A 72,089-nucleotide genomic window follows, 5' to 3' on the forward strand; every position below is an offset into this window, starting at 1 on the left:
TCTATTACTGTTTTCAAATTTCAAGAAAGGTTGTGCTCTATTTTAATTACAACTTCCTGATTAAAATTTTCTGATTGTGTAAAGCCCTGAGTGGCATTTTGCCCCCTTTATGTGACCTGTATATCATAATAGCACCTTGCTATAAGTCTCTGAAATGGTCTGTATTATGCTACCTCCTTGCTTTTCTTAGTGTTTCAAAATTATTTTCACTGCCACTGAAAGCTTTTGCCTTAGTTCTCTGTCAATTTGTCTTGTATTATGGGTAGTATTAAAGGTAGTATGACAGAAGGCTCAGGGTGTGAGAGTGGCTATGAGGTAGGGATCCCAGCTTCTCCCTCCCATCACTGCTAACCTGGCCAATGGAGAGAAAGGCATGGGAACGTGTTTTTAAAAATCCAGAGCTCACTCACACATGCTCCAGATCTCTTCTGCATTGCACTGAGAATGATGTCATTTGTGACATGGAAGCGCAAGGTCGCATGAGGGGCTAAATGGGTAAAAATCAGCCCCCAATGTATCCCCCTCAAGACACCCCCCATCCCCTCGTTTGAGCCCCAGGGGACCTGGCAATCCTACTATGAGGTTAAAAGAAATCAAATTTATTTATAAGTACATATATGTAATGGTTGCAGAGTATTGATAGATTTATTGGTTTAAGAATAAGCTTGGTTTCAAACTAAGTATAGAGTCTTAAATGTTTATTCATAGACCCAGCCACAAAGACTAATTTTCCACACAGTTGCCACTTAGGTTAGAAATAATAAACAAACTGAGGGCCAAGCTACAAGTGACGAATGACACTTGAACGGCAAGTGTATTTCTCCCTGTTCACTTGCCCTCCACTCAATTCACTTGCCATTCAAGTGTCATTCATCACTTGTAGCTTTGCCCTCAGTCACAAAGACTTATTTCCCTCAGTTCGTCACTAATGGAAAAACACTCTCTGAACTAGACAGATTCAGATCCACTCAGGCTTTTCCACACAGACTCACTGAACCGACAGAGTCTCTGAATTTGACTCTGGCAGACTGAATTCAACTGTCTAAACTTACCCTCTGCACTCAGACTAAAAACTGAAGTTCATTCTGCCCGCTAAAGTACAGCTACTATCCAATCACAGCACACTTCACTGACCTATCCAGCACCCCTCCTTCTTGCTTTAGAGGCCTGTATTTTTAAACATAGTTACTAAATAGTTGAAACCGCCATATTAACTAGCAGAAACAAAACACAAGTTATTTATATGGCAAAAAATTATACCCTGCCAATAAATAAATGAAATAAATCAATAAGAAATAAGTAAATGTATACTTTAAAACATCAAAATCAAATAGCATTCACAAAACTAGCAAGGCTGCTATCTCTCATACTCTCACTTGGAAGCTAGTCCACTGAATACAGCAAGATTTAATTCTGACTACGAGCAGAACCACAAGTGACAAAAGGCACAGATTGGACACTTGCCTGCTTCCCTCAAGTTTTGATGGGAAATGTAGGCAGCTTGGCAGAATGTTGGACAAGTGACAGTTGAAAAGTCCATTGGACAGCAGTCAGAGAGTGAAGCTGCGAGACCAGGATGCCTACATTTCCCATCAAAACTTGAGGGAAGCAGACAAGTATCCAGTCTGTGCCTTTTGTCACTTGTGGTTCTGCTCTCTATTTCAATAGAAGGAGGCTGTAAGCATATCCCCAACAGTTAATTTTGGAAATTTAAAGGGAATATCCTCTTAGTTGTTACAAAAAAAAACCCCACTTCTATGAAGAGACAACCTGTGTTGTGAGTCCAAACTCTTGAAGCCATATAGTAGATTTGCCTATGTTTTTCTATTTCTGGAGAGCTGCTTTTTTACCATTTCAGTCAAGGTGTGGGGTTGTTTCTTTATTGTTTTTCTTCTGCAGTATTTGCTAGGGATGTGTGCTTTCAGTTTCTTATTTAGCTTTTTAACCCAAATTGAGCCTGATTTGGAAAGATTCGGGATTCCTGAATCAGTCCCAGGATTGCTGAGCCTATTCGTATCACTTTGGGAAACTTCAGGTAAAGCAGCAACAGCCACAGCACTTTTCTAGCTGTTTGCATTTGCAAACAGCAAGAAAAGTTTCAAACTTCCCGCCTTGCCAACTTTTTCACCCGATGGGAGCAGGAAGAAGGAACCCCTCCTCCCTCTCCTATCGGCTGAAAAAAGCAGCAGGCATTTCAGCTGATGGGAGGAGGGAGGGACCCCCCTCCTCCCCCTCCCATCGGCCAAAAGAAGCAGGAAAACCAAATCTTTTTCGGGTGCACACCCCGTTTGCCATGTTTGTCAACCAGTTACAGAGGCTGGGCCAGTGAAGGATGCGAGAAGAAAGATGGAGAAGACTTTCTTGAAATACCAACTGTGTAGTCCTAAGCAGAGTTACACACTTATGAAAGCTCAATTACTGGGTTTGGAAAGATGTAACTCCGGTCCTCTTTGTCCCTGGACCCAGTGGTTTAGCCATGCTTCCTTGCTATATATAGCTGCCTCCCTTAGAGGTAGGCATTCAAAAACAATGGAACAAAATGTACTGTTGAGAAAAATCATTGAGTATAGATGATATGGTCTCTGTTTCATATAATACTTCTAAGATTTTGTTGCATAATGTACAACTCAGGGCCAAGCTACACATGACGAATGACACTTGAACTGCAAGTGGATTGAGTGGAGGGCAAGTGAACAGGGAGAAATACACTTGCTGTTCAAGTGTCATTCGTCATGTGTAGCTTGGCCCTCATACTACATGATTGTCCTTTGGACCCTTGGAAATAAGCCATGCTCTTTTGGGCAAAACACCATCACCACCTAATGATCAGCCATGGAGGTTTTTAACCCATTAAGCTCAAGACTTTTTTCTCAGGCTATTGAATCAATAGTTTGCTGAGTTCTGGGTGTACAAACATATGACCTAGTGTACTGCAGTAGAATTCTTGTTTGTGGGATGCGTTAATCTGGCAAATGCTCAAGGGTTTAAACTAGGATGGTTGAACTTGTCAGGATATTTTTAGATTGCCTAGCAAAGCTGTTTGTTCTGGTTTAGATGCTGCGGGGTGTTCAGTCACTTCGAAGGAGACGATGGCCCAGCAGACTCACCGTGAATGACACTGTCAGTAAATCAGTTTGTCAAGGATTCATTTTCTGACTCACAAAGTGTAAGATAGTTTCAAAAGAATCCAAAAGTGCTTTATTCTGATTTGTGAGATTCATCTTCAGTTGACTCTCTGTTGCCACTTACATGGCTTAGAAATCTTTGTAGTTGCTTAATGGTTTCGTTAAGGACCCCTACTTTCAAGTAAATATGTAAGGATTTGAGAGTTAGTATTATATGGTAACTATCATTGTGTTAATTGAGAAAGTTGGCATTATCAAGAGGATGGCATCTGACACTAGTAGCTCCTGTAATAATATAACTCAAAACTTCTCAAGGAAAATAACTCTTTTATATTTTCTTCAAGTGGGCATCTTCTTTCTGCTCCATCAATTTGTCACATTTTTCAGAAATGAAGCAAGATAAGGAGGAGTTGCACTGGGCATGGTTTTGCCATCCTTCAAAAATGGTGCAACATAATAAAACCGATTATAGCTTACTCAGGCTTTTGTAACACAACTTCTAAATGAATTTGCATTAGCAAAGTTTACCTTCTTAACAGTCCATTTCTTTAATTCTACAAATACTAGGTGATATTATGCCCTCACATACCCATAAATCTGCTTTTTAAATTAAAGTCATATATTAAGTTTCTTGAAGCTTGTATATTAATTTCATGCAGTGATAATGCTACTTACAAAGTAATAAGAAGCAGAGTTGGTTTTATACCCTGCCCTTCATGGCCTGAAGGAGTCTCAGAGCAGCTTACAATAACCATCCCTTCCTCTCCCCATAACAGACTCCCTGTGAGATGGGTGGGGCTGAGACAACTCTGAGAGAGCTGTGACTGACCCAAGGTCACCCAGCTGATTTCAAGTGGAGGGGTGGGGAATCAAACTGGGTTCTCCAGATTAAAGTCCCACTGCTCTTAACCACTACACTAAACTGGCTCACAATAATAATAAGATGGAAATATTATTATTGATGGAGATCTTAAAATATTATTATTTTATTATGGATGGATATTATGTTATTATAAGATGGAGATCTTATAATAAGATGGAGATAGCTACTTACTTATTAATATATTTGTATTGCATTTTCCTTCCCAATGGTGACCCAAAGAAACTTAAAACATCATTCTCCCCTCCTTCATATTAACTTCACAATAATCCTGTGAGGTGGATTAAACTGAGAAAAGTCACTCAGCAAGCTTTCATGAAAGACTGAAGGGGATGGATCTGGGTCTCCCAGGTCCTATTCTGACTCTCCAACTACTACACCACTGTATATAAACATTAACCAGGAGTTCAGTGACATCTTAAAGGCTAAATATTTATTCCAGCATAAGCTTCCATGAATCAGAGCTCACTTCATCACATGTATAAATTGAACATATACAGATAGGAACATTCATACTTAAAGCTAGGAGCAACAGAAAGGTGTCATAAAGATCTTGCAAAACAAGATCCAATCAAAAGAGTAATCCATTCACTTAGAGGGGGTTGATAGATGTGAAACTCTTGACCAAACAAGCAATTAACTGTTGATAGATGGGAAAAGCAGGATTAACATAAAATCAGGTCTGACAAGGGGAAGTATAGGATCAATCAGCCATGATGAGCAGATCCAAAAGAACATGGGCCATGTAACAGTATAGGCACATACTGTAACCATACAGTATCTATGAGACCACCTCTCCCCATGTGTGCCCCAGAGAACACTCCGATTGGGAGAGAAACATCTATTGGTGGTCCCTGACCCCAAGGAGGCCTGCCTGGCCTCAAACAGAGCCAGGGCATTCTTGGTCCTGGCTCCAGCCTGGTGGAATTCTCTGTCTACTGAGACCAGGGCCCAGCAGGATGTGTTATCATTTCACCAGGCCTGTAAGATAGAGATGTTCCACCAGGCATATGGTTGAGGTCAGGCTTGGCCTTCACTGGCTGAAAAATGGAGAAAAATTGAGAAGAATAAAATCTGAACCCCTCCCTACTAAGGTTGTCCACCACCTTATCATGTCGAGTTGTGTCTGCTGCTATTGATTGCTGCCATCTGAATATATATTTTTATATGTGAGTATATTATATTTTTTTATCAATCTATTATGGTTTTAACTGTATAAATTAACTTTAATGTGTTTTAATATGCTGTAATCTGCCCTGAGTCTTTCATGGGGAGGGCAGAAGAGAAATCTAAATAAATAAATAAACTAATAGTTTCTGTAAAGAGTGAGTGTGCACACAGAATTTAGTTTTTTCAGTGTGATACAGGAGCTATTGCACATTTTAAAAAGAAGCAAATACCATCTCTTATACACAGAACCAAAATATGTCTACTGTAATGTATCTCAACACTTTAATGTATTGTCCATGTAATTCTTTCACTCTACATAATACAGAGCAATGTCTGGCATTGTTTAGCTACTGATGATATAGTTATTTATTTAGCAGTCTTTTATCTGGGCCAACAAGATCCACTCTTCTTCAAGATCAATTGCCCTCTATCAAACAATATCTAGAATATTCCCTGCCATTTTGATACTGATCCAATGTGATCATCAAAGTAGAGTGCTCTGATATGAACCAGCAGAAGCAATTCAGCCAATAGAATATTACTTCCTCCAGTGCCAAGATTCCAGAGGCAGAAATTTAAGCAAAGAGTTCAAATAATTAAAGAAAATGTTGATATTGTTCCTGAATATATTCCTTTTGTGATGCAAACAGTGCAGTTTTCCTTCCAGGCCGAATGCCAATTGCAGTAACAAGCTCTGCATGGAATATGATTGATGTCATATGTACCTATCATGTTGGTACGAAGCATACAGTCACAAAGCACATGTAATTTTGTGAATTCTTTAAAACTTTTTTAGTCTTTAGTTAACTGTGTGCTCCCCTAGTGAACCACTCTTGTGCAAGCACTCATGTTGCTCATTATTGTAAAATTAAACACAATTGTCTACTCAAAAGAAGGCCCAGTACGTTCCATAGGATCTACTCCAAAGTAAGCATTCATAGCATTACCATCTTTAATTGTATCACCACCACCCCATCATTTCCCTGTTCTATCGCTCCCCCTAAAAAACATTAAGAGTTGAAGCACACCCCTCCTCTGGTTTTTAAAAAAACCGGAAACGACTGATGCCCCAAAATAGTGACCCACTTGAATGTAGCTTGAAATCAATGAAGGGCAGGTGGGTACTGCCTCTGTCTGCTGAACAAAGAGGAGGTGGAAGTGTGCTTTCACCACACCACCCCTGACAATGCATGCCAAAAACTGCTTTACCTGATCAACTGGTGCTCTCTCCCCACAGGCTGCAGCAAATCCCACCTCCACTCCCTCTCCTCTGCACGAGGTCAGGTCTGAAACGGCCTGAAATGGCCTCTTCGATGTAAAACTTCATAACATTCTCTCAACTACATCTTTACAAGGAAATCATGCCCCACATGGCATTAGTAGACAATTGCCTCTTATCTTTTTTTGTTTTTTATTTTATACATCCTTTGCACTGTGACATAGCCATGAAGAAAAGAAAAGCCTAAGCAGTACAGATTACATTCATTTGTGTTTGCGATTAAGAAAATATTAATAAAAAACTTATATTTTATATTTTTCTGTATTTCAGGCAGCAGAAAAAAGTCAGAGCAGTGAGATGAGATAGTGACTCAAAAGACCTGTACGTTACAGAGATGTCATCTAGCCAAAACAGTTAGCTCATCTTCCTTCTGGTTGGTGCCTGGATTTGCACTTTTAAACAATTGCTAAGGTATCTTACTAGGTTTGAGATCGCTTTCTGATTTCATGTTGCTACCTGAGCTACTTTGTTCTCTTGGTGCACTGCAAATTGGCTAGGATAGCCTAGGAACCCCTTTGTTTGCATATACCTGCACATAAGGCACTCATGTGCCAATGTACACCTCCTTTTCACACTGTCAAGCGAAAATTTTATGTCTGTTCTCTCAATTGCTATTTGCTAAATCTGTAGAGCCATTAATATCTATTAGAAGGCACAACAATAAAATTAAAGGAACTGAGAGCAGAACCACAAGTGACAAAAGGCACAGATTGGACACTTGTCAGCTTCCCTCAAGTTTTGATGGGAAATGTAGGCATCCTGGTCTTGCAGCTTGGCTCTCTGACTGCTGTCCAATGGACTTTTCAACTGTCACTTGTCCAACATTCCGCCAAGCTGCCTACATTTCCCATCAAAACTTGAGGGAAGCTGACAAGTGTCCAATCTGTGCCTTTTGTCACTTGTGGTTCTGCTCTGAGATAAGGAGCATAATATTCACTTGTTTGAAGATGAAGAAGCCATTTTTACAACAGCCTGATTAAACAGACTAGAAAGAAATCAAGATATCTGGACAGGTGAAAAATGAAGATTTTGTTTCAAGTTATCTCAATTTTACTTAATAAAAAGCAATGAAAGGAATGAAAAAATGCAGTAAATTGACAGCTAAGAAACCAAGCGGCAATTAACCAAGATAGAAATACTATTTCAAGCTCCAAGTAAAAGGTGAAAGATTTATATGATCTGAAATAATAGAAAAGCCTTCTTAGGGCATCATACTTAAAACTGTATATTTATTACACATTTAATTTGAGCCAATTGTTTAAAATGGTTAGAAAAATCAGATATTTTTGAGTTGACATAAATATAAAATATTGAGTGATCTAATTTTTGACCTAGATTGAATAAATACAAATTTATTCTTTAAAAAATCTTTCATAAAAGTGCTGTTACTTTGGATAAATGGCATAAAAGGGCACCAGGCTTATCATCACTGTCGTGTTTTGTTAATTTCCCAGAACTCAGACTTAGCAATGCTGGTATGATACGTGGCATCATGAAAATGTACTTTATTCAGTAGATATTCTTTAGAATATTAGCTGTGTCCTTTTAAATGTAACACAAAATAAATTTGGAAACATAAAGGTATAATGGTACCAATACTTGAGTCCTCTACAGTTTATGAACAGTAATCTTATACTTTGTAAAATCAAAAGGCCATTAACTGCTTTTGAAATATTGATATTAGATGTTCAAAGTGGATCTAAATGGGAAACATCAGTAATACATCAGGTACTATTAGCCAGTGAATGTGGAACATCTGATGGGTTAAGAGAATGTCTGGAGATTAATTTAGGAATAAATGGTGGAAGACTATTCTTATGAGTGGTGTGATATTTGTTAGTACATGTTTGCAAGAGTTAATTTATAAGGTCAGTAGAGATGTAACATGAAAACATGGTTTATTTAAATTATGGCTTGTATGCAAAACCAGGTATCAGCTCATAGACGGACATAGAAGCTTGGCTTGTTTCACCAACTACTGGTTTCAGTGCTTTTTTCCCCACCTCCCTAGGGACCTGTTCGGTAACCCAGCCTGCTTTGTGGTTCCATGCCGCCCCACATGTGCAAAGTCAGCCACTCTCCTAAAACTCCTGTCTGTGCACCAAGCCACACAAGATGTTTGCAGCAGATTCTATTGTATGCTTCCTCTCACCACCCACACACAATTTATATGACCCACAGAGTCCTCTGTGGGTCCTCTTCCCACAGAGACCCGCTACAGTCTGGGGAACACAGCAGGGGGCATGGGTCACATTTGAATAGCACAGGCATTTTCTCTAATACACGGCTAACTCCTCTGCATGTATGGTTGGTGAACATTCCCAAGGCTGTTAGCCTCCAGTTACTGCAGTGAAAAACTTAGAAGTCAAATTTAAAAAGTAAAAAGGTTGCTTAATGCAAATACATTTTATAACAATTGGCACTTCATATGGAATTTGCAGATAATACTTTGGGAAGCAGTATCCTACTATTACTATATAGAGTACTGCTAGAATATTGATAGAATGTATTTAGATATGATGTTTTATTTAATTGTTGGCTGGGGTAAGACACTGAGATAGTAACTAATCACTGAGTCATGTAGTAGTTTATTATTAATAGCACTGTTTTTAAGCAATTATAGTGCAACTCTAAGCAGAGTTGCATCGTTCTAATTCCATTGAAGTCAACAGGCTTAGAAGACTGTAACTTCGCTTAGGAGTGCACTTTCATTTATCATCAAGATATCTAATTCTCATCATGGCCTCATCTTGGATAGAGATTAAAGCCATGAACAGAAAAGACAGATCTTTCTACAAACCTGAGAAAAGCCTAAAATCTGAAATCAAAAAAAGGGGGGGTTAAGCCTCCCCAAAATAACAGATGCAGCACCTGTACCTTTACAAAAAATAAAATACCCTCTGCCAAGCCCTTTTTTGCTAGGCAACCACAACAATATTGCCAGCCTTCAAGCTTTGGTAGGGGAAGGGCCCTTTAAAGGGCTGCTTGGCCCTTGAGGGAAGACTCATTGGTGCCAGGTCCAGCAGGCCTGGCTGCTCACTACTATTCAACAGCAGCCACCACTGGAAAGCCAAGTAACATTATAATTAGAGTTCAGATATGGATCTGATAGACTCAGTTTAGTATTTCCACTGCCCTGGAAGCTGGCCAATCATACACTTGCAGCATGATCTACCTCATATGGATGTTGTAAAGATAAGATGAATGAGAGAATGATGTAAACTGCTTTTGGACCCCATTGTGGACAAAGCTGGGGTATAAATAATGTAAATAAATTATATAGCTGAAGATGGGGCAGATAAAAGGCAGGTTGGTTGGTTAACAAGAGGAGAGAAAGATCAAAGAAACATGAGGATATGGGGTGTGACAGGAGGAGGGAAAGAGGAAATAGTGTGGAAAAGGGGGATACAGGGTAAGTGAAGTCCCTCTCGTAAGACCTTATGGGTTCCCCAGTGCGCAGCTGAGCCATAGTTTTCCTGGGTAGAAGATGCCAGGGGAGTGAAGGAGGGAAAGCTGAAAATAGGGAGGCAGATAAAGATTGCCTGGTTGGTAGGTGGGAAAGAAGCAGAGGAAACACTTCCTCCTAACTGAAATTTGACCAAAATATGAGAGGTACGAATGGCCACATACAAACCAATTCCATGTCTTTCGGCTTGACTTCAGGGAAAGTGAGGAGTCATGTGCTCGGTGGAGAAGGGGCTACAGTCCACATGGCTGATGCAAAGGTGCCACAAGGACTTGGGATCAGATGAAGACTTGGAGTACCCCAGTAAGAATTTAATTCCCAGGTGAATATAGATGTACATGGTTTGGATTTGGAACCTCCATCAGGGCCCAAGTATGAATTTTTCAGGCCCAGTTCAAGCTTATAAAATGATCACAAACACCCACACTAACCCCACAGTCCCACATCCCATACTTACCAAAGCACACACAAGAAGGAGAAGAAGCCCGATAAATTCCCAAAGCCTCAGACACCACCACCACCCCACCCCACCACCCCGGCTGGTTACAGGGAAGACCAAATGGTTACATAATAGTAAACATGCATGAAAGTTAAGGCAGAAACAATACCATATTCCTGATGTTATTCACTCATCTGCCATCAGAGAAATTAATAGAGTAATGTAAGTTTCAGACAGCTCAATATAAGCAATGGCTATTAGAGTTAATATAGCCTAAGCTTTCAACTGTGTGGATCTTGAAAAGATACAAATGGTTTTAAAAGAAATGGGGGTGCCACAATATCTTATTGCTTTGATGCACAATCTGTACGCTAGACAAGCGACTACTGTTAGGACAGAACATGGAGAAACAGAATGGTTTCCAATTGGCAAGGGTAGCAGACAAGGGTGTATTTTATCTCCCTATTTGTTCAATCCATATGCAGAACATATCGTAAAGAAAGCTGGATTAGATTTAGATGAAGGTGGAGTAAAAATTGGAAGAAGGAACATTAACAATTTGAGATATGCAGATGACACTACATTACTTGCAGAAAATAGTGGCCTCTTGAAATGACTGATGAAGATTAAAGGAGAAAATGCAAAAGCAGGATTACAGCTGAACATCAAGATGACAAAAAGTAACATCTGTTGAGGAATTGCACAACTTTAAGCCTGACAATGAAGAAATTGAAATTGTTCAAGGTTTTCTATTTCGAAAAAAAAAAGATTTTCTATTTCTTGTCTCAATCATCAACCAAAAGGGAGACTGCAACCAGGAAATCAGAAGGAGATTGAGACTTAGAAGCCATGAAGGAACTAGAAAAGATCCATTAGTATAAGGAAGTGTCACTAGAGACCAAGGGCCTTTCTGCACAGCACACTTTAAGCCGGCACCTCTGTATAGTCACACTGATCAGCTCTGAATCAGCTTGGGCTTCTCACATGTTGCACTGCATGGCTTCGAGGTGATTTGCTGTCTGCTGATGAGTTGGGATGTGTCTGTTTGAAACCGCCTTTTGTGGGGGCTGGAGTCAAAGTTGCTTTTTTCTTAATGTTTGTGCATGCGTCATAACATTGCAATGTTAGAGCCCATTCCTACCTCTCCTTGTATTTGCTGATTTGGCTGTCCCATGCCCACTGGAGAGGCAATTGGTGGCGGAGTTCTGGGGGAAAACATGTATTTTTCATGCTTGTTCCACTAAGTAAATCCAAGAAGTGATCACTGGGGAATGTGGATTGAGTAAATGAGCAAGTGTCTGCATAGCCAGGAGGGAGAAAACGAATGTAGCAGCAACCTTTTAACCCTTTCCTGGCTTTTACAGCCAGGAGGGAGGAAGTGAATGAAGTAGCAGCCTTACTTCAAGAAAAAGTTGCAGTATGTCTGCAGGGGAAAACTTGGGGGGGAAATGGACAGAATTTGATTCTGCTACCTATGATTCTCTTGCACATGCGGAACTCTGGAAATCATGGGAAGCAGAATGGAATCTGAACCGCTGCAAAATGACCATGCGGAAAGGACCCAAGATCAAAGATAATTCATACTATGGTATTCCCCATCACTATGTAGGGATGTAAAAGCTGGATAATGAAGAGAGCAGACAGGAAGAAAATTTATTCATTCGAAATGTAGTGGTAGATATCATGGACCACCAAAAAGACAAATAAGTGAGTTCTAGATCAAATCAAGTCTGAATTCTCTCTAGAAACTAAAGTGACTAAACTGAGGCTATTGTTCTTCAGTCACATCATGGGATGACAAGACTCACTGGAAAAGTTGAAGACAGTAGAAAAAGAGGAAGACTTAACATGAGATGGATTGACTCAATAAAGAAAGCCACAGCCTTCACTTTGCAAGACCTGAGTAAAGCTGTTAATGTCAGAACATTTTGGAGGTCATTAATTCATGTGTGTGTGAGTGTGGTGCCCTCAAGTCATAGCTGACTTATGGCAACCCCTGGAGGGGTTTTCATGGCAAGAGACTTACAGAGGTGGTTTGCCATTGTCTTCCTTTACAACCCTGGTATTCCTTGGAAGTCTCCCATCCAATTACTAACCAAGGCCGACCTTGCTTAGCTTCTGAGATCTGACAAGATCAGGCTCACTTGGGACAGGGACATTAATTTGTAGGGTTGCCATATGTTGAAATGATTTGATGGCTCATAATGCAAAGAATCTTGTTACCACATAGATATGTGCTACAATGTTAAACCATGACACTCCAGTTATTTTGAAATAATGTTTTATATTTTCTCAAAATTGCTTAAAAATATGTTCAAACACTAAATACTATATAGGGGTAGCCATCTTAGTCCATTGGGGCAATAATAAATAGGATTCTTGTGGCACCTTAAAGACTAACTGTTTTTTTTCCCCCGTGTCACTAGTATAACACTGTACTTTCAACCCTTTGAGAGCTTGGGAGGTTTCCTTGGAATCTAATCTTCAGTCTCTGTTCATGGATACAATAATAATTATAATTAAACTAATAAACTTAATTGTGCTGAAATCATACTCCTAATTTCTGGATCAAGATGGTGATCAGTTGTGTCATCCAGTCATTTGCTTGGTAATAAGCCAATCTTCATACAGCTTTTCAGTTGGCCATGATATGGGCTTATCCTTTAAATATATTTCAGGAAATAATTGCTTTCTGTTGGTCTCACTGCAGGGTGAGTTTGAGGACTTCTTTCTTTCTAATAGGATGAAGGCATGAAACAAGCAGTGTTGTATTGTTGCCAGCTTCGTAGAGTCCAAGGAAGTGTTCTACCCGCTTGGCAGCTATGCTGAATAATTGGTGACAGCTTTGAAAACAATCGGAAGCTGAAGTCTGTTTATGAAAGTCTCTGGCAAGCAACAGAAGTACTGTATATCAAGGCTAGAAAAAACATATCTACAATATATCGAGAAATGTACAGAAAATAAGTTTAGAATGCATTATAAAATATCATCAGCATCACATTTTTTCTTTAACAATTCAAAATCATGAAACTAGTAACACGACTTATTTAAAATATTCCTATTCTGTACTCACTTGTTTATTAATATTTATATAGATTTGCACCACACCGGGATCTTCTACATCCTATATTACTTTGATGATTTTAAGGTTCAGTTTCTGCTTGACAACCCAGATGGGGAAATAACTGAAATAGTAGCAAAGTTTCTCTACAGTGCCATGGCTATACGCCCTGACAAGTAATATTCTGTACTGGTTTTGCTGCACTGTTGCCCTGCTCCTATCTGTATTTTAATCTCATTTTGTATGGAGTTTCTGTATTTAAAATGTTGTATTTTATATATGCCAATAAAGGCTTGCTTGCTTGCTATATAGATTATTTCTATATAGGTCCACGAGGAAACTAACAAAGAAACAGCACTATTAGATCAGAAAAAAATGTAAATCTAGTTTAAAAAATGGACCCAGAACATTCAAAAATAGTTTTAAAATGCCAGCTCTCAGCACCAACTCTCAAAACTTGTCTCACAAAAAGCCCTTCAAATCTTGACCCAGCAGTTTAAAAGGTGGCTAACATTGCAGAGACTCAGGTCTATATACCACCACGGAAGCTCACTGGGTGACCTTTGGCAACCAGTGTCTTCCCACCTTACCCTACCTTACAAGATGGCTGTTGTGAGGATAAAACTGAGCAGGCGAGAATAATGTTATGTCCGTTTGAGTTCTTATTGGAGATAAAAGCAGAGTATAAATATCTAAACACATGCATAAAATCTTGGGCAAACAGGAACATTTTAGGAATACCTAAAACAAATAAGGCACAAAGTGACAAGTGAACTAACAGTGGAAGGAAGGGTTGCCACTAGGATTGCAAGGCCACACCTACAACTGGCGGAAGGGTTAGGGCAGGGACAACGGGACGTGCACGTGACATTGGTGACACAGCTGACATAACTTCCAGGTACAAACCAGAAGTGACAAGTCAGCCCCTTCCCACCCGAAAGTGCGTTGCTAGGCCTGGGGGCCGCTTTTGCCGCCGTGGAAGAAGGGAAGGCAGTTTCTCTTCTCCCGGCATACGGGTATTGGAGGTGGGCGGAGCTGAAGGTATATAAGCCCTCCTCACCCTTGCCACAGTCCTGATCTAAATTAGGCCTCTGCTACTCTTTTTCACAGGAGTTGCTACTGAGGACTTGCCGTTGCAATATGGCTATCAGTCCATACAAGGCAACTTGTGTTTTGTCCTTAGGAAGATGAAGGCACAAGAAGATGGTGTTGTTCAGCAAATCTTAACTGTCACACAGGAACATATAGGAAAAAGCTATCCTCATAAGGTGGCAAACAGTCAATGCCTTGTGTCCAGCCACACAAACAGAAAATAGATGGTAAGGTGAACTTGAGTGAGTACTGATTTAAAAGAAAAAAATATTTAACCTGTAAAATACAGATATAATAAATGCATATAAACAAATATAACACAGTGATGGTCTTTTGAAGCAAGTTGTGAGATTGGGAAAATGTAATACTAGACTATTCAGGAACTGGGAAAACCAAGGCATCAGGTGACTGCTGCAGGTCCTTTAGATGCAGAGAGAGGAAACAATGGTCAGTTTTTCAAAAATATGAGGAACATATTTACAAAATAGTAGGAAAGATGCTCACATATGGGAATACCTCATTGCCACACTATTGTCTTTAAGATCTTGCAAGATTTCATCCCAGAGCGTGCTACTATGGTCACCAAGGGGGTTGGGGGTACAAAATTCAGCAGACCCAAATCAACTTTAGGACCTGTGGCACTAGAAGCATACCGCATTTTGCAAATGCATTTTAATTTATTTTACTTTTAGTGCAATTCCGAATTGCAGCCACTGGGGCTGCGGAGAAGGAAAGAAGAGCAAACAGCCGGCAGCTTTGACTTCCTGGTACCGTTTACCATACTTTTTAGCAGCATTTTTTTTTTTTTTTAGAAAACTCTTCATGGCTGCAAACTTTTAAAACTACAAAGCTGAAGCAAACACTCACCTATTGTAAGATGTTGCCAAATACATCAACCAACTTGGATGCTTTCATTTCTCTCTCCCACTAAGTCCTTCATGTCTTGATATTCATTCACATTTTCACATTTATAAATAAAACCTTTCATTGTGTGTAATCCCAAGAAAACAAACTTTTATAAATACTAACGTAGCTACTGAATGTCTTTCGTAAGATGATCTGTTTGCACTTGATTACATAATAAAATATAAATATGATGTTTTCCCCTCCTGAGCAGAAATAGACAAGTAAAGCATGCAGCCACCTCCATGCCTCTTCAGCAAGCAATTAAAGATGCTGCTATTTTCTTATCCAGCTGACTCATGTTTAATTTAGAACTGATGCAAACTTTAATAATATCTCCTAAAGTCAGATGTAAAATGAGCTCTGGATTCTGATGTGCTGAATCAATGTGCTACAAACACTCCTTTGACTTTGTTGTGTAAAATGACACTTTAAAAAAAAAATGGCAGCCCGTTCAGCAGAATACAAGAATTGCTGCCTTTACTGACAGTAAAAACAAACAGTACTTTATTCCTCAGGGGAGATCATTAATAGATACGTACAACAGTATCAAAGTAGTGATGCCATGTCTGTTTCTTTACAGTGCAGTTCATTTGTTGACCATGCATTCACTTCAATAAACTTATCAGAAGGATGTAAATCTGCTTAGGATTTCACTTTTAATGCAGCAGTGTGGGTCTGGACTAGAGATGGGCATGAAATGGGGGGGAAACGAACTCCAAGTTTCATGGTTCATCACGTTTCACAAACCACGAACCATGAACTTTCATGAAATTGTCCTGTTTCACGAAACAATTTGTTAGGTTTGTAATTCATCAGATCCTGGGGGCCCTACAATGACCCACTTCATACCCAGAGATGCCAAACTCGCAGAGATACTTCAGCATGCTTTCCTCCAGCCACCTTCCAAGTTTGGTGAAGATTGCAGTACACTGACCAGGAGACCACCTCCCTTCTGTCCCTCCGGGTTCCACGGGCTCAGGGGTGGGGGTGACCTGCAGCACCCTCCCTTCCTTGAGCCCTAATGGGCGCCCTCCAATTTTGCCAGATGGATTCTGTCAGTAGCTCATAGTACAAAATGGGAGTTCTCAGTTGGTAGGGAGAGCTGCCTATTGAGGTTATGTGGGCTAAGATTGGGGTTTCCATGGCAACAAAAGGTATGCAGACTTTCTGGGCCTATGTTGCCTAGGGAATCAATGGATTGGCGACAGCCTATCTAGCAGCACGAAGCATTCATGAATCAAATGAATTGTCCCCAAAAGTCGTGGATTTTGTGAAAAATGCAGCCCCACAAAATGCGTTTTCATGATACATGAATTGGCACAATTTGTCACAAAATTTGGTTTGTGTTTCGACTTATGTCCATGTCTAGTCAGGACACATAATGGTTCAGACAGTCCAGTACATTTTGTAGTGGGCAACAACAGATTGCCCATTTACACTATTATGAGAAAGAGTTTTTTTCCTTTTTGTATTCTCTACAAAAAGTGAAATTTTCCATTCCTTTCCCCAAACATTTCATTTCTTTGGAATCATATTTTAAAATATGCAAGAAGGAAGGGGCCTCTAAAAATCCAAAACTCATCTCACAAATCTATTCTCTCTGCCAGCGTAGGGGGAAAAAATCCCAAATTCTTTCTCAAAATTCCACAGAGTCTGAAATTCCTAATCTAATGAACAATGAATTTTCACATTTTCAGGGGGGGGTTTACTTTACTGGAGCAAATCAAATTTAGATACTCAACTTTAGCTGCATTAGATCTATACTTAATTTAAAATGGCTTTTTTTGGTTGCCTGCCTACTCTACCTTACCAATGGGTAAGATGTTGTGACATTGTGAAATGCTCATAAATATTCCAATGTCCCAGACAAACAATATTCATAAAAACTTCCTTAACACCCATATGCCCACTGCAATTTCAGTGATGTTAATCAGCTGAGGGTGGGGAGAACCATTTGAGTTACAGCTGTTAAGACATAAGAACACCTATATGCTGATGAATATATTGATGAAAGCCTTCTGTGACTTGGACATGGCTATCCATTCCTAGCATAAAACTGGAATAACCATAACTGATATTTTAACTAATACAAATAACCATAACTGATATATTTAACTAACACAGAACCAATCTGCATTCAAAAGCTGTGGGAACCATAACAATGTCAACTTCAGTCAACAAAAGAATGAAAGCACCACAAACACACACACACACACATGCACAGCCCCACCCACCCCTGAAAAGAAAGCAGAATGAACTCAAAGCAGCACACACACACACAGCTCCCACCCACCCACCCCCCATGAAAAAAGCAGAATGAATTCAAAATGGCACACATACACACACATCCCCCCACAGCCCCGAATGAAAATAAAACAGAATGAACTCAAAGCAGCACACACATATACAGAAACCCCTGAATGAAATGAAAGCAGAATGAACTCAAAGCAACTTAGCCTCCTCTGGAGAGCTGGCCCCAGCAGTTCTGCTTGCATTCTCTCTCTCTCTCTCTCTCTCTCTCTCTCTCTCTCTCTCTCTCTCTCTCTCTCTCTCTCTCTCTCTCTCTCTCTCTCATAGAGGAATGAAAAGAAAGCAGAATGAACTCAAAGCAGCTTAGCCTCCTCTGGAGAGCTGGCCCCAGCAGTTCTGCTTGCATTCTCTCTCTCTCTCTCTCTCTCTCTCTCTCTCTCTCTCTCTCTCTCTCTCTCTCTCTCTCTCTCTCTCACCAAGGAACGATAAAAAAGAAGAATGAACTCTGGAGAGCCAGCCCCAGCAGCTCTCTCTCTCTCTCTCTCTCTCTCTCTCTCTCTCTCTCATAGAGGAATGAAAAGAAAGCAGAATGAACTCAAAGCAGCTTAACCTCCTCTGCAGAGCCCACGGGGCCGAAGGAGGAAGGAATCACATGGGCAGATTCTAGAACTGCCAGAACACCATTCCGGAGCGTTCCCCCTCAAAAAAAGCCCTGGGTAGAAGGGGCATCAGATTATCTATAAGGTCTAGAAATAGAGATCAGGAAGAAATGGGAGAGGAGTGATCTGCTTGTCTTTCATGAAGGTCCATGGTCATGGCTGGTGCCAGGGTTTCTGGTGCCTGAGGCAAGATACTTACTTGCACACACACACCCCAACCAACTTGATATTGTAGGCTTAAAAATGATTAATTTTAAATACATCTCCAAAATTATACCTTTTACAGGTTTTCCAGCCTGCTTTCAGTATTCTTGACTGGGAGTGGCAGTGGCATAGTGTGGTCGTGGGGCTCCCGGGGCAGGAGGTGGCGACTCTCACCCCATGTGCGCACTTTGCATGTGCTCACTCCAGCCCTGTGCAATGATGTCACTTGTGACATCATCATGCAGGAGCGTCCCCCTCACTTGAGGCGGGTGGCAGCAGTGAAGGGGCAAGGCGGCGGGCCATTTTCCCACTCGCTGCCGCACTGCCAGGGAGCCTGGCTCGCTGGGGTCCAAGCCGAGGCAAGCAGCAGTGGCAAGAGGTGAGCGAGGTCACGGCTGACTTCCAGGTCAGGGGGAGTTGTCGGAGGCCAGCACAGTGCCTCCTTCAGAGTTCAGCACTCGAGGCGGCTTCCAGCACTGCCTCCATGGATGCGCTGGGCCTGTCCCTGGTAGACATTTTGCATGACAGAGTTTTGTGAATTCTCTGCTTCTGTATCCCATATATATTGATCCAACAAAAAGTATCCTGTCTGTTTTGCATCCTTCGTTTTCCAGAGGCATGAGACATTTCTTTAATTCTCGTTCACATCCACTTGATGTCAATGCAAGATGTTAATCACATATGGGAAGGGTGCAATGACAACCCAGTAAACTCATTTATAATTAAGCAGCTTGATCAGCAAAATGTATTTTGACTGCTGTGAAGAAATTCAGTAGTGTAGGAGTGGAATTGTAGACTGTATTAAGCTGTGTAAAGTATGCTTATAAGCAACAAAATCTCAAGTATTTCTTTATCAGAGGTGACGCTGCCTAATTACTCAGCCATCAGAGTCTCCTTGCTTTTTAGCCCACATAATTGAGTCATATATTCCTTCCCCTCAAGTTGGAAGTACATTTTATGCACAACACTTAAAAGCTTTTCAGTCTATAATAATGTTTGCCAACCTTTATCTTAACAAAGAATCTACCCTTTCCTCAATAACTAAACTTCAGTAATTGCGTATACTTACAACATGATTTACACAGGTAAATTCAGAATAAGAAAGGCATATACAAATGTTTTGCAGTTGTTCTGTTTCATTTGAATCTTGATGGCTGAGGGGGAAAAGAAACTTCATTCTGAAATGGCTGGAGAGGTGGGGGAAACGGAAGACTAATCAAGATGGACTGTAAATGATGCCTGGAATAAAAAACAGAATGGGAGTCCCACAGTTCACGAACAGGCAGCTTACTTCAAGTCAAATCCTCTTTTCCTGTCCCACAGCTTCCATGGGTTGCTAGGTCACAATGCTTGATGATAGTAGAGGCCATAACTGGCAGAATTTCAGTCAGGATCTAGATGACCCACTTGCGCTCCTTTCCTTCCAGGAATGTACTGCCCCAGTCTAACTTTTCTTCTTTCTTCCTGCTTTCTTCAAAACCACGTCTCTGCCACTTATTGATTGCTCACATCCTTACTACTCAGGCCATGTCCAACTGTGTACCATCCATTATAGCTCCTCTATCTCTTCAGTCAGCCAACACAGCTTTCTCTTTCCCATACAGCATCCAGTAACTCCTGTCTTTGACATTTCTGCAATGCCTTGCGATGAAAAGACACATTTGGATACAGTTTGATACATTATATACCTATTTAAGTATATCAATCAGCTGCCCTTAAACCCTGCTAATGTAATTACACTCAAGGAAACAAAAGGTATCACAAATCTCAGATTTAAATCCTTCTCCTGGGTGGGGTTTTAATCCCACCCATGGTGGCCGATGTCACTTTCCGCACACAAACTGAACTGCAAAGTTCCCTGAACGCTTGAACATATCATCTCAGACATATGGTGTTTTAAGTTTCAGTATCATAAGCACAATACATGCTGATGTCAGCTTTCATTCTCATCTAAACAGCTAATTATCCCAGTTACTCAATTTCTATATCCATGAAGCTAGATTGATAGCAATCTGACACTGCGTTGATAAATTGATCAGTGCCTATAAATCACACCTGTAATTTTGTATAAGCTCACAATAAAAGTTACAAAACAGTGAGAACCAGTGCACTGTAGTGGTTAGAGGGTCAGACTAGGATATGGGAGACCCAGGTTCAAATCCCCATTCTTCCATGGAACTTCTCTGGGTTACCTTAGGCTAGTCACATGTTCTCAGCCTAACTTACTACACAGGGTTGTTGTGAGGATAAAATGGAGAAACAGAGAATGAAGTAAGCTCATCTGGTTCCCCATTGAGGGAAATGACAGGTTATAAATGAAGTAAACAAATAAATGCTATTTATAAACAATACAGAATAACAATAGACTATATAGTAATATTTTAACACAGAGGATCCAGAAAAAAGAACATAAAAAAATTGAGGGTTTGTTTCTCTATCCTCCCACCAAACTTTTCCCCCCAGTTTTTCTAACAGAAAATTAGAAATCCAAGGAAGGAGGTTAATAATCTCTTATGAAATATTTTCTCTTTTGAAATGATGCAGTTGGTTTAGGAGGCAATTTTAAAATTTTATTTTATCTGCACTTTTTACCCTCAAAATGCTTTCTCATAACTATGTACTTGCCATGTAAAATAATCTACAGTATTATGTAATTATAATTCCTGTAAACTGGATATATGTACAACTCCTGAATCTTCTCAGCTACTTCATATTCCTTCATCTTCTGCAGCATATAAAAGAAAATGCCTGTACTCGGAAATGGAAATACACACTCCAAGTCAAGGAACACACAAACATGTAGAAGAGTAAAGAAGTTTGTTTTAGTCCATACAAATCTTTCCGTTCTCTGTAGCCTATAGAAATAAAAACGATATTTTAAAATCAGAAGCAATTTATCTTTCAATGTGACAGTGCAATCCCAAACTTTGCTGCACTCTTCTAAGCTCATTAACTTTAATGGATGTTAAGGGTGCAACTTTGTTGCCAACTGAACTGGGATTCTGATTAGAAAAAAACTTGAAATGGTAATGTTTTGAAGGACATATTATCATTTAAACAGCATTATATGGATTTCATGAGGCAAATTTTGTCCACAGTTACCACAACATATTTAGTTACTTACTTCATTTTTCCCCAGTAGGGACCCAAAGCAGCTTATATTGTTCTCCTCTCCTCCGTGTTTCCTTACGACAACCCTGTGAGGTAGGTTAAACTGAGAGGGACTATCTCAAGGGCACCCATTAAGCTTCCTTAGCAGAGTGAGGATTCAAACCTGGATCTCCAGAACCTAATCTGACACTTTAATCATTACATCGCACCATGTGCTGACCATATGCTATTAAAAAGTTGGATGCTATTAACTCAAGATCCAAATTTACTGATAGCCGTTAATTAATGCAATCTGTTATATTAAGAGCCGACAGTAACCCATGTCCCAATTTTTTGAGCAGTGAGACATTTTAAGGACAGAGTTTTTAATCTTCCTTTGGAGGAGAGACCACTGGACACTTGGGGGGGGGGCATTAATATCTGCTTTGTTTACAAATACAGTGTTAGAGCACTGGTGCAGGCAAGGAAGCAGCAGATATACTACCCCACATCAGCTCCCCAAAAGAGGCAGATTCTGCCTGCCTCTTTCTAGGTCTCTTCAAATATCTAAAACTTGTTTCTTCATACACAGACATATATCAGCCCCCTCCCTTCAATGGTTGTTGTGGGTTTTCCGGGCTGTATTGCCGTGGTCTTGGCATTGTAGTTCCTGACGTTTCGCCAGCAGCTGTGGCTGGCATCTTCAGAGGTGTAGCACCAAAAGACAGAGATCTCTCAGTGTCTCAGAGAGATCTCTGTCTTTTGGTGCTACACCTCTGAAGATGCCAGCCACAGCTGCTGGCGAAACGTCAGGAACTACAATGCCAAGACCACGGCAATACAGCCCGGAAAACCCACAACAACCATCGTTCTCCAGCCGTGAAAGCCTTCGACAATACCCCTCCCTTCAACTTGCTGGTGGGGAGTCGCATCACCTCAGCCCAGATGGGTGCTTGGAAAGAGCCATTTCCTAACAATTAAGGCCCACTGAGGAGATATCATTAAGAAATATTACCATTCTTTTGTTACGAGCTTTGGCTTAATCCAAATGTATGCCTTCAAGCCAAGCCCACAGGGGTTTTTCCCCCTAGAGAAGTCTAAGCAATTAGAAAGAGGACTTGTTACCTGCGGTGTATACGGAAGCCCCTCTGTCATTTCTATTAACCAGATAAAATAAGAAGTTGTATTGTTTCTGGACAATGTTGCATAAATTTCTATTTTTTCATAAAGTGTCTATATTTTCTTGTTTTTTGTTTTAAAAAAGGCTTTTAAAAACCAGGCTAAATTTACAGACATTTTACATCTCTTCATACAGATTGGGTGATTTTCATCATGCAGCCAGCCAGAATGAGCGGTTTATAGTAGCATGGTGAAAATGACCCAATCTAAGAAGAGACCCAAAGGAAATGAACAGTTAGCAAGATGATAACAGCCGCCACAAGGAATGATTGAAAGAAGCCTCCACATGCAATCACTTCCCTTGACTGCGGTACACACATTTGAAAGCGATTCAGTGGCAAAATGTCAATCGCATGACCAATTTTTCCTACTGTGTCATTTTACAGTTTGGGGTTACAAAATTTTACACTTTCGTCCAGGAGTATTTCCCACTCATCTTTAATTGAGTCTCACCCATAATATCCATTTTGCTAATCTGTTGATATCCATATACACCCCACCTATATGCATGATCACCACAATTGGAACCCTCTCATAAATTAAGTCTGGGTCAAGCCATAATCCTTCATTTGCAAAAATATTATAAAATACAACTCATAAATACTTCCTTAGCGTCTGCAGAATCATTTCATTCAACTGCAATATAGACATCCATAACAGCTGGAAAAGTTTGCTCTACCACACCAAAATTGTATGACAGTTCGTATTTTAATGTTGGATGTAATTTGGACATCGGGGGCTGTAGCCATCACCTCTTTTTAGACCAGGAGTCCAACTCTAGGTATCTCCTTTTTTCCTTCCTTCCCTGAGAGTGACTTCAAAAGTGCTTTATGGTCCATCAGCCTGGCCCTCAAGTACAGTGTACTTTGATTGGAAATAGCTTTTTGGAGAACAGCAGGATTTGAGTCCAGTGGCACCTTAGAGACCAACAAGATTTTCAGCCAAAGCTGCCAAAATGAGCACTGGTATCTGAAGAAGGGAGATCTGAGTCTGGAAAGCTTATGCCCTTAAAATCTTTTTGGTCTCTAAGGTGTCACTGGACTCAAATCCTGCTGTTCTACTGCAAGGCCAACACAGCTAGCCACCTGAAGCTTTTCAGAGAGGAGCCATTCCTGTCACTTCTCCTTGGACTGGAGAGGATAAAGACTGAATGTGGATCTTCACAAGTAGAATATGTACTCATAAATAGAACATGATTTAAACCTGGGTTTCCCAGGTACTACTCTGGAAATCTAACTACTACACTACAAGGGCGGTGGGGGCGGGCGTTGCTGTTAACGATAAGCAGCTAGGCCTGGATGAGTTATGCAAGTCAGGTGGTATCAAGTCACCTGATGGTCATTTCTGGGCCTGGCCCAGTCCTTCCCTCAAAGGTCAAAACAGCTCTGAAAAGGTCCCTGCCCCTCCCCCTGCCTTTTCCTGACAGAAACCAAGCCTGGAATATTGGCTGAATTGTTATGGTTGTCTAGCAACAGCCACTGAGGGCATCTGCTTAAAGCTACAGACACTTCTAGTATTTGTATTTTTTTAGATTTCAGATTTTTCTACACACCTGGAGGAATGTTTCAGATGTGTAGGAAGATTTGTCTTCTCCGTTCGTGGTTCCAATCTCTGGATTTAAGTATTCTCAGAACAGAATCACTTTGCTATTTGTATACAAGTTTAGAATGGTAGGAACATCGTATTTTGAATTGTTTTCAGTCTTCTTCCAATTCTACCACTTTAAGATATCTCAGTTTTAATGGTGTTGGAAAGTGCCACCAAATCACAGCAGGCTTATGGCAACCCCATAGGATTTTCAAAGCAAGAGATGAACAGAGGTGGTTTGCCATTGCCTGCCTCTGCATAGCAACCTGGAACTTCCTTGGTGGTTTCCAATCCAAGTCCTAACCAAGGTTGACCCTGCTTAGGTTCTGAGATCTGATGACATCTAGCTGCCATCATTGGGATTTCTATTCCTCCCACCCTTAGTCTCCTCCCATTGTTTGCACTCCACTGACCCCCATTTATTCACTTTTCTTTCTTACCGTGTATCGCCCCTTCATCCCTGTAGGTAAATAGTTCAGATTCTGTTGCCAGGGAGCCCTTGTGACAGTTAGAAAAGTACTGCTTGTCTCATTCAGGCTTTATTCAAAGGCTTTATTAGAAGAGAGAGGATTGGTAATATCTACTGGAAAAGAGTGACGAGGAAAGAAATGGCAGATTGGTTGGCTCAGGTTTCCTCTGTCTGGTTTTGGATTATGCTAGCTCAAGTTTCCTTCAGACTATTCACATCAACTGGTATTCTAAGAATTTCTGGTTCCAAGGCAAATTATAACACAAGTCAATAAGGAAGGGAATGAAAACAGTTTGAATAGACTAGGAAGGGCTCTATGTTAAAGGTACAGCAGCAAGCACATCATCTCAGGGTTTTTGGGATCTATAGGCAGTGGCACCTTTGGTCTCTGCTGCTGTTCCAGACATGATTGAGGATACATAAGATACCTGAAGTTAAACTGAGGGTGAGATTCTAACTCAGCCAGATTAGCCAAGCGCCATGGAATGTGTTCTGGTTTTGAATGGGCAGGAATTTTTTTCAGTGAACCACCTGCTGTCGAATGTAAATAAAATAGTGGTGTTGGGTGGCAGTTTTGAATTGCATACGTTTTAGCCAATAAACTACCTGACCCAGGTCTAAGTAATAAATTGATATCATCATTTTACATGATAGTCCCGTAACTATGATACTCTGTCCACATGGGGTCAAACACAAATCGATATTTCAAGACTCTGTCCTTAGAAGCACAATGAGTCACTACTATATGGTATGACATTAGATTGCAGCATTTTATGTGGTCACCTAAAATATTTGTACTTGCATATTAAAAGCATATACCATGCTAGCATGAGATGGGTTAGATCATAGGGCAAATGCAAGGCCCTGAAGTATAATAATGTATCATCTAATAATGTGAAAACTCACATTAAAGGACTAGATTTCTAGCTTTCACCCATACAAAAAGAATCACTGGAAGAAAGACCTTCATTGTCCCAAGCCTTTGTACTCCTTGTACGTGGTTCTGCTTCAAGTAGTAAGTCACACATTAGCTGCTCTGAGTACTTAATCATATCAAGTTGAACAATTTGTACCAAATTAAGAGGAAAGTGCTTTCCGTGTTGAGCAGTAGAAAGGACATCCATGATAGATTCCAAGCAAAGGTGCCTCTGAGACATCCACAGAATTGATAATCATGTACTTTGAAGAGGGAACTGAACATTGTTGCTACAAACTAATGTCAAGAGGCCAAGTTCTTCAGTCATAAGCATTCTTTCTTTCTTTCTTTCTTTCTTTCTTTCTTTCTTTCTTTCTTTCTTTCTTTCTTTCTTTCTTTCTTTTGATGAAAAATGCAGTTTGCATGCATTGCAGAAGTATAGCTTCAGGAGAGAAAGAGATGATGCATATGTTTTGCCAAACATTTTGGGGAATGGACAGTTCTTTTAGGATTTGGAAACAATAAAGGCACAAAAAGGGGTTTGTGGTAGCCAAAAAGAGGATTTATTGACTATAAGCAAACAAAAAACAAAATTTTAACACTCCATCAGCTTAACATAAGCAAAAGAAAGAGAATGCTTACACACCCGCAGATCACTAAACAAACACACAAGCAGTTCAGTATAGCAAAAAGATGTAACCTGTCAGGAATCCAATAGTGGCTGGTAATAATCAGTACTTTCCTGGAACCAATCAACAGAGCTCTCCCTCTGACCTTGCTCAATCTGTGACTCACCTCTCTCTCTCCCTTTCTTCTGTGGCTCTCTCAGACTTATATACAATGGGAGGTGTTCTTAATCAGCCATTGCTAACCTTCGGAGGGAGAACATATCACAGACCCTTTTTGAAGAAGAGAACAACATTCGCCCAACTCCAGTCTTCTGGGACCTCACCTATTCTCCAAGAATTCTCAAAGATGATAAACAGAGAATCTGAAATTACATCAACAAGTTTCTTTTCTAGCCTAGGATGCAATTTATCTGGCCCTGAGGACTTGATTTCATTTAAAGAAACTAGGTGTTTATGTATCACCCCTATGCCTATCTTAGGCTGTGACTACTTTCCTTCATCATGTGTTCTCTTTTTGCCAGGTTGAGCACAGTTTCCCTTGCAAGGGAAGGCAAGGGAAAGCAAAGCAGGAATTAAGAGTTTTGCCCTACCTGTTAAAATTCCACTTTCTTCTCCCCAGAGTGGGCCTACTACTTTCTTGTTCTTTTTCTTGCTCTGAACTACGGTTGCCAGGTCCCATTACCCTCCTGGCAGGAGGGGGGAAGACCTAGCTCTTCTTCTTTCTTGAGAATGAGGCCCCATGGCTGTGTGATGACATCACTTCTGGTGATGACATCACTTCTGGTGATGTCATCACTTCTGGTGATGTCACTTCCAGTGATGTCACTGCACAGGCACAGAAGTGTATGCATGCTTCACAGCAGGCCGATTTGGGCCTCAAACGGAGCCAATTAAGCCTGTTTGGGGACCAAATTGGCCTGTGGCAAAGTGCAGGAGCGCTCTCTTGGGGGCACGATGATGTCAGTGATGTCGTCGCACTGCCCCAGGAGTGTGCCCAGGAGTCCTGTTCCCATGTCTTCTTCCCTTGCTGGCCAGGAAAGTGGAGACAGGGGGTGGAGGGCAAAAGCAGGGGATCCCCCGCCCCCACTAGGGAAATGGGATCCCTACTCCAAATTTAACCAAAGAGCCCTTTCTTGTTGTGTTTAGCATCTCACACTAGTCTAAACTCATACTGAGCTTTAATCTTTCTAACACTCTCCCTATAAGTACAAAATATGTGTTTATATTCAGCCTGGGTTAGATGGCCCTCTATATGGCTCTCCTTCCATTTCCTAAATGTATCTTTTTTCGATGGTTGTTGTGGGTTTTCCGGGCTGTATTGCCGTGGTCTTGGCATTGTAGTTCCTGACGTTTCGCCAGCAGCTGTGGCTGGCATCTTCAGAGGTGTAGCACCAAAAGACAGGGATCTCTCAGTGTCACAGTGTGGAAAAGATGTTGTCAGGTCATTTATATCTACTCAGGAGGGGTGGGGTTGAGCTGAGTCATCCTGTAAGAGTTTCCCTGGGTGTGGAATGATAATGGCGGGAGGCTTCACTGTATCCTGAGGAGGTTGTTTTGCATATGGATTGGTGCTTGATGTGCTAATCTTCTCTGCAGGGCTATTGTCGAGTATAGAGTGTTTTGTTTTGCATCTTTTTTCATTCTCAAATCTTTAGAAGGCTGTTTATGGAGCTGCTCTGGCATCTTTAGGTTCCTCTCATTTTTCCTTGGAATCATCGTGCCATCAATATCTTGCTTTCCACTTGATGAAGTGAATTTGAGGGTTGGCATGTGCCCAGTGAGACTGGTAAGTATTTTTCCTTTCAATAGTAATTCCAGGGCCATATAACAAACTACAGACTAGTCAAAACAGTAGGCAGGAAGGAGTGAAGTTCAGCAAACATCCCAAATTCCCCTAGTCTCATGAAACTAAGTTGGATTTATATTTTGACCATGCAAAATTAAAATGGTTTAGTTGTCCAGAATAGTCATCTAGGCAGCAAAAAATCTCTAAGGGGAAGACAACCTTGGTAATTTAGAAGCAGGAGTGGCCTGATATTTAAAGTGTACTACTTGAAGCATAAGTATTCTTTGTGTTTTCAGAACAGTTTATATTTGCAGCTGAACATGGGGACATTATATAATGACCACATCTGGATTTCTGAAGAGTATGGTATATTATATTTTTAAAACACGATCCTTCTAAAATACTGATGAATCAGGGAAAGAGGGGCATTCAATACAGAACAATCCAACTTTTGTAGTTTGTGCTTGCTGTAGTACATATTTGACCCACCCTTTCCCCCTTTTTTTTATTACAAGGTCCATTTTTATAAAAACTTGGCCATTGGGGATTTCCCCCTCCCAAACTATCTGCACCTGTTAGCTAGGCTATAAAAATGTGGTTTCAAATTTAAAGCAATAAAATTCTGTAATTAACTTAAGACATACTATTCAAGTTATAGTCTGAATTCACACACTGACAACACCTCTTTCACAATAGCAGATACAGGTTGTTTTTATTAATAAAGTATAGTTTGCAACTGAGGCTTTTTTTTCTTATACTCAGCCTTCATCTAAATTTAAGCACTCTCTCTAACAAATAGAAAAGAGCAAGAGTCCAGTAGCACCTATAAGACTAACAAAATTTGTGGTAGGATATGAGCTTTCATGAGCCACAGCTCACTACCTGAAGAAGTGAGCTGTGGCTCACGAAAGCTCATACCCTACCACAAATGTTATTAGTCTTATAGGTGCTACTGGACTCTTGCTCTTTTCTACTGCTACAGACAAACACAGCTACCCATCTTGATCTCTCTCTATAAATGACTGGTGTAGAGAGCAATCTTAAGCAGGTCTACTCAGAAATCCTACTCAGATCTATTCAATGGGGCTTACTCCAAGGAAAGTGTTCTTGGGATTGCACTGATAGTTGCTTATAAATATGACTGTAGAATCTGTGATTAACTTGGTTCATGTTGAGCAGGTTGATTTCACAAGCATGTTTTGAAAACAAAAAAACTCCATTTGGGAGTTTTGTAAACTGACCAAGTCTAACTAGAATGTGTGAAAACTTGATTTCCTTTGTGTATTCTTACCTGTCACACAACAGTGGCTTTCCACCTTCTAATTCTGCTGGTTTATCAGACTTTTGTTATGCTGAGGACAATAGATCTGTAGTTTACCAATAGTATGCAAAGGATTTAAGTAGAAACATTAAATCCATGGTCTCACTGAAAAGCCAAAAGGAACCTAAACTTAACGGGTTGATGCAGCTCTACTGACTGGGTTGTAAGGAGATTGGCTGGTGTATGGTTCCCCTTTTTTCTCTCCCATGGACACAGTAAGTTGTCTTATACCATTGGTCCATTGATGTCAGTATTGTCTGTTCAGACATGCAGTAGCTCCCTAATGTCGTTGGTAAAGGTCTTTCTCATCATATTCTACCTAATCCTTTTGATGCCAGTAATCACCTTCTACATTCAAAACAGGTGCTCTGAACCATAGAAGGGTGTTAATATACAGGACACTGAGCCATGGAAGGCCTATGATGCCCTTGCAACACCCCCAAACAATTATGTTTGATGATTAATGTTGTATTCATGTTGAGCAGGCTTTCTAAAGCAGTGAGAAACATGTTGTAGCCCACACTATTATAAGACTCAGAGAACAAAACTAAGCAGGTCTACATAGAAGTAAGTCCCATTTTGTTCAAAAGGGTTGATTCCCAAGAAAGCATTTTTAGGATTGCAAACTGCATCAGCCTAGAAATGTGTTTGTGTGCTCTTTGCTCTTCTCATGCTATATGCATAAAGATGCAGATCCATTTGCAAGAGAATCAAGTATCATAACACAATGATGCATAAAACCTATTATTTTAGTAACAGCCCAGATTGATAATTAATTAAGCATATAGACATTTGCAGGTGTCAGCATTGGGGAAAATATTTGAAAAATATGCATCCCACAGTATGAATTCTAAAAGCTGCCCCACCCCCAAATCCTACATATTTTTATATCTTCAATATGTTTACAACCGGGGGCCAATAAAATATTGTGGATGTGTAAAGTCGCAGCTGACTTCTGCTGGGGTTTTCAAGGCAAGAGACTCAGAGTCTCTTTACACAAGACATCTGACATGTGAAGAACACAAGTTGGGAGAAGCAATGGTAGCCGGGAAGGGTAGTTTAAAAAGGCAGAGCTAGTGGCTGGGAAAAGGCTTTGCTATACACTGGAGCTGAGTGAAGGGACTGCGAAATGCCAGAAGGGGAACTTCAGCCCATTATAACCTCTCCAGGTCCAAGCCTGGCTCTGGAAGGCAGCTCCACCTCATTCCATTCCTTGCTGCCCTCTCTGGTTGCGTTCCCACAGAGTTTTAGACTAGAGAGCCTTAGGGAGAAGAAGATAAAATTAACAAGCCCTCAGAGGAGTGATCTCCACCGGCTCTGTCTTTTTAAACTGCACTTCCCAGCTAACATTGCCTCTCCCTACAAACATGCGCCAAGGTGCCTTGTGTAGAGAGACTCATAGAATATTGTGGATGTGTGTAAAGTCACAGCTGACTTATGGTAACCTCTGCTGGGGTTTTCAAGGCAAGAGACCAACAGAGATGATTTGCCATTGCCTCCCTTTGCATACTTACCCTGGTCTCCCTTGAGGGTCTCCCATTCAAGTACTAACCAGGGCTTCTACTCAAATAGCTACCCAAGTCTGTCCCCCAGCCTTGAAAGGGATCTCTCTGAGCATGTCCAAAGTGGACACCAAAAGTGGACTGGTTGAACATTTATACTGGGATCTTTCCTGTATATACCGAGATCCTGTGTGGGTTTATCTGGTTATCAGGGGGAAACATCACTTACAACAGGGGTGGGCAAATTGTGGCCCGCCAAGACAGTCAGAAAAATCCGCCTTGAACTGAGATTTCTTTCCTGTGCGCAACCGAAGATTCATCTCGTATTTTCCACTAGGACAGCTACGTCAATATGCATGCGTAGTGTAGATAAATGTGCTTGCAACTATAGATGATATGAAATTAGCACAATAAATAAATTGAATAAAACTACCACTATTTTATTTAATTTATATTTATTGATTTTATGATACAATTTATACCTTTTCTGAAATGCAGAGTTAACTAATGAATGCAATCATTTTAAAAGGTGCGGCCCTCCGCTAACCTCTGCTCCCACAAAGTGGCTCCCAAGCCAAAACAATTGCCCACCCCTGACTTACAAGCATGAGAAAGATCTCATAACTCTCTTGTGTTACTATTTTGGGGTATTAACATCACCTGACTAACTTCTGTTTGGGGGAATTAACATACCTTACTAACTTAGAAGAACCACTTAGACAATTTGTGAGTTTCTGGTATAAAGATGTTTACTCAGGGCCAAGCTACACATGAGGAATGACACTTGAACGGCAAGTGGATTGAGTGGAGGGCAAGTGAACAGGGAGAAATACACTTGCCGTTCAAGTGTCATTCGTCATGTGTAGCTTGGCCCTAAGAGTCTCTCTACACAATACTTTTGACACATGTTTTTCACATGTTGGGAGACACAATGTTAGCTGGGAAGCATGACAGAGCCAGTAGAGGGCACTCCAGAGGGGATGATTATCTCACAGCCTTCCACCGCCTCTGGCGCCTCCCCTTCCGGAGCCTTTGCCCTGCCAAAGCTTAATTAATTCAAAGTTTTAAGCAGCGAGGCCCGCAGGGTAAAAGTTTCAGAAGGGGGGAGAGTCCAGCACTCCAGAGGCAGCTGAGGGCTGTGAGAGAATCCTTCCCCTCCAGAGTGATCTCTGCCAGCTCTGTCTTTCAAAACTACATTTTCCAGCTAACATTGAACCTCCTGATACTTGATGGACATGCGTCCCAGCATCTTGTGTAGAGAGACTCTAACTCAGTACAGACCGATACAGGAATGATAACCAATGCAGTAATAAATACCCACACCTCACAAACACTGAACATCAACAAGACCAGTCAGGAGTACAATTTCCCAATCACGAGGCAAATGTAAATACCACTTTCCACCTCTAAGAACTAACACAAGGCTTGGCTAGAATTACAAAGGAATAGTCAGTAATGCAAAAATTAATACAAATACTACAAGGAAAATATAAGCTAAGATAGGAATGTCAACCTGCACACATTCCATAAGATAGAAAAGGCAGTTTCCACCATACACCAAATAACTGAGCCTTATTATTAAACTATGTTGTTGGTGTTTTGTCATTAATGTTTAAGTGTGGGTGCATAATAAAACTATACTACCTGTCCTGAAGAGGTAACAGTTGGGAGGTCTTTCTCCCTTTCCTGGCTGATGAGTTTCCAAATTCACTGGTGAACATTAAAAGGAAAGTTTAACATCACAGGTGCTAGGATAGAAAATAATAGCAAAAGAAGCTTTGAAAGTGATGCAACACAGAAAGACCAAAGCATACAGTACCACTAAAGCAGCCAAAAGTCACATGCACACACATGCAATAGGGAGTGAGCCAAGAGCAAGAGTAAAAAAGTAAGTTCGGAGGGGGGCGGGGACAAGATAATTCCAGAGAAAGATAGGAGCACAAAGGGATGCAAAGGGGCACAGACAAGCCAAGGAAAAGAAAAGAGCAAGCCCAACAGCACTCAGAGCATGTTAGCCCAAAAAGCAACAGTTAGTCCCAAAGAAACAAAGATTGTCAGAGAGCATCAGCCCATAGAGGACATAATCTAAACAGAAAGTGTCAACCTACAGCAGATAAAGAACAGTTCTTTTAGGATTACTTAGGATTGATATTGGAGATATCCCTGTTTGATATGTAGCAGAAAGATTCAGAGACTTTGAATTATGATCCTTGCTACTGGTTGGAGACAAGGAGTTGGTATACCTGGGAAAAGGAGTTTTCGGGTTCCTTGTTTGTAACCTCTTAATAACACAAGGGTGTTGAAATGATGCTGGAACTCCAAAAGCCTTTTAAATTCAGGTCTCATATCCTGACTTCCTTGGGAAAGAAGAGGGATTAGATGTGTTTTGATGATGGAATGGGAGTGAGGAATTAGATCAAGTACACAGCTGCATTGTAGGATCTTCTTCTTGTGCTTGCAAAGCAGTGTGGGGCCAAAGCAGTTCCCCTTCTTTTGGCTCATTTTCATGCCAAATTTCCCCACTGATCTTCACAGCCCATTTGGGTGAGGGAGGGGGTCATTCAAACATCTTCCACTTTTTATCTTCCACTTTTCCCTTGTACATGCTGGTGGACTGCGCTACCCCCCAGGTATCAGCTGCAAAGGCACTTGATATAATTATTGTTTGTGCACACAACCATAAGAGTGAAAATAAAATGTGGTTCTGATGTCTCAGGGCCAACCCTACTTAGCTTCCCAAGATCCAAAGAGATCAGACTAGCCTTGACCATCCAGGTCAGGGAATAGAATATTTGTGGCTTTGATCGAAAATCTCAAATTTAGCTAGATCTTAGTTGTCTGTATTTGAAATAGAAAGAATAACCATGTGTATTCTTATTGCCAGAACAAGTGAGAAAAGGGTTTCCTACCACCCTGCTCAATAAAAGTTCTTTATAACCTACAGTACATATATGTGTAAATCTAAAAAGAAAATATAGCAGGTAATTAAAACAATGCCCAGTCTGGAAACTCTAAGTGAATTTAATGTAATATATAAGAGCAGATATAATTGCTGCACCGTGATCTCATCTCTGACATAAATCTATCGTTGTTTCCCTTGTGAGGTTATGTTCCAGGAGGGCTTAAATGTAGGTAATCAAAAGGGAAGGAGATTTGGTGACTTTCGAAGTCCTGAAACAGGATATTCAGCAGACATCTTTACGGGACTATGGCCATTCCGCTAAGAGGACTGGCAGAAAAGAAAACTCTGGGGGAAAGTAGCGAGTGCCAGAAATGTTAAAGAGGTATTTGACAAGAAAGGACTACTTTGCCCCAAAGGCTAAATTGTTATGCTTCAGTCTCAGAGTTATCCTAAAATGCATGTATGAAAGTAATTATGCACACAGACTGTGTTCCTCCCAAAAGCAAACTCTTGCTTGTACTTTTCTCTGGCTTTATGCTAACTGAGCTGTTGTGTGTCTCAAAAGACAACCAGACTTAGCTGTTGGAGACCCTGTGGACACAGGCAGGACACACAAAATTCAAGCAAATGACCAGCCACACCGAAAGTCAGTACGGAAGCCATCCGAGAAGTACAGGGGACAGATTGTGCCTTGGCATAAATTGGTGTGAGCTTGCAGACAGACCCTGAAGCCTCTTTACATGGTAGTAATGACTATGGGTTTAAATGGAATATACTTCCATGTTGTTGTGTTGGTTATGACTTTTGTGCCATAGGACTAAGGGTGCATAGGACTAAGGGTGGATGTCTGCCAACATATCTTTTCAGTGTTGATTTTACAGCTTCATAGAAGCCCTAAGGAATACAGTGGTACCAGTAATTAACTTCTCCCACCCTGTAAAAGTAAGAACTTTCCAAGCATCCCTCACCTTTTCCTATTTTTAAAAATACATGCTTTGACATTTTGAAAAAATATGTTAGAGAATTATACAATAAAAATTCAATTCTTCAAAGTTGATTAGAAACAAACTATTTCTTATGATTCCTTTAAAAACACTCTGCTCAAAAAATCATAAACCATTAGGACACATTCTCAGCTGGACAGCTCCACTGGCTTTTTTCAAGCAACCCAAACCAAAGACCCTCATGAACTAGTATCTGTGCCACTAGTCCATCGGTAGAGGGGAAATATGCACCCCCAAAACCAACTCCAAGCTACAGAGTGCAGCATTTGTACTGGAGAGCATAGAATCAATCATAAAATCATAGAGCTGGAAGGGAACTCTAGGGTCATCTAGTCCAACTGCACAATGCAGGAAATTCACAACTACCCCCCCAACTGCCCCAGTGAACCCTGCTCCATGCCAAGAAGATGGCAAAACACCTCCAGGATCCTAGCCAAACTGGCCTGTGGAAAATTGCTACCTGACCCCAAGGTGGTGATCGGTATTACCCTGGGCATGTAAGAAGGGCCACATGAACTAAGCACTGATATAACCCATTCTTCCCTCCCCGTCATGATCTGCCCAGGTTCACAGCATGGCAACATCTCCACAATCCACCAATCACAGAGCAGAATGCCAACCATCCTATTTCAGCCATATATGGAAATAGCCTAGTGTGAGTTGAAACATTATCTACAATGAACCCTACTGGGAGACATTGGGCCAATCACGCTCTCAGATCAACTTTCCTCACACAATTGTTGTGAGGAGAAAATGGAGGAACCATGTATGCCACCCTGAGTTCCTTGGAAGGACAGGACACGATATCAAATAGATAGCATACGCTCTTGCTGGCATGCCTTCCTGATATCATCCTAGGGCTGCTCACGTGTGGAACTCAGCAAGAGAGGGAACAAAAAGAACCTCATCCAACCCACAGTAAGAGCCCTAGAGCAAACACACTCCACGGAGCTCTGCAGAAGTGGGCTCAAGAGCCTCCCCTGCAATCACACATCCTTTTGTCAGCATCCACAAGAAAGATACCATGCCTGCTCCAGCCACATTGCGCACATGCCGCTATACATCACTTGGCTGAGGCAGCTTCAATATTTATTTATTTATTTATTTATTTATTTATTTAAAATGCTTATTGGCCATTTTCCCACCTCTCAGAGGCGACTTATAAACAGAACAAACAAAAATATATCAAAAACACAATTTAAAATCATAATTCAATACTGCCGCTACATTTTTTTTAAAACGGGCTAAACAAGCAGAATAAAATAGTCTTCAGCTGTTTCCTGAAGATCAAGAGTGAACAGGCCACATGCATTTCCCTGGGAAATTGTTCCATAATGGGGCTGCCACTGAAAAGGCCATCTCCCAAGTATCCATCAATGGAGCTTCTTTAGTTGATGGGACCGTCAAGAGGGCTTCTCCATGTGATGTTAACACCTGAGCAGGAACATATGGAAGAATCCTTCAGATACCCTGGTCTGCCATGTAGGACTTTAAAGGATAAAGCCAACATCTTGAATTCAGCTCAGGAGCAGATTTGTAGCCAGTGTTGTTGTTTTAATATTAGGATCATATGTTCCCGATCACTGGCCCTGACCAGCAGTCTACCTGCAGCATTCTGTACTACCTGCAGCTTCTGAATATTCATCAAGGGTAGTCTCAAAGTAGAGCACATTGCAATAGTCCAGTCAAGGTGTAACGAAGGTATGGATCATCAATAGAATGGCCAAAGCCTCTCTTTCACAAGGGTTCAGTTCTTTGGGGGCTGGAGCAGTCAGGAGTGAAAAGCAAAGGAGATGCAGACACTGGGGCAGGAACCAGGGTAATACACACCTGCACATTCATTGAAAGCATTTCCCTAATAGCTCACCTGAGGAAAGCATCCATTTGCAATACATGAAGAATGCATTTCAAAACCTACCTGGGGGGATAGGCTAGTAAAAAGGCTCAACTTTTGGCCAGCACCAAAACTGAATGAAGAGCCCAGACTAGAATCCACACCTGACACACTCGGAAGCAATCCTCTAGCCACATATCCAACTGGGTACATAGCTGATACAGCACAGCATAGGCTCTCCTCTAGCAGCCGTATACAGAATAGCAGTATCATTAGTTGGTATTATGTTAATGAAGCCAGCAATATATACCAGGGGAAAGAAACTATAGAAAAAGACTCTGAAAAAGAACAGGCATAGCCCGTTAGGGACCCCAGTTCAACCCCTTCACAAAGCTAACTACTAAACTATGGAAGGGAAGTTCCAAGAACAGCTGAGGTTTTACACCATCAGCCACAATTACTTGAGGTTGAAGAAATGCTAAACAGAGGATAATCAATTCTAAGACTGATATTAAACAACATATAAACTATCCAGTAGGATCATACTTACAGCAATAGACAGTACATAGAAGTAAATTCTATAGACCCTGTCTCTTTACTTATGTGTTTCTTTGGAACTACATCCCCACAGTACAGCCCTCCTATCTGACATATTTCTGACACCAGCCAATTCTGTACCGCTGCTACAGTTATACTAGCCCAGCTTGAGTTGCAAACTTCCCGGTGGGACCTGGAGATCTCCAAGAATCACAACTGATCTCCAGACCATAGATACCAGTTCCCCTTGGAGGAAATGGTTGCTTTGGAGGCTGGATTCTATGGCATTATACTGTGCTGGGGTCCCTCCCTTCTCCAAACTTTGTCCTCCCCAAGGTCTGTTCCCAAACCTCCAGCAAATTCCCAACGTGGAATTAGCAACCCTAAGCCTAGCACAAGTATGGGCACTGATTTATCTTCACCTCAGCCAGTGCATCTTCAAATTAACCCAGTATATTTTTTAGTTATAATTAGAGGTGGGCATGGACTGGGAATACCCCATGGACCACCGGCCCGTGGTCTGTCGATTTTCACAGACCACGGACCACGAACTTTTCACGGACCAGCCTCATTCACGGATTGGTTCTTTGGTCTGTGGTCCATCACTTTCAGCAGCCCTGGCTCCACCCCTTCACACACACAGAGCCCAAACTTGCAGAGAATCTTCAGCAGCCACTCCTCCAGTCACCCTCCAAGTTTGGTCAAGATTGCATTTCGGACGTCCGAGTTACAGACCTAAAAAATGGCCCACCCCAGGAAACTTCCAGTAGATACTGGAGTCGCAAATGCCAATTGACTTGCATTGGCTAGCAGCACCAAAAAGTTGCAATGATGTATGATCAAACAGAAAAGAGTGGGAGAAGAGCTCCCTCACTCACCACACAGACACCTTACCAGCCGTGGCCTAGGAAATTAATTTTTGCTCCTTGCTCACATAGAGAAGAATGGGAGCTCTCTGCTTGGCAGGCAGAACTGCCTATCAAGGTTCTGAGGGCTAAGATTGGTGTTTCTATAGCTGCAAAACGTCTACCCTTCTGTTGCCTAGGGAATTAATTCTTCCTCCTTGCTCACATAGAGCAGAATGGGAGCTCTTTGGTTGGCAGGCAGAGCTGCCTATCAAGGTTTTGAGGGCTAAGATTGGCTGCACAATGTCCACCCTTCTGTTGCCTAGGGAATTAATTCTTCCTCCGTGCTTGCATAGAGCAGAATGGGAGCTCTCTGCTCAGCAGACAGATCTGCCTATTAAGTCTTTAAGGGCTTTAAAAGGTCTGTGGACATCCTCTCCATTACCTAGGGAACTGATAGATCAGCGCCAGGATGTCTGGACTCACAGATCACAGACCAACGGGCTGGCCCAAATGGACCAAAATTCAGGGGAAAGGTGAATCCCATGAACTGTGTGTTTGCGAACCACGAACTGGGCCGGACCATGCAAAATTTTGGTCCATTTTCCAGACTGTGCCCACCTCTAGTTATAATGGTTTATCTCAGTGATATCCTGGAGCAAGGCTTAGTGCATTCAGAGACAGTGTTAAAGATTACACTGTAAATCGAATACATTTAATTCAGTTAGCTGTATGTGCTTAAGTTTTTGGATGTGAACAGCATTGATCCTAGAGCTGAACAGCCCATATGAACTTCAGCAGGAAGAAGAGCAGGAAGATAATGTAAATTATTCATTGTTTAAAAACCATTTATAACCCACATTCTACAAAAAGAAAGGATATTTGAACTATTTGTAAACACACAAGATTATCACCCTAATAATTAGCTGCTTTTTAAGTAAGAAAAGTAAAAAAAAACTATATTAAAATTGAAAATAAACATTAGTTTCAACATTATAATTCCAGAAAAGTAACAAATAAGCCCCCATTTTCTATAAACATATAACTTAGTTGACAGCTTTCTCTATCGCTAATGCAAATGGGTAATTTTGTTCTTTGGGCTATTTACCTCCCCTTATTTTATTGTTTCATGAAGTCCTTCACCCAAAGAGAATGTGGTCATTAGCAAGTAGTTCCAGTGGGGGCACTTTTGTGGTACATACTGAATTTGGCAAGAAAAAGCAGTTTTCCTATATGGGCTGAGCAGAACTATGGTTTGGATCCAAAGATCTATCCGTAGAAGGCACTGATGGGAGGTAGAGGAGGGAGCAATGCAGCCCCTGACCTGTACAACTATTTCTATGTATGGGTCCCCTATCCCCAGGTGAATTAGAAGGGTTGTCTGGGGATAGGGGAAAGCAGGGAAGATCCACCTTATATGAGCAGACAGCTGACTCTAACCCTATGTGCAGAAAGTTTCTCTGATGTCAATCGGCTTGTGCAGTTCTTCCTAGTCTGTTATCCATGTGTTCCTCTTTTATTACCTCGGCGCATCCCGGTGTTGCACTAAATGTTCACTAAACACCCGGAAATATAGCGTCTTTCAAGCGCGATTTCTGAATTGCTCTAGAAAGACGCTATACTTCCAGGTGTTTAGCAAACATTTAGTGCAACACCGGGATGCGCTGAGGTAATGTGGATTCAGCCATGTTATACCTAGAAGGTATGGCATCCATAGACAATAATAGCCAAAGGTGGCCTGCAATTGAATACCAGAAGTCCAGGTTTGGTGTGATAAGTGTTTTTATTTCCATCAGCAGTTCTGAAAGAGTTTCCAGGCTCCTTCCCAAACCTATTTAGCTAGTCTTTATCTAGAACTTACTAACCAGGGGAAAAGAACAAGCGTCCAGTAGCACCTATAAGACTAACAAAAATTTGTGGTAGGGTATGAGCTCACTTCTTGCATCTGACATAGAGAGTTGTGGCTTTCAAAAGCTTATGCTACAATAAATTTGGTTAGTCTTAAAGGTCCTACTGGACTCTTTGCTATTTTGCTACTGCAGACTAACATGGCTAACTCCTCTGGATCTTCTTCAGCTGTGACTCATGAAAGTTCATACCCTACCACAAATTTTGTTAAACTTATAGGTGCTACTGGACTCTTTCTCTTTTCTACTGCTACAAACAGACTAACACAGCTACCCATCTTGTTCTAACCAGGGGAATTAGACAGCAAGAGAGGAGATGGATTAAATATTGGGTCTCAGCCTTTTGAACTGTAGTACTATAGAATCAGCTGTGCTCTGAGACTGTGATTTTGTGGCCCATGCACAGGTAATGCAAACATTTTATTTAAACTTGTTTTTAAAAGTGTAAGCTGAAGCGGTTCTCACTGTATTGTTTTGAGGACCCTTGTGGAGAGACACCTCCACTGAAAGAAATCCCTTTGGTACTTGGAGATTTTGCATGGGATTAGAGGTGTAAAATTTCCAGAAATATTGAAGCCACAGGGGAAATAGGTATTTTTTCAGGGGGAGGTGGAAGTTTTAGGGGGAGCAGAATTATTTACAGTACTTACTTTCCTATCAAACCTAACATTATTTTGCTGCTTTCAAAATATGAAATGAATAATTTATCACTTAGCATATAAAATTGTATTAATTGGCACATTTATAGAATTTTAAAGTATAAATGTCTTAGATTACTACAATCAAAACTGCAAATATACCCCAAAATTAAAGCAAGACAGAGCTGTAAATTGCTGTACCCCAGGCTGTCTTAGAACAGTTCACTCATTCCAAAAGTGTGGGAGGGGAGTATTTCACAGGAATTTTTTCAAGGCTTCTCGCAACTTCCCAATTTTTCCATAAGAAAAACTGAACAAAAAAAGTTCATCAGACTTCAAAGGTTAAGTTTTACTTAAGTAAAGTAAGTAAAAGTAAGTTTTACTTACTTTTAAATGCATTTGTAATTTCAAAGATATTCCATAGGGCTTTTTTAATACTTCCCAATCAGAGAAGTTGGGGGGGGGGGAACGTTCACAGAAAAAAGGAAGAAAAAACTCTCCCCCTGAATTTTTTTGGTTTCCCCGCAGGCTTTCACATCTCCACACATGCTCCAACTCCAAGCCTGCAGCCAATCACAGCTTTACTAAATACTATACAAAGTCCAGCTCGGATGCTCATATTTCAGATAAGGAGTCAAGCAGCCTGGGGCCACATCTCTCTGGCTACACATCGTGAACATGAAGAACACACATGGGGCAAGGGGGAGACTTTGGGGGCAGGGACTTTAAATGAAAAGCATTATGCACAAGAAGGGAACGCCCTGCAGAACCAGCTGAGGATTACATTTTTACAGCATATTGCTGTTCTGCTCAGAAGCCTTTTATGTACTAATCTTCAGAACACAAACACTGAACTATATCCACTACTCCATCCATTACAGATACAAGGACAACATGCCCCACTTCTGTAAGCAAGGAAAAGAGGATCCCTGCCTCAAATTATGAGTGGTGCAAATATCCCCACAAGACCAGGATTGCAGAGGCAGGCAAAGGCAAACCACCTCTGTTAGTCTCCGTTAGTCTCTTGCCATGAAACCCCTGCCATAAGTCAGCTATGACTTGACGACACTCTCCACCACCTCTCCAAAATATGGCTATTAGTTCAACAGCTCTCCATTCCTGAGCAGCTGCTACTCACATCTCCCATCAAGGACTTTGGGCATACAATGCAGAAAGGAAAAATATGCTGCCAGTACGTCATCTCAATGTTGGCACAATGTTATGCCATTGTAACCCCACATGGAAGTGGAGACCTACAGGAAGAGACAAGCATATTTCTGCATAACTACCATCCCTTGCAACCATTGCCACTGCTGGCCAGATGCTCATGACCCCTACCCATTTTAACTTGTGGGCTCAGAGCTCTGTGGAACAGCACAAACAAAAACAGCAAACTGAATAGTTCCAATGCAGCTCCCAAGGGATGGGTGAGTGTTGGCATGCTCATATTGGATAGTTTCTTTATGTCGTTTAATGGTGGTGGAGAGTGCCATTAAGTCATAGCTGACAGCAGCCCCACTGGTCTTTCAAGGCAACAGACTAACAGAGGTGGTTTGCCATTGCCTGCCACGATCAGGTCATGTCAATTTGCTTATATTGTGTTTCAGTGTTGTTTCAGCTCTGCATCCGATTTCTTGTTATTTAAAATTCTTATTGCATTGTTTGTTTAATCCATTGTTCACTAAATGTCCCGGACTTTGATCACATTGACTTACACCATGTAATCCACCTTGAGTCTCAGTGAGAAAGGCGGACTATAAATAACATAACGTCTCCCCCAACGGGTGAATGTCAAAGTGTGCGATCACTCAGTGGGGGGCGGAGTGTTCCCCTGCTTTCTTGTCACATTCTTTAAGTGAGTGAAGACAGGATAACATCAAGGAAATGTGCCCATTTGGCTGGCACAAGAGTGTCATCATCATCACCATTCCTACATTATTCACTTTTTCACTTGTCAACCTTCACAATATCTACAATAACTGCGGAATATTTGTTCAGAGTTGACGGGCTCCATCCATGCTACTAAGTCAAAACACTTGCTACACGCTTTCCCAGAAAATCAACATTCTCTTAAATAACAAATATGTCAGCTTGAATTTTCCTGGCATTTCAGCAAGACTAATTGTCCCATTCCCCTTCCCATCCCCAACCCCCAACTGTGCTTTGCCATATTTTTAGAAAACAGCAGCTGTGTTTATTCAAATAGCAACACTCTGATGATTTGATGATAGGGTAATCTGCTCCTATTCCAAGTGTGACTGTCCTGCAGGAACCCCACGCAGGACACTAGATATCATTTTTTGGATGGTAACAAGCTCTTGGACAGAGTTCCATAGGTTTTTGTCCATCTGGACTGTTATTTCTTTTTAGAAATCAGTTAGTTCATTGACTTTCTAACTGCGTGCATCATATTTTTTTCCTTCCCTTCCTGCAGCATAATTTCCCCATGCATCATTGTCAAAAAGTAATTCCACAACATGAACAGTTTCACTCCAATAACTTCTAAGCAAAGGGACTTCAGTGTTAGTTTGAATTACAATAGAAACCAACCTCTGCATTCATCTGGAAATCAAGACAATAAATTCAGTGGGGTTGTCAGTGTTCCCTATGAAACAATGAGAGCTTGAACACTGTAATAACTTTTCAGGCAGTTTACATACTATATCAAATGATCCAAGAGATAAGGAAACAGATGGACGGGTGAGTTACCCACCTACATTCAAAGAGAAACTCTTACTTTGCCTAGGTATAGTCTTATGCCTCAAGAGCAAACTAGTCTTAGGCTTGCTATTTGAAACATTTATGACAAAAAAACACTTTTAATCTAGAGATTATAAAAAGGATGAACGAAACATAATAATCAAGCTAGTAAATGGTTATGGTGAACAATTTCTTTACCAGCCCTTACTCGTGTGCCCTTTAGGTAAGGTTCCCATTTGCCCTCCAATGGTGGGTAATCTCCCAGCATTTGCGATAGCAATCAGCAGGATGCAGCGAACCACCCAGCAGCCACAGGCTACTGGTAGGCAGCCTGTGTAAGCATGCAGCGGGTGCATTTCTGGCAGGGCATGACAACATCACTTCTTGAAGTGACATCATTGCTCCAGTGGTGAGCATGCTCCCACACTTTGCAGGGGCCAATTTCGGCCCCCAACGGGGTTAACTGGCTCAGTGCAAAGCTCAGGAGCATGCCCGCCCTTGGCACAATGATGTCATTTCCAGAAGTGACATCATCATGTTGGTGTCAGGAGGAGCACACTGCACTCCCCGTAAAGGATCAGGTTCATAGCTTGGAGGTACTCCTGGACCTCAGCCTCTTGTTGAATAAATAGGTGGTAGCAGTTGCCAGGCATGCCTTTCACCTGCTTCAGCTGTGGCCCTTTCTGGGCAGGAAATATCTTACCACTGTAGTTACCACTGTAGTACATGCCCTGTAGTAAATACCCTGGTACATAAATACACTGTAGCAGCATACCAAGTTGCCCTTGAAGTCTGTCTGGAAGCTACAGTTGGTACAGAATGCTGTGGCTAGAATACTGAATGGAGTACATGGTAAGGACCGTAACTCTCCAGTCTTGTTCCATCTGCATTAGCTCCAAATTTGCTTCCAGATCCAATTCAAGGTGCTACTATTGACATTTAAAACCTTATATGGCTTGGAGCCAGAGTAGTTTAATGACTACCTTCTCCCATATGAACCTATCCATTCATTCTAGTCATCTTCAGAGGCCTTGCTTTGGATGCCCTCGCCATTTGAGGCTAGACAGATGTTCTGTTTGTGTATGTGTATTGATTTGTGTTTATGCTATTGAAGATGTTTTAAATTTAAATTGTTCTAAAATGTTTTAATTTTTTTATATTTTAAAGTTTGCTGCCTTGGGACCCTGTCTGGGTAGAAAGGCAGCATAAATATGTTTTAAATAAATAAATAACAGCAGATTGACATCCTGTTGATACCCTGTTTGATTTCTGCACACCAAGCAATCTTTAGAGGAGAAGTTCAGTTCAGGTTAGCAGGATTTCAGGTCAGCTGGCAAACCGGGACAGTGAAATCTGTCCTCCCTTTTCTTACAGTTTAAGGTTTTCTGGAAGGTGGCTCTTTTCTAATATATATATTTTTACATATTATGTGAAAATAATTGTTTAGTTCCTCAGGGCAGAGGTTGTCTTTTTGCATTCAATAGGTTGGATCTAGCCAGCCTTTTGGCTCAACCCTACCCATCCCCACCTTACTTTAGCCCCTTTCCCTCACTTCTTTTCTAAATGGAGATCCCATGATCCCCTCCCATTACCTTTTTTGGTGGTCAAAGAGGATTCATCCTTTGGTCTTCAATGTTAGTTGTATCCAGCCCACGCAATAAATTGATACTACTGTATAAACAACAGGAAAGCAAGAAATGCCCCATCAAAACACAAAGAAACATTTCCGGCTCTGCTGAACATGAAGTGTTTTTTTAATGCTGCTATCAAAAAAATGTTGTATTTATTGTAAATTAGAAAGCAGATTAGTTGGGAATTGGAGACAGACAGCAGAGCTGAACATTGTATGATGTTGTGTTCAGAGGTGCATACATTCATTTCTATTGTTTCACTGATTTCTCTGCTCCAGCAGGTTGTTGTGGTTTTCAAGCTTCAGCAGAGATGATAAGGGGCCAAAAAATTAGAATACATCACAAGCATCAGTAGGTTTATCATACCATTTCAGCGTTCTCTATTGCTTATCACGCTTACTAGTAGAGATGGGCACGATCCGCATTACAATAAAAAAAAAACCACGATAATGGCGATCGCGCGATTGTGACCCGGCGGATCGTGATCGTCCACGGCCAACGATCCAGCAATCAGGAGGGGCCTGGACCAGGGTGTCCAGGCTCGGATTGGGGATCCAGACACTCAGGCGCCAGCAATCTATTCCCCTGGCAACGGAGCCAGGGGAATGCCTGAGCTCTGTTTGCCCTCCTTCTGTCACCCTGGAAACCCGAATGGAAGCCCAGCTTTCCTTGATCAGCAGGGCTTCCTTCCAACCATGGAGCAGCAAAGCAGTCACAAGTTGGAAGAAAACACCCAGGGGAGGGAGGGGGAAGGGGGTGTTCTGTAGCCATGGGCACTCCAATCTTATCCCTGCAAACCCTGATAAGCAGCTCTGACGGCCAAACACAAACACAGATGCCGCCGGCATCACCCACCATTCCTATATCGCTGGGAGCAGCGGGGCGCCTCTCCGCTTTTGCCTCCACGATCCACGATCCACAGATCAGGAACGGGAAATGCTCGGTGCCGGTTGTTAATTCGGGATCGTCGCCAGCGCCAATCCATGATCAGCTGGATCGTTAATTTTTTTTGGATCGTGCCCATCTCTACTTACTAGCCTTACTTGTCGTCACATTGCCAGCAGAACTGTAAAACACCACCACCATGATTTCTGCCCAACCTAGCTAAAAGCAGGAGTTGGCTTAGAATGTAAGGCTGCCAAAAGAAAATATTTGGAATTCACCCGATAATGAAAAAGGATGACATCTTCAATCCCCACTCAGTTTCAATAATCAAACTGACCAATCCCAATAATGTTATTAGTGATCCAATAAAAAAAGGTCCTTAATTGTTTTTTCTTTTAAAACTGGACAATATTGAGTCTCAGTTCCTGAAACGAAGTGGAGCTGAATGTGGAATAGGGCCAAGTGTGCTTGCAATTTGGTCTTCTACACATGAACAGAGATCCATGATTTTCATTTGACCCTTAGCTGCTATGTTACACCTGCTCGCGTGTTTAGTTAAAAAGTTCCTCCCCTACATGCAGATCTTCTACAGACTCTGTGGCTGCATTTTGTAAAAGAACAGAAGTCAAGGGCAAGCTACATGGAGCTTACCTTTTCATGTAGCTTGGCAGCGGGTCCAAGTCCAAATGAGCTTGATCAAATGATATACCAGTTCCACAAGTAGCGGACAACAGGAGGAAGAAGATGCATGCCTTTAAAATAAATGTGCAATTTCATGTATGGACCCTATCAAATCATACAACACAGGAGTACATGGTCACATATGGGGGCAAGGCTGATATTCTTGACTGGCAGGAAAATAAGGTTTGCTTCATACCCTCCTTTGCATAGAGCCAGTGTATTGCCCAATGGGCCCAGTGTTGCAAGAAGTGACAGCTAAAATATACATTTTACACCTGGGGGAAAGGATGTGCCTTCCTGGAAGCCTGCCTGCCTATCTATCTATTCATTTGCACTTGAGGTAACTAAAAATTATCTATCTGTTCATATATTTAATCTGACAAAAAGATGAGGCTCAGGAGTAGTTTATATATACACACAAGACAAGTCTCAGCTCGTAACCTACTATTTTTAATTTTCTAGGATGAATCATACTGGGATGGATCCAATTGCCCATTTCTGTTACTGCAGTTCCCCCCTCGCATGGCAGCCAAACATGAATGTCCAAAATGTCCTCTCCCCCAGGAGCAGAATTTCAGGGAGTATTTCAGGTTGCCAGGGGAAGGAGGAGACACGAAAGTCTTTCAGTGCAGAAGGAAGTCTTACACCCACAGAAATATGCAGTTGGATCCAACCCTCGGTCTTTCAGTAAAATTAATGGGAGTACATCAAGTCATTGATGTGTTATATTGAGGTAACACTCTGAAGGAGATCTTTGGGTGGGGGCACATCACTAACCATTTGTGATTAAGGAAGTTTAACAGCAGATGACAACTTACTTTAACAAAGTGTTTTGAGGAGACACACATTCCAAGCTAAAGACACGAAGAGGACAGTGCCGAGAAAGTGAAGCATGTGTATGCTTATATCCCATAGAAATCAGCACAATGGTAAGTGTGCAGTTAAACACTTAAATCTCATTGGTTTTAATTAGACTTTAGCCTGCTTGGCTTTATCCAGACTGTGCCAAATTGGTTATTTAGCAGAACCTTGATATGCAATTTGGGATAATCCAGAGAAACTGATAAGGGTGCCACCAGAAAATAATTTCTTGGAACTAGTAATGTATTTTAGGAGTCCTTTTTTTAACAGTATATAACCAATATATCTTTGTCAGAAAACAGTTATTTATTTACCATATAATGCAAAGAATAATGAAGATGGAGGTCCAAACAGTTGCTGGAAGAACTAACCGAAGAATTGAGGGGTCTCCTGTTCAGGATGGGCATATAACCTCCATAAAGGAACAGGTTCTTGGCCAGGAAGTGCCTCCTTTTGGAAAAGCAGGTGGAAGCACTGCAGTGAGACCCTTCCACCAGCTTCAGCTGGAGAGCCAGCTGCAACTTTTCTGAGATTTAAAAAAAAGATCATGCCCGGTAACATCTACATTAGATTAGTGCAATGTTCTGTACATGGGGCTGTCCTTGAAGAGTGTCTGGAAACTACATCTGGTACAAAATTTTGTTTGTTTGTTTGTTTGTTTGTTATTAAATGGACTTCTATCCCACCCTCCTCACAAATGGACTCAGGGAGGGTTACAACAAACATAATTTACATTTAAAAACATCAATAAAACAGCAGAAATCCCGTTGACACCCCACCCCCCAGACAGTGGCCTTGCAACCACCCCTTGCCAGCAAAACACAAAGGGGTGGGTAAAAAGAGAGGGAACAGGCCTTTTCAATCAGGCGGTAACTCATATGGCGAGGGCCAGATGATCAAGCTGTAACATGGGGGGGGGCAGATGATCGCATGCCCCCCCTGCCAGGAGGCCAGTTGGGAGGCTTTCCGGATGACTCCTGATCTGGCCTCAACCATATGCCTGACGGAACATCTCACTGCAGCAAAAATGCTGGCAGGAATGGATCATAAGGGCCATTTCATTAAAGTTTGGTTACATCTATAATGCTTCCTAATTGCTTCTGGGCCGAATTCAAGACAATGGTATTTACCTCTAATGCCCTAAACAGCTTGGGACCAGCACACCTTGAGAACTGACTGCTCTCATATGAACCTACCCTACCATTGCAGTCATCTTTGGGGGCTCTGCTCTGGGTGCCTCTGTCATCTGAGGCTAGACTGGTGGCAACCTAAGAAAGGGCCTTCTCAGCCATGGCACCAAAATTGCAGAATTCTCTCCCCAAGAAGATACATCTGTTCCCCTCCAGCACTGTCTTCTACCAGCAAGTAAAGACATTTTTGTTGTATTTGGTATTCCCATATTGAGCCTGTTTGTTTTAACTGCTGTTTTATACATATAGAATCATCATAGAATCATAGGGTTGGAAGGTACCTCTAGGATCATCTAGTCCAACCCCCTGCATAATACAGGAAAGTCACAACTACCTCCCACACACACACACGCCAGTGACCCCTGCTCCATGCCCAGAAGATGGCAAAACACTGTCAGGATCCCAAGTCAAACTGGTCTGGGGGGAAATTGCTTCCTGACCCCAAGGTGGTGATCGGCTTTACCCTGGACATATAAGAAGGGGCTGCAAGAACAAAGCACTGATGTAACCCTTCTTACCCTCCCTCTCATGGACTGCCTACGTTCACAGAATCAGCATTGCTGTCAGATGGCTATCTAGCCCCTGCTTAAAAACCTCCAAAGAAGGAGAACTCACCATCTCCCAAGGAAGCCTGTTCCACTGAGGGACCACTCTGTCAGGAAGTTCTTCCTCACGTTTAGCCAAAAATTGTATTGCTTTTAAAGTTAGTTTTTAATGTCTTTTTCTTAACTGTTCGCCACCTTGAGGGGCCTAACTACATAGATGGGATGGATGTTTAAAATAAAACAATGTTTTAAATAAAAATGAATGAATAAATAAATAAAGATTTTCACGGGGGCAGGCATAGATCAGATCACGAGGCATGTTCCAGAGTTTATACTTCCCAGATGCAGAGCATCCCAGTTTGGATCAGTGCGGTCTCCTCAGTTAATGATGGGTTACATGTAGAGGTGGGCACAAACTGAAATACGAACCAAAATTCATCATAAACTGGGTTGGTTCATAGATTGCGAACCAGCGGTTCATGGTTCTCGAACCAGTGGTTTGTCAGAGCCCATTTCTGACAAACCGCCACAAACTTTATGCCAGTTCGTTTAGTTCATTTTTCAGTTCGTCACCACAGACAGCCTGGTGCTGATCAATCAGTTTTCTAGGCAACAGGGAAGGGGCCTTCTGAAGACCTTCTACTGCCCTTCAAGTGATGTTTTCATGAACCAAACGAACCAGTTCACGAACCAGGGCAAGTTCATGAAAGTTTGTGGTTCGAGGTTTGTAAAACACGACAAACTACAAACCACATGGTTTGGTATTTTCCGGGTTCATGCCCAACTCTAGTTACATATTATGCTCCTAAAGAGAGCAAACAGCGACTCCTATTTTACAATAAGAAAACATTGCCAGCAAGGAGAGAGATCTAAGCTCCTTCTCTATAGACACAGTCCTGATCCAAATTAGGCCTGTGGATGCCTGGGAAGCACCAAATTCCAGAACACATCTCTTGAGCTGTCCTGTGGACATCCCTAGGAAAAATGCAATGTAGACTCAGGTTCTTTGTTTTATGGTTTTTGCTTACAGTGTGAGAGAACTTTCAATCACATTTGATTGAATGAATATTATGATGCAGATGTTTTAATGTCACTTACATACAAACCAATGAGTAAAATAAATATTATGGCACCCCAGTTATGTTTGAGTAAGGGCTGGTTATTCCCTTCCTGTGCCTGACTATGAAATGAATGGAGTGGGTATTGTTGGTGTACAATGTTGCATGCAACAGGTTGCTACCACTCTTTAAAGCAGTATCACAGAGAGTCTCTCTACATGAGATCTCTTACATGAGGATGTTCAAGTGAAGGGAGACACAATGTTAGCCAGGAAGCTGAGTTTAAAAAAACAGATTGAAAGGCTTTGTCAACTTTACCTCTCTAGAGCCAGCAGAGATCACTTCTCAGAGGGTTTGTTTACTTCCTCTTCACTTCCCAGAAGGGGAGGTGAAACTGACAGAGCCTTTGGGAAAACAAAGAAGAAATAAACAAACCCTCTGAGGAGTGATCTCTGCCAGCTCTATCTTTTTAAACTACCCTCATGTAGAGAGGTGAAATTGACAAAGCCTTCAGCTCTGTCTTTTTAAACTACACTTGCCAGCTAACATTGCATCTCCCTTCACTTGAGCATCCTTGTGTAAGATGTCTCGTGTAGAGAGACTCTGAGAATGTTCAAACAATACCAGAAAATGCTTCAATTTATATAGATGGTATTTTTATAATTACTGAAGGGTATACTTTGTACTTCCTCCCTCTTCACTAAAATTGCTGGTGTTATCTGCAGGCAGGATCTGTTTTTTCCTTACACAGATGTTTCTTAGCAAGTGGAATCGCAGTGGTTCCAGATTGACTACTCTGAGTGCATTAAAAGGAACCACAGTGTATGTCTAACCTGTCCATTCTTTCTTACCTCTGCAATATCTTGAGGAATAACAGTAATGGTACTGTAGCAGCCATACGTCATCTGCTGATTTTGACAATGAAATCTCTTGTAATGAAATGTTTCACGAGGAAATGCTTACGCAGAATGGCAGCACTTTTGTGGCCTGCGTACCCTGTATTGCTCTCCTCTTGATTATGATGATTAAGCTCATTTGTTTCATTTTGGCGATTGAGGGCATGGGGGGGGAGAATATACAAAAACAATCACATCTATGTTTCCCTTCTTTGCATTGACTTCAGACAGCTATAATTTACTCAACAACATACATGGCTCCGTGAGACACATCCTATGTCTCTAGCTTTCCATTACTGCTCAGCTGAGAAAGTATCTTAGGTATGTCAAATGCTTATAGGTAGAGGAATCAATTGGGGGGAGATGGGGATAGTGGAAGGGGGGAGGGATAACTTGAAAGTCACGTAGCCAGGTACCCAGAAAGTAAACTGATTAAATATCCATTCCCTGCTGCTATTTCTAATCTGGTGCTGTTCAGGTGTTTACAATCCCTTCCGTGTTAGCCTCATATGACCCGAGTCTGGTTTAATTGCTTAGCAAATGTAATTTTATTAAAGAGATAAAGATATAGCTAACGCTAATAAGCTGCCTTTGAAATATAGAGAGCCTTTCAAGATTGGATTTTTAGTTAGCTTGCTGGTCTTTCTTTAGAGACTAATTGATTTTCTTGACATCTCTTTAGCCTGGCAAACTGCCTGCCTAAGTACTTTATCTGACCTTCAGGCAGAGTGCCAGCTATTGATCCAATATCTACAATGGCTATGTTGTAGCAGCTCTTCCAACTTTGATAAGAGCTAATGTAGCAGGGTCGTCAAGACAGGAAGTCAATGATCACAAAATTCCTATCAGGCTGCCTATGTGAGGCTCCTTATTTAAGAATTTCAGGATGTACTGAAGTGAGATCTTTAAACCTTATCATGCCAAGTTTTTATTCAGAGAAGTGAAAGCAAATTGGGGGCAGGGGGAATGTATGTTGTAGAAACATTGATACATGTCAACCTTTTCACACCAGTACTGCTACCATCGCGCGATTTTATGGTTGCTTGCCACTTATCACTTGGAACTGTGATGTATCAGCTCTCACTGATAAAACCTGGCTGGATTCCAAAGGGCTGCAGGACTAATCTTACATGCTTCTGTTTTTTTAAACAGCAGCCTCGCCCTGTGCTTCAAGGCACACTGCTTTAGAGATTGGGGAGTCTTCCCAAAAGCAGTTTAGCAGGGCAGGTCAAAGAAAAAAGTCAGAAATCCCACTCAGCTTTACCAGTTCCTCACACAAGACATGCCTAACAAGCACTGTGGGTCCTGCCTATTATATGTACAATCTTCCCAGCCAAGGGAGACTCAAATACTACAAGCTCACCATTATCATTCTGAATGGCTGATAGAGTGCTAAGATATTTTACTACATCAGAAATACAAAAATAGCATTCTTCAACCCTGCCCCAATATTGTTTCTTGTTAGGGGGGGGGGGGTCAAGAACTGGAAGACTTCCACTATAAACGTCTGGTTTTCTGCCGGGTAATGAAGTAAATAAATGCAAACTGACAGGGAAATTAGTACTATGTTAGAAACATTTTTTTCACTGAACAATTGATTTTAAATTAGTAATTGCAGAGCACGACGCAATGGAGTGATGTGAAAGCCACCCTAATTCCATATAATAAACAGGCGCTTGTAGCTGGCATTTTCCCCACAACTTTGCACCACAAAAATCAGGCTTCTGTAGCCACCACAATGATTTAAGTGGTATTTGTATCACTCAGCATGTTTAACTGATCAGAATGGGTAAGTTTATCTGCCTTAACAATGTGCTTCTGGGAAAGAATTATATGCTTTGAGAAATATACAAATTGGCATAAGTTTCCATTGGTACAGTGCATTAATGTTCTAAATATCCAGGAGGTGCTTTTATTTTCAAGGCAAGATGCAGAGATTTCGTTTCAACTTTTTTATGCAGCCCCATTAAATGGAAGAAAAAACTGGTAGCTAGAATTAAGTAGGGAGAACAATGGAAACATACACACATAGCTAAGAAAAAGCGGTAAGAAAGGACTTGCCAGTGGAGGTAAGTTTCCAAATGTTCATTGTTTTGTTCCACTTATACTCTGCTTTTCCCGCCAGGTGATCTTCTAACTAAGCAGCTTGTAGCCACGCTTGCTGAATTTAAGCAGCAGCGTTACACTGTTCGCTTATGGACAGTTCTCAAGGCTTAAAAAGTGCTTGGGGGAGGAAACTCAGCATATGAACAAGAGTCAGATCATCAGTTCATCCTACTGTGTATTGTCTTTTCTGCTACCTGAAATCCTTCAGTGGGTTGAATTCGAAACTGTGCCCTCTGTCACCAAGCCATGGCCATGCCGTTTGCTCTCTCAAAAGGGAATAGAGAAGGGACCCATGAAGTGTGGGTTTATAAGAACCTTTATAAGAGGCTAGAAGGGATCCACAACAGTCCTGTCTGCCAGGACTGATGCACAGAAAAGAACATATATATCCATATAAATGGGCAACTGTGTTTTCTAAATATTGCTTTGAGACCACAGCAAGGAGATTCTGCAAGAGTAAAGCAGAAAGTACAAATACACCAACCAGCTCTGGAAAATACATATGCTAATATGCTTTTACACTCCTCCGATGCAAATATCTGCCTCCCAGAATGAGGACATTAGCTGTGTCGGCCCTGGCAGCATGTAGTTTCTCAGCTGAACTGGAATCAGAGCTCACTTCTTGCCTGTCTGCCAAAATGCAAGAGACAAGGCGGGCTCCACCATCTCAAAGTGCTGACAAATCTATTTGACACGATGCTTGCTCCCTTGCCTCCCCCTTTCAAGCACTAACACGGCCTCCCTCTCTTTCTCTCTCAGACTCTGCAACAGTCTTAGAAATCGGTATAAAGGGACACACGTGCCCAGTATGGACGTGATTTCCCTTTTTTTTAAAAAAAAAAAATCATTTTATGTTCCTAGGCTGTTCAGGTTTAATCGTCTGATCTGGATTAATCTCCAATCGAAACATCTTTGGCCTCGTGGCAATGCTTCAGCGATGCTTCAGACAGCATCAGAGATGGAAGACGCCTCCCAGACTGTTTGGCACAGGCCCAGAAGACCATCAGCAAACAGACGGCCTTTGAAAAGCTTGCACGGAAGCAAGGGAAGAGCTTTGACTTGACTAAGACTGGCTGCGGTCCTGGTTTATAAAATAAATGTATCTGACAGCGAAATCATCAGCAGAGGGGAAAGAAAAGCAAGCTGAAGCAGCGGTGTGTAATGGGCTCTGCATCTGTTTCTGAAAGCACAGGCTTCAAATAGATACTGGTCTGATCCTCTTGTAAGGATTCTCTGTCCAAACTTCCCGACACCTGTTTTCTTTAACAGAACTTCATGCCGAACAGTGCAATCCAAGCATTTACAGTGGACTGAAATGTGTGCGGCACTGCCTAAGATAAGTGCAAAATGTAAAAAGATGGGCTTCCTGCAAACTTACTTTATATTTTATATCAGCTTTCCAATATTCCTGAAAAGACTACAGTCCTAAGAGCACTTTGCTGTGAGCAAGGCCCACTGAATAAAATGGAACTTATTTCTACAGAGACCTTTTTTCCAGATCACTCTCCAAGCTCAGAATCCGTTGTCTCAAGGAAGGGGCCTGCTCACTACTACATTATGATTAACTATACTGTTATTTTATGCTGGAAAATGGTATAACCTCTCTATTGCCGGAGGTACAGCAGCAAACTACCTCTTTTTTGCTCTCATATCTTTAAAGAACATTTGCAAAGAAGAGCCCGATTTTTCATCTAAATGGAACCTGGTCAGCCATTGGGCAGCTGACAATCCGGATGCCATTCAGCCCTAAAAGATCCTGCTTTGTACGCCACACCAATCATAGGCTATCAAGGGTCATCCCATTATCCTCCTTATATCACAAGCAGAGGGCAGGGCAAGGCAAGCAAGATACGCAAGGAACGCGGCCATCTTGTACTTCATTATACTTTTTTTCCTGCTGAACACCACACAGTTTAAAGCAGTTCCCTCTAACAATCCCAAATAGCTCCATGTGATGCAACACACTGTCCAAGTATGGATCTTGGAGAGGGGGGGGGGGGTGTTCTCTAGTTCAGGTTCTCTGAAGTCAGTGTCCTGAGCTGGAAAAGCTGGTGCCTAAAGTACATAAGCAGAAGCAATGGGACTAAGTTGAGAGCTTGCATCAATGTATTATTTATTTATTTCATTTATACTCAGCCTTTCTTCCCAGCAGGGACACAAAGCAGCTTACATCATTCTCCTTGGCTCCGTTTTATCCTCACTTTCCCCTGTGAGGTAGGTTTGGCAAAGAGGGTGCGACTGGCCCAAGGTTACCCAGCAAGTTCCACAGCAGGGTGGGAATTTTAACGTTGGTCTCCCAGACAGTATAACTATTACACATACTGCTTTGTCATCACAAAATAGATATGACTGTGTTGATCAGCCAAAGGCAGAAGGCCAGAAACCTAAGTATTTATATCAAGCTTTGCCAATCCAGATTCCAGACACCCGAGGGGCCAATATTGCCCAGTGCTATGCCCTTCTGTACCTCGCCCAGCCCTTCTGAACACTCGAGAGCCATTGTGGAAAAGTGGTCAGAGTGTTGTGGTAACTGGGCAGGCAACGGACAACCTTCTCAATCATCTGTCTGATTGTGTTAGGGCTTCGTGTTTTCTGCTGCTTTAGAGTTGTTGCTGTGTTTTTTTATCGTGTTTTGAGGTTTTAAGTTAATATTGCTTGTTGAAACAAAGGATTGTTCAAGCCTGTGTCCTAAAAGTGCCTGATGTTAACCAACACAACATATGAAGCTGCATACAGAGTCAGATACCTGGCTGGCAGCAGCTTTCTGGGGTCCCAGGGTGCAGCGCTCTACGACTTAACCGTCTTTTAACTGGAGATGCCAGGGGCTGAAACGGGGACCTTCTCTTTACAAAGCAGGTGCTCTACCACGAGAACATCTCCCCTCTTTTAGGCCACAGAGATGTTCCTCCATGCCACTCTATTATCTACGATATGGGTCTCCCGACTGGCGTTTATATAGTACTTAAGATACTAAGACTGATTGGCTGCAATTTTGGCATCCTACACTGTGCCAGGGCAGAGTAGATACGCTTCTAAGCAATGGAGGATGTAGCTTTTTTTCCCCAGTCCAAATAAGTTCAGTGACAGTGTTTAAATTTACACCACCATTTTTGGCAGTGTAATGTTATGCCAGCACCAGGGCAGGGAATAAATTTAAGATACTGACTAAATCCTTATACTCCTCTCCCCATCACAGCACTGGCACTACTCAGTTCTGACCTATATACTGCGTGCCAGCATCAGACTTATTCCAGCAGTGCATTCCTCAAGGTATGAGATGTGCAGGCATAAACCAGCATATCTCCAAGTTATGTTGCCACAGGGCTCTGCTGGTTTCCTGAGCAGCTGAGCAGCCAGTCTGAGAATTGCACCATGCATCACTCAGATCCCACTAATGGAAATCCTGCAGGTAGTGCATGGTCTTCAAAAGTGAATTGCAATACACTAGCCATCTCTACACACAACAATTTTCCATGGTGAGGGTCATTCTGCTAGCACTTGTGCATAACGTGCTATCAACTTGCAGTTCACTTATAGTGACCCCACAGGGTTTTCAAGGCAAGAGATGTTCAGAGGTGGTTTGCCATTGCCTGCCTCTGCATAGTGACCCTGGATTTCCCCAGGGCTGACCCTGCTTAGCTTTGGAAATCTGATAAGATCAGGCTAGCCTAGGCCATCCAGGTCTTCCTATTGTCTATATTACAATATCACATGCCATTATCACAATATGTAAGAATTTGACTGGCAACAGGAATTAGAGACACTGGGTGAGCTCTGTGAAGAAGCTTATTCAGCACCAACCTGCACTGCAGCTGCCCCTGAAGTCTGAAAGCCCTTCAAAAGAGAGGTTCATCAATAAAAGTGCCATTTTAATCATCATTATTTCAATGATTTGGTTGTATTATCAGTTTTAAATGGTATGGGAAATTACCATAAAGCCATTTGCAGGCTGTGAAGACCTTTTTACTTTTAATTACACATGGCTATATATATATATATATATATATATATATATATATATATAATTTACCATTTCAGCTTGATAACTGCCTCAGAAACTGCCACGTAAAGATAATACCACCATAAAAGTGCTTCACAATTCCTGCCAATGCGTTGCTGAATTTCATTGAGCTGGCAGAGTTTTTAAAAGATAATGGCACCAGAAATAAGCCATTTAAACAGTGGTTCAGTATAAAATTAGCTGAGGCTCCATAGGATAAAGAGACGTCTGCTAACAGCTCAGTTTTCAAACCACTTACTAACTATAGCTGGTCTTGTTGATGGTGCGGGGAAGCACTCTAACATAAATGTTTTGAGCATTGCTGCCTAGATGTAAAGGGGTTTTCTTTTTCTTTTTTCTTTTGCCCTTGTCAACATAGTACAGCCTTCTACTAAAATGGCTGCTACTTGATGAATTATAATATACGTGAAATAAGTAAATGATTTACAATAGGCCTCTAACTTCATTGGAACAAACAGATCCAGAGGAAGCCTACCAGAACATCGGATTGTCCTTTCTCTCGTTTTCCAGGTAGCTTTCCTCCTATACTCCCCATCCCCTGGATTTGCTTCCCTGATTTTGTGTAGTGAACAGAAGTTGCCTCTGTGTTGCCTCATCCAGATATGGCACATTCTCCTATGTCCCTGAAGACTAATTCTGCCTTTTTTTTTTTTTTGCAAAAAGGAAACTGCTAAAGCCTAAATCTCTGGAGAATAACTACTGTATTCACTGAATGTTGAGGAACTGAGGTGAGATCCTTCCTTCAATAGAGAACACAGTATTACTACCAAAGGGGTCAGGTATGTAGCACCACTATATCCTTCTTAAATTGTGGACACTACAATTTAAGGCTATAGACAAGTTCGAATGTGTCCAGAGGAGGGCAATGAGGATAGTGAGGGGGCTAGAGACCAGTTCCTATGAGGAAAGGTGAAAGGATCTTGGTATGTTTATCCTGGAAAGGAGATGACTGAGAGGTGATATGATAACCATCTTCAAGTACTTGAAGGAAAAAATAAATAAATAAATAAATAAAAATAAAAGTACTTGAAAGGCTGTCATATAGAGAATGACACGGAGTTGTTTTCCATTGTCCCAAAAGTTCAGATCAAAACCAATGGGTTGAAATTAAATCAAAAGAGTGTTCGGCTAAATGTTAGGAAGAACGTCCTGACAGAGCAGTCCCTCAGTGGAACAGGCTTTCTTGGGAGGTGGTGGTGGGCTTTCCTTCTTTGGAAGTTTTAAAGCAGAGGCTAGATGGACATCTGACAGCAATACTGATTCTGTGAACCTAGGCAGATCATAAGAGAGACGACAGGAAGGATTACATCAATGCTTCGTTGGTCCCTTCAACCGGATGTGGACGGGTTTTTCTCACGGAAGTTAGTGGCCACGTTGGAAACAGTTTCTAGTGTGTCTGGACAAACCAGCTTTTGGTGGGAAAATGGTGAATCCAATAGAGGGCAATTTGTTTGACATTCCTGATTATGAACACATCCAGGATGAGGTGTTTCAACCTCTACCTCCCCCAGCCTCCCCAGGGGGAGATGATGAAGAAGAGCCAGAGGACAACAAATTGCCTCCAAACAAGGATTCCACTGTGACTACCAGGAAAGGTGTTAAAAGGCCAGTTCCTAAACTAGATGCTCCAAGGTTAATTTCAGAGCGAGGTCTTCCAGCTCTGCGGAATATGTTTGATAATGTGAAATTCAAAGGTAAAGGGTATGAGGCAGTAGACCTTAAGACACTTATAAGGCACATGGAGCACTGGGCTCACAGTGCTTAGTTCACGTGGTCCCTTCTTCTTACATGCCCAGGGTAATGCCAATCACCACTTTGGTGTCAGGCAGCAATTTCCCCCAGGCCAGTTTGGCTAGGGATCCTGATGGTGTTTTGCCATCTTCTGGGCATGGAGCGGGGGGGAAGGGTAGTTGTAAACTTCCTACATTGTGCTGGGGGTTGGACTAAATGACCCTGGAGGTCCCTTCCAGCCCTATGAATTTATGATTCTATGATTAGATTACCCTGGTATAGACTCACCTTTTCAAACAAATTGGTGGAGGGGATACATCATAGCCAAGACAAACAAATCAAACGTTATGCACATATCTTCCACAAAGACCATGGAGAGTCCATGTGGTAAAGTAGATAAAACAATTAGTTATCCCTTTCGCTCTTTCACATAAAGTATTTATTAGGTTTCATTGTTGTTTAAGCTTGATTCAAACATTTAACAAGCATTTAGCAAAAAAAATTGGAAAGCTAGTGCAGTATAGTGGATAATGTATTAGGCTTGGTTCAGAAGTAGTTCCAGGTTCAAATTCTGTCTCATCTATGGAGTTGATTGGGTTTTCTTCAGCCACATAGTACCTTAGCCTAAATTACCTCACAGAGTTCTTTTGAGGAGCAAATGGGGGGGGCAATGTTTGTCCCCAGGAGCTCTCTAGAGAAAATATATAAACATGTAAATCCCCTCTGAAATCAACAGTATGTTAAATTGTTTAATTTTGTCAGAGAGGGACAAATTAGGAAGGAGTAGTTAATTGTTCCTATATGTTTCATTTCAGACTCAATGTGAGATTTTTTAAAAAAAAAAACAGCCAATGCTGTTTAAATTTTTCAAATTTATCTCATGAGCCAGATGCAAGCCACCACTTCCTCAGAGCTCTGGGTGAGTAGCATTAAGGTAGGTAAAACTGGTATTGATAAACCTTACTAAATACATTTAATTGGGGAGGCAGGGGGTAGGCAACCTAAAAAATACTTCACGGCAAAGATCAATATCAATAATAGATTATTTTCTCATTAGCTATGTTTATATATTTCAGTACCACGATCATTTACTGGTATTTTACAAGTATCTATATCTATACACACACACACTACCAAGCAAAACCAAGCAATTTTTTCAGTCTTCCACTTCAACCTCTTCTTCCCTGACAAGCCTTTTTATACAGTGCAGAAAACAGGTAAAACCTCAGCCTCGAAGCTAAGATTTGCCATGGAAAAAAAACCTTCCCATCTTCTTTTCCAGTATTTCTGTGCTTAGATTTTCTCATCAAGAAGTCATTCTCTGGGAGATGGCATACATATTTAAATAATGGGAAGCAAGCATGAGATCCCATGGGGCCGAATGAGAGCGACTTCTGAAATTATCACAATTATCGTTCCATTATTGTAAGACAAACAACCTCATTTATTATGCTGGGCTGCTGCTAAGCTCTGGATCCCTTCCTGCTCAATTACATAGTCGGTAACTTAAGTATGCCACACAAGCAGCATTTGCACTGAGTACTTCATTAATTTTTTTTTAATAGTATGGAGCTCTGGAACTTGGTCAGATACCCAGTAAGGAGGCAGCCATCCAGCATCATTGCATCAGAAATAAATGCAGTTTAACATTTTCAACCTTAAGGGATGTGTTAAAATTAGCAGTTCTATTTTTTGAGAAAACATTTTGTCTTTAATAAGAAGATGAGCAGGATAAGTCTGTGAGATTCAGTAATTTAGAGTACTGTGATATCTGTCGCATTTATCCAGGCTTTCTTTCAAGAGGTTCAGGATGGTATATGTGGTTCTTTGATACTCTGTTTTATCATTGCAACAAACCAATCAGGTAAATTGGGCTCAGAGCCATGGCCTCTCACCACACACAAGGGCTGAATCCACATTACCTCGGCGCGTCCCGGTGTTGCACTAAATGTTCGCTAAACACCCGGAAGTGTAGCATCTTTCAAGCACGATTTCTGGATCGCGCTAGAAAGACGCTGTACTTCTGGGTGTTTAGCGAACATTTAGTGCAACACCGGGATGCGCCGAGGTAATGTGGATTCAGCCAAGGTCAAATAGACCATTCAGTGCCTTTCAACCAAATAACTTCCTGGGCTGAATCCATACGCCCTTGGCGCATCCCGGCGTTGCACTAAATGTTCGCTAAACACCTGGAAGTATAGCGTCTTTCAAGCGCGATTTCTGAATCGTGCTAGAAAGATGCTATACTTCTGGGGTTTTAGCAAACATTTAGTGCAACGCTGGGAAGCGCCAAGGGCGTGTGGATTTGCCCCTGATAAACAGTAGTTACAACTTCTATTGAGAAAGACGTTTCTTTAGGATTCTGATTCACACAATATCAGAATTTCCCTTTTTTCCAGGATTTAATTCTAGCTTATACATTTTCCCTGAACCATTTAGCGAGCCTGTGACGTAGTGATCATGATGTCAAACTTGGACTACCCAGGTTCAAATCCATACTCAGCCTGTGGATGATCTTGGACTGGCTACTCTCTTCCTCAGCCTGATATGATATGAACCAGAAACCTGACAAAACATCTTTTTAAACAGAAGTTGTAACTGTTGCCTATCAGGAAGTAATTCTGTTGAAAGGCACCAAATGGAATAATTGACCTTGTATGTGGTGAGGAGCCATGGCTCAGCGGTAGAGCACTTGCTCTGCATGCTCTGCATGCTGAAGGTTCAAATCCAGCCATCTCCAGTTAAAAGGATCGGGTAGTAGGTAATGTGAAAGACTTCTACTTGAGACATCAGTCTAAAGACATCTACTTGAGACATCAGTCAGAGTAATAGGTGATGTGATCAGGTAATAGGTGGTGTGAAAGACTTCTACTTCAGACATCAGTCTACTTGAGACATCAGCCTAAAGACATCTACTTGAGACATCAGTCACAGTAATATTGGACTTGAATGGCTAATGGTCTGATTCAGTATAAGGCAGCTTCATGTGTTCATTCAGACACCAGTAAGAGATTTGCCTTCTTATGCAAGAGAAACTGCTTCAAAGGAAACACAGCCTACCTGCGGCCATATCTTCCTCCACATACAGATACTCCATTTGTCATAAGCTTCCAGGCCCTTTCTCTGCCTATCCACTATAGCCAACCAATAGTGAGTAGACTGCATCTGCAGTGAAGCTCTGCCAGCAGCTACACAATGCAAAGAAATCTAGGATAGCATCCGATGATTCTGTTTGAAGGTAAGAAAGGAGAAACGCAACAGACATACAATCCTAAAACACTTACAGATTTCTAAATCCATTGAAATTAATGGATTTAGAATGGTGCAAATCTGTTTCGGATTGCACTGTGGGTCAGACTAGACAACGGCAGCATCCCAAGGGACATCTGCCCTTCTAACATAATGAGTTCCCAGCTGGGAAGTCCCTTCTACTGTGGTATGGTAGACTGACTCTGGTCAGGACCATAGCTGCACAGGGGATGAAGCCTCCTCCGTACACAGTTTTTCTGACACAAAACAGCACCACAGGGAACGTATGGGCAAATAACACTCCTCCATCACTGTTTCAGGAGAGAAAAACTGCAGGAAGGGGGAAGGAATCCCTTGCTATCCTGTACCATAGTGGACCCAACCAGAATTAGGTAGGGGTGTGCACCAAGAAAGTTCCAGTTCCAGTTTTGGTTCCAGAGGGTTCTGGAATTCCATTCTATGACAAGTTTGTTCCAGGTTGGCTGGTGCCAGCTTGGAACTGATCCATTTGGTTTTTTTCCATTTTCATGAGTTTTGTCCACTGTGCACACGTTGGCCACGCATGTGCAAATGCACACTGTTCTTTTCAAGGGGGTGGGTAAATGAGGCTCTAAAGCAGCTGTTTTTGCACTTAATCAAAAAGAGCATCAACCACAGTCCCCCTCCTAGTCTAAACTCTTGATCCGCTGAGTTTTTCCTTAAGCACAATAACACACATATACAATAACAACAACAACGGTACAAGGTGAGTGTCAGTGGGAGGAGCAGTGGGAGATGTGGCTCTGGCCTTAGCCAGTCACACTGCTGTCTCTGGTGAAGGTTTTTTCCCAACTTTTACAAAAACATTACACAACCTGTAACATTTTTTTCCCAGTGGCGATAGCACACATCATGAGCAATAATTCCTGTTTCATACTTCCTTCCTGGACAAATGCCTGCTGCCAGTCTTTCCTTCTAAATATGATGGTTGTTTAAAAAAAACATTGAAGACTATGCTGAAGGGGATGTAGTAGATGGCTGGGAATGAAAAAAGGAAAAGGAAGGAAGGGTGGAATTTATTGAAAAGATTCACAGATTCCAATACTACGTCCTACATAATGGTAATAAACACTTTTGTGGCATCTGAAGGACTATCTAATGCTTTTATCAGTTTTTAGGATGCCTTGGGATCCTACTGATTTTGGCTGCAACAGACACAGCCAATCTCCTGGAAATATCTAAGTTTTTGACACTGGTGAGTCAATCTTCAGAAGGGAAACATTCAGAAACAAATCATTACCCATGTGAAATGTGGGATGGATAGTTTCTGTGTGAGGGCAATGTCACCTCTGTTAACTGTTATACGTCCAACCTTTAAAGCTCTGGAGTAGGTGGAAAGATGTGCTGCTTCCTGCCCCTTGCCTAATAAAAGCTTCAGAAGATGCTGGTATAAAATGATATCAGTTTCAAGTCTCAGGAAAATCAGTGGAATTTGCAGGGCCATTCTACACATCATTCTTCCTTACAGAGACCTTGCATCCCTGCATCTGTATTACCTTTTATAACACAGCTTTTAGAATAAGCATTTGCTTCAGTGACATCTAGTTTTGCCTTCAGGACTTCAAAATATATTAGACTCAGGGCAGAACTGCACATGGCATTCATACGTGGTTAACAGAAGCCCAATGAAAAGGGCACAGAGGTCCCAACCCTTTTCGTATTCCGTCACTTCTCTGCTGGAAGTATACTTCCAAGCTACTTGCTCCCTTCTACAAGTGTAATCCAAATTACACTCTGTACCCTGTAGAATAGTCAAGCGTCAGTTCCTCAATTCCCACATGGCAAGTGACTGATTCAGATCGTAGCTGCTCCATGTATGGAGAGGGAGCACATGCATGTAGAGAGATGTCACATTCAGTCTCAGGGGTGTCCAGTTAAATCATCACAAGTTGCTGGGAAAGATGTTTCTCAGCCTTAGACCCTGGATAGCCAGACAATACTGAGATGGACTAATGGCCTGACTCAGCATACAGCAGCTTCATATGTCACCATCTACAGTATGTTCATATGTGGAGAGCGCCAGCATAGTATAGGAATTAGAGTGTCAGATTAGGATCTCGGAGGACCCCCACTCTGCCATGAAGCTTGCTGGGTGACCTTAAGTCAGTCACACATTCTCCGCCTAATCTACTTCACAGGGCTGTTGTGACCTGGGTCAGTCACAGCTCTTCCAGAGCTCTCTCAGCCCCACCCACCTCACAGGGTGATTGTTGTGAAGACCATAATAACACACTTTGTAAACTGCACTGAATGGGAGTTAAGTTGTCCTGAAGGGCACAACTTATTATGTTATACTTTATAAAAGTATACTTTATGTTATATTTTATAACATAACATAATAACAACTATTATTATGTTATACTTTATAAAATGGAGGATAGGAGAATTATGTAAGTCACCTGGGGGCCCCATTGGGGAGAAACATGGGGTATAAATAAATAAATGTTACCATATTTACATGGTTCTACATCCAAGCTAGACTCCTATATTGACTTTCTCCTCTTTACACATCACAGAAGTAGTTATCCACTGTGGAGCACGTTCTCCTCAAGTGAGGCATTTTTTTCGGTTCCTTGGAAGACATTTGTCTCACATGATGGGAAGTGCCTAGTACCCAGGAAAATCTATGCAGAGGAGAACTGCCTCCACAACAGAAGAGAAGCACAAGTGTAAGGATGGTAAAGTGACGTTACAGATTCTACATTAAGTAGATTGCTATTTATGTTATAGTTTCGCCCTGTGGGGCAACAGAGAACAAGCCTTGCACTCTGTCATGTGAAAACGCTTCAGGTATTTGAACCGTTTAATCCTGTCTCCTCTCACTCTTCTTTTCACCAACTCCATCAGCTGTTCCTTCAACTGAGATCATCCACATCTTCTGCGCTTGTCACAGACCAACAGGAAAGCACAGGATGGAATTCCAAAGCACTTTTTCTGTTTGAGTAATACGTGCCAAAGAATATGCACAATGCAGCGTTGGAATTTTTTTTAAAAAATTATATATTACACTGGCTTGGGAAGACAGTTTTTGGGGGGAATTGCAACTATGTTGTGTGTTTTAATATTATGAGATTTTTTAAAAGCCTGAAACAATTCCATGGCAAATATACTATTTGTAAGGCACATACACTGCCCTGTTCAATCTAGCAATTTGTATGCTACTTCTGCATGTTGGGAGGGATAGTAATGGTATTAATGTCATTTGCTTAAAGCAGGTTTTACTGTAAACCCTGGGCCTAATCTATGACGCATACAGATAAACAGATTTACAAAACAGCACTGCACAAAGCACCTTGTCTGTCAAGGACACAGTACAGAGCAAGGAAATAGGGCTGTAAGACTTAATGCCTATACATTCATGGCATGATTTATGTTTCACTAGCACAAATTATACACAAAATTATATATTCATCTACATATGTGCAAACATACATATGTGATTTAGCATAAATATCAGATGCATGCCACAATTGCCTAAATTGTGCTTATCATAAACCTCTAGTTGCATAAAGAAATCTCCAAAAAAATAAAAGAAAGTTTCCCTGCCACTGCTTAAAATCGTTAACTGCAGTGGGAGATTGTGGAGATACTAACAACATGTTGACATCAAGCCATGGAGCATGTGTCACTACATGTCACAGGGGAAAAGGGGAAAATATGACATGGGAGTGTATGATGCATCCTATTTCATGCTTGCAGAAATGTTTTATGGCATCATAACATTCGTTTTATCACATATACTTTCCAGTTAGCTGTAGCAGAAGCAACTTATTTAAAACAGGACCACACACATTTGTTGCAGATGGGGTTGCCAACTCTAGGTTGTGACATTTCTGGAGATTTGGGGAGTAGAGGCAGAGGAAGGCAAGGTTTCCGGAGGGGAAGAAGTTCAGTGAGGTAAAATTCTATGCAATCCATGCTCCAACGCAGCTGATTTCTCCAGGAGAACTGATCCCTGTCATGTAGATCTCTGTTGTCATTATGGGAGGTCTCCAGGTCTTACCTGGAGGTTGGCAACCAATATTGCAAAAGCTAAATGGCCGTAAAGGAGATGTTGGCAAGGAAGTAAAGGAGAAATTAGCTTTCACAGAGCATCGAAACTTGGCTCTTGCTATCTGGATTGGGAAGGGCCTGGTACGTACAGTACAGATTGTGGGTCCTTCAAAGGATATAAGGCCTTTCCCAAGGGTAGAGTGGGTGATGGCTGCAGCAGGAGCTGAACAAGCAGGTGCACAATTTCAGCAGAAGAGATTGAGTAGGGCTGGGAAAGAAGCCTAGAGTGGAACAGAAACAGACAGCAAAGTTTTGGTTGGGAGGATTGAAAGGCAAGATCCAGAGCTTCAATGTCTATCTCTACTCCATGCCAGGCATTTTTCCCCCTCCCACCCCCTTCCATCCAAGCCTGGAAGCCCTGTGCTGGAGGTGGGTCTGGTGGCTCCAATGGAGTTTCAGGACTTTTAGCATGTGGAACCAGCTTGCTCTTTGAGATTGGCTTGCATATTGGGACCCAGAGAGAAACTGCAGGTACAGCAGGGAATTATCAAGTCACCATAGTGCCCTGAGGTCAAAATTGTCTATTCAGACTGGCAGCAGCTCTCTAGGGTCTCAGACAGAGATCTTTCACATCATCTACTACCTGATCCTTTCAACTGGAGATAGGGCTGCCAGGTCCCCCTCCACCCCACCAGTGTGGGGAGGGAGACCTGGCACCTCCACCCCCATCTTGGCCAGTGCGGGGGCAAGACGGAGGGAACAGCCCTCCTGGACACACTCCCAGTGCAGCATGGCAACATTACTTCTAAGAGTGACACCATGGCACTGCACCAAGATCGCGCACACACAAAACACACGCGCGAGGACAGAAGAAAGGTGTGTGCTCCCCCCACCCCCTACCAGGAGGGCAAGGGCACCCGGCAGTCCTAACTCAAGATGCCAGGGATTGAACTTGGGGCTTTCTGTATGCTAAGCATACAGAGCTACAGCCTCTCCCCATGTATCATGGGGTCCAAACGGGGCCATTCCATACTTGAAAAGAACACAGCCTCCAGACCACATCTGTCAACCCAACCTGGGGATGTACCTGGGAAAAGCCTCTTGTGTAGGTCAGACCCAGAAACTGGCATAGATGAGAGATCAAAGATTTTTGTCTGCATGCAGCAAATGCAAAATAAAGAACAGAACATGCTCTACCTGTCCCACAGAATGGGAAGCAATTTGGAGGTGGTACTTTTACAGCACTTTCATTCCAAACGTCAGCATCATATTTGCCAGAAAAGATTATTTCCTATTCTACATCTCACAAGATTGCTACCAAGCCAATAGCTGTGGGAAACAAGACGTGAGCCTGATCTGCAACATAGTCCCCACTAAAATTATTTTAAAAACGAATGTGACCACTGCCAATCTAGTATAATTTCTCTTTTTAAAATGTGTATTAGCTGGTTCTTAGATTAGTTAATGTTTGCACAGCACTTTGAAAACTGTAGAGGATATGTAATTGCTAAGGATTATTGTTTTTTATTATTGTGGCAGATGGAACCAATCCATCTCAGTAGATAATATCTCATCAATGATTCATTGCTGTGCCTCCAGCTTAAAGCTTTTTGCAAATCTGAAAGAATCATTTTGGACCTGGTAATTTGGCCAGTGCCTTCCAGATTTTACTTACTGTCACTGCCCCTTTTTGGAAAGGATCCTTCTTATGCTCTCAGTGTTTGTGTTTACCAACCCCTGTCAAAAGCATGAGAGAACCCAAGCAGAGTTCTCTATAGCATCACAAATCGTCAGCTAATGAGTTCTGTCAGGGCAGTGTTAGTATCTACAGTAACATGTATCCTTAATATAGTGCAGAGCTCAATAGGAAAGCATTACATTCGGGCAATTATTAGCACAAATGCTTTCATGAAACTGTAGTAAATGCTTTCTTCTATATGTGTACCCCATCCATACACTCATATTTGGACTCTGATCTGAGTTCCTGTACTTATAAAAAGGATTATGTTAAGGAGCTTATTTTTTAAAAAATGCTCCTTCATCTAAAGCATTACACCTCCACAATGAAATAACTTCACCTGGTCCAAAATGCATCAGCTAGGTTACCATCCGGGGCTGGTTTCAAGGATCGTACCACCCCTGTGCTGAAAGATCACTGGTTACCCATCTGTTTCCAAGAATGATTCAAAGTACCAGTTCTTATATTTAAGGCCATGAACAGCTGGGGGGCAGGATACCTGAAGGACCGTCTGCTCACATACTATCCAGCCCACCAGTTAAGATCTGCTTCTCAAGCCCTGTTCTCTGTGCCCCTGCATTCAGAGGTGAGGCAGGTGGTGACCAGAGCCAGGACATTTTCTGTGGTGGCACCTTGCCTTGGAAACACCTTCCTCCTTTAGGCTTGCCTGCTTGCTTTACTTCCTTTCTGGTGCCAGGCCACAACATATGCTTTTACCCAGGCTTTTAATTAGGGGTTTTCTTACCAGCTTTTAAAATGGTCTCCTTCGGTTGCCAGTCCCCACTGGGGGCAGGTGATCCCACACTCCCACTCTCCACCCTGCCCTCACTTACCTGGCCAGCAGGGGGGAATGTGCCTCCCAGGATGTGCTCCTGGGGTGTACAGCAAGCTCCCGTGCACTGCAGCAGCCTGAACTGGGCCCAAATCAGCCCAAACAGGGGCTGAATCGATCCAGATCAGGCCCAAATCAGCCCGGATCGGGCCACTATGGAGCGCAGCAGTGCTTCTGTGCTCCGCAGCATCCTGATCCAGGCCGAATCAGCCCAATTTGAGCCTGATTCAGCCCAAATCAAGCCCGATTTGATCCAATTCAGGCCCCCACAGAGCACAGGAGTGGCCCGCGGCACGCACAATGACATCACTTCCCGCACGACCAGTGACCAGTGAAGAGCAGGTAAGTGCCAGGCCTCTTGCCTCCCACCTGGAGTCACCTCAAGCAGAACTCTGAAAAGTCAGCATAGAAATATATTAAATAAATAAATAAAAAGTGCATTGTATTTCTGCTCATAGTGTTTGATACGTATGTTCAAGATATAACTGTATGGCTTATTTTGATGGCGTGCATCAAAGTACCCAATTAGGACTTAAAACCACGAGCCTCATAAGGCAGAGGCTGGAACTGAGTAGGCCACCTTGGTCTGTGGGTTCTCAAAAGCCTTCAGATCCTCCTAAGGTGCAGAAGGGATTGGAATCAGGCAGGGCTGTCCAAGCTATCTATACATATCAGGAACTTAGCTATGATGTCCTGAGGAAAAAGTGCCCGGAAAACCTGTGTCACACTTTGAGACCACCCCTGGGTCACTCCTAGGTCCCACTTCCTGTTTATAGACTAGAAACAGAATGTTTTTGCTCTGTAGCCTTATTCAAAAAGGCTCTAGCCTCAGCATGAGTTGAGTTAAAGCCCCACAACACAAATGCTCATCAGGTTAACTATTTTAGAACTTAGCATGCACACATACACTAAGAATTCAAACTTGAGAGAAAAGGATTGACATTTAACGATATTTGTTGTGTCTTTGATCTAGACTAGCTGGAACATAAGTTCCTGGGCTGACACAAAAAATGTCATTGCCCCAGGTAACCTCTAGCTCAGCGGTCCTCAATGTGGCAGCCAGGGGCACCACTGCACCCTGCTAATTTGTGATGGTGCCATTTTGTAATAATAAACACTACGCTTTCCCAAAATTCTTTTATTGGCTACAGACTCAACAAAGTTGGCGGGGGGGGGGGCTGTCCTAGCTGAACATACATTAACTGTAGATAATGTTTCTGTAACATTATCAGTTAAGGTTGTCAGGCTGCAGCTGGCAACCCCCAGAAGAAATTGGGGTGGGGTAGGGAGTGACATCTGTTAACTCTCTAGCACTTTTACAAAAACTCTATGGTAGAGTATCCACATGTCCCTTCTGGTTTTTTACCCCTCCCAGCCCAACTGCTAGTTTCTAGTTGCACATTCTGCCATTGAACTATAACCTTATTGGGTCACACAGCCATGAATAAATCATGTTAACACTTCCATCACAATGGCCTTCAGTTTTTTAATTGGTTATCTGACAGGATCATCTAGCTACAGTATTTTACACACTCTTCCGCCAGCTTCAGCAACAGATAGTGAGATTCCTAGACTGGAAAAAACGATACAGCTACCACTAGCCTAGTCTGGACTGCACAACCTACCCTTTCTTAATTCTATGTACAACACTGAGGTCAGGCCTCACAAACCCTTTGGCCCTGCCCATCCAATTGTGGGACAAACATACAATGTGTATTATAACTGTCAAGTTACTTTCAAAACTACATGGCAATGTATTTCCTTTTGCTTCCACTTCCACCATGGGCACTGAGGAGAAACCAGAGGCCTCTGTTCATGTACATGAAAATTCATTGGAACATTTCTAGGCAACCTGTTTTCCAGCACGTAAGGACCATGATTGGGGAGAATATACTTTGTATCAAAGAATTATGTGCTTATAATTAAGTGGCCTTGTTGTAAACAGCAATCTGTAAATCACAGTGCAGATTCATCATAGCAACTTATAATGCTTAAAAGAATGGGTGCATTCATATCAGAAATATAATAGTTTGTTTCACAAGGGGGCATTTTGACCTGCTGGATTCCTAACTGGTTTTAGAGAGAGAAACTTCTCAGCAGGAAGACACTAGCTACTCCGAGATAATAAATTCAAAGTACTTTTCAGTTTCAGTAAACTCAACTTGTTAAGAAATCACAGGCAACTTCAAGTCTTTTGCATGCATTAACAAACAGAACTCAATGTTGCCCTGACACTTGTGTGCACAAAGAGACGGTGATGCCTTGACTACAACCTTGAGGCATGAAAGTCAATTATAGTTGAATTCAATGGCATCAAAATTGATCCCATTGGTTGCCAAGTTCCACACAAAATAATATAAAATAATACTTACATGGTTCAACAAATTTGAAAGCAAAAAAGGAAACAAAAACATTTGAAAGGAGTCAAGCTAAGCTTCAAACAATTTCATCATGTGAGCATAAAAGAGAGAGTGGGTAGATGATGGGAATTTTTCCACATTGGATATTCCTTGTTAATAATGGTGAATGACTGACAGCCTTCTAATAAAACATCAAAACTCAAAAAGCATCTCTAAAAGAACCTTTTCTAGGGCAAGGATTAGATAGCACTGGTTGACTGTTTCTTTAGTTTTGCAGATAGTGAGGCCTAGCATATTTAAAAGATTGATTTGACAACAGCCATTTTCACACTGCTTACCAGCCACGGAACATCACGCCGAGCTCCCAGAACGACAGTGTCTTCCTGGCACGATTTCGTGTGAGAACGATGCTGTCGTTCCGGGAGCTCGGCACGATGTTCTGTGGCCGGTAAGCAGTGTGAAAACGGCCAAAATTGGGGACAAATGTTACTTTTGCAAAAGTTGTGTGTTCCCCTACTGAAGAATAGCTTTCAAACTATTAGCCTAAAATGTAAGGCCTGTTTGTTAGAGGGCAGCAATTATCTCTTTCATTTAGATATTTATTTAAAATATCTGTAGCTTAGCATCTCCTTGGACTCAAAGGAACAAGTTACAAAGGCATAAAATTCCAATATATTTAGCAATAAACACTATGCCAGTATACAATAGATTCTGACACTGATTTAGGCAATCAAAAAGGGGGACAAAACATCCAAAGAGACTCCTTGGATGTTTTGTCTCCCTTTTTGATTGTATTTAGGAGACTACCCCCCCTTTCCTTTGGTTGTATTGATTTAGGCAAGACAATATACGTAACATTATGAGTCAAGCTAAATTAAGCAGGAATTTGGTGGCAC

Source organism: Eublepharis macularius, chromosome 2 (genome assembly GCF_028583425.1).
Source record: "Eublepharis macularius isolate TG4126 chromosome 2, MPM_Emac_v1.0, whole genome shotgun sequence".
Classification (NCBI taxonomy): domain Eukaryota; kingdom Metazoa; phylum Chordata; class Lepidosauria; order Squamata; family Eublepharidae; genus Eublepharis; species Eublepharis macularius.